Genomic DNA, 56,130 nt, shown 5'->3' with positions numbered 1-56,130 from the left:
GCCAATATGTTTATCAATAACCTGGTGAATAACTGGTCGCCCAATTTAACGGGTGGCAGTTATATTCAGTTTGGCGGCGAGGTGCCTGAAAATGCCAACAGCTTTCAAGAAGTAACGCCCATGCCAGCGCAAGCACCACCGCCACCCCCTTCACCCATAAGGGTGCAACAGCCGCAGCAGCCAGAACAGATTGAGATTGAGTATCAAGCCAAGGTCGTTCCGCCCAAGACCGTTGAGGTGCTGCCCGTTAGTGCCAGCAATAAAGAAGCCACATCTAAGCCAATGCTAACAACAGCAACAACAACAACAACAACAACTGCAACAACAGCAACAGCCACTGCCATTAAAAAGGCGCCCGAGGGCAAGAAGCGCATTGTAGCCGAGGTTAAACCTATGCCCATGTCCTATTCGGATGTGCTGAGCAAGGGCAGCACATTGCGCAGCTCGTCCACAATTCTCGCTAGCAGCAATGCTGGCGGTGAGGTGCGTTCCATCAGCAATCTGGAGAATGGTCACCAGCCGCAGAGGCGCCAAGGCAAAGAAGATGGTAATGGTAACGGCAACGGTAGCAATCGGGACATGCGCAACAATGCCAAACGCTCGCCACTGCACGAACTTAAGGATGGACCTGGAGGTGGCCTCAATACCACAAACCATCGTAGCAAGAAGCGCCAGCAGTCTAATCAGAGCATGTTGCAGAAATCACAGCAAATGGTAAATGAGCCTAATTTTGATATTTTGATAAATAAAATTTCTCACATTAAAAGAGCTAGATAATTAATACAACTATAAATAAATGATTAATATATTGATTACAATATTAGCAGCAGCAGCAGCAGCAACAACAGGCACCGCCCCAGCAGCCAATGCAAGCACCGATCAGGTCTAGTAAACCGATGCCTGACAAGAAGCGGCCTGCACAACTAAAGCTGAATAATAATAATGCAAACGGTAATAACCTAAACGGATTCGGCACCAAGACCAACGACAGCAAGGCAACCATCAGCAATCCTATTGGGAACAGCGCAACTGGCAACCACAGCAGCAGCCACAATTTCATGACGCGCAAGTCGAACCACAATGGAAATCGGAGCGGCGTCAACACCAGTGGATCGAATGCAAGTTACCCCAATGGAAATTCGAATAGTTCGGCTGCGTCAAGCGGCAGCAACAGCAGCAGCAGCAGAGATAACCATCACCACCACAATAGCAACATGGGCGGCAACAACAACAATGGCAATTCGGCGTCGTCGAAACGCTACTCTGCCTCGTCGAATGCAAATTTAAGCTCCAATTCCGGATCGTACTCGTACTCCTCGAAACGTGGCAATCGTGGCAATGGCTACGGCTCGTCCAATTCGCCAGCACACGCGGGCGCCTCGAATCGCAACTATGAGCTGGCCAAGCGCATTCTTAATACTTGGTGGATATACACGCTCAAGCTGCTTACCTGGCTCTTCTATCTGATCTATGACATTGTTGTGCTCGGCTGCAGCATGGCGTACGAGCGCCTGATCACCGCTTATGTGGCAGGTGTGGCCTATGCGCGACAGCTGCACAAGGAACTGAAGCAGAATTCGGGCAAGCCGAGCATCTGGTGGCGCAACTATTGGCGCCGCTTCGACGCTCGCTTCAAGAAGAACTCACGTTGGGCATTCTGGCGACGCTTCTACAAGCGTAAGCCGCCCGAGGCCAGCGCAGAGGCATTCAAGACCGGACGCCTGCCGCAGACAGGCGAAGAGGCCATGTACTCGCTGCTGAATTGCAAGGGCAAGGATGCCTATAGGTAACTGTCAATTAGACAATTTACCAATACGCATATAACTGATTAATCATTCTTCGCCATCTCTTTTAGCATATTGGGTGTGCCGCCGGATAGTCCACAGGAGCAGATACGTAAACACTATAAGAAAATTGCCGTTTTGGTGCATCCGGATAAGAACAAGCAGGCGGGCGCCGAGGAGGCATTCAAGGTGTTGCAGCGTGCATTTGAGCTGATTGGCGAACCGGTAAGTTGTGCATCTTATTTTCACTGCAGATGTAGTACTTATTATTTGAGCTTGATGCTTGCAGGAAAATCGTCTTGCCTATGACCAAAGCATTCCCGAGGCACTGCATGCGGAGAAGGCGTGGACGGAGCTGCACGACTTACTGTCGCAACTGCAAACCAAAATGACCGAGGCGGCGAATACTATTAGGTAAGCTGTACAAACGAAGCGCCCAATTGGTAAGGTCTAACACCATAACACCATATTATCTATCACTGACAGATGCAGCACCTGTGCTCAACGTCATCCCCGCAAGCTAACCGAACGTCCTCATTATGCAGCACGCGAGTGCGCCTCTTGTAAGATACGCCACTCGGCCAAGGATGTGAGTAGAGCATAATAATTCCCCAAAACATGCAGTTTGATAATATTCACTATCTGTCTATAGGGCGATATCTGGGCGGAAACTAGCATGCTGGGACTGCGATGGAAATATTTGGCGCTAATGGATGGCAAGGTCTATGATATAACTGAATGGGCAAACTGCCAGAAGGGTGCGCTTTCGCATCTGGAACCCAATTCGCACATGGTGCAATATCGCATTGTGCGTGGCGCTCAGCAGCAACAACAGCAGCAACAGCAGCAGCAACAACAGCAGCAACAGCACCATCCACATCAGCAGCAGCCGCCGCCCCATGTCCATCATCCTGGTGGGCCAACCAGCGGTGTTAGGTATGCACTCTCTTTGCTGGCTGGCACAAACAACAAACTAACAAATTGTAATCCATTTAAATTGCAGCGAGGCAACGTTGCACGAGTTTCTGGATAATTTGTACAGCGGCCAGCATCCAGGCGCGTCCAATCCCACACACTTTGCCAGCAATGCACGTCGTCGCACCCGTCGCAATTGAGACCGCCGTGTGGCTTAGTTTAAGCTTAAGTGTTTTTAAAATCTCCCAACAACAGTTCTAATATGCATGGCACCGTCGGCTGCTTACTACTCTCATTGAGCAACTGTCACTGGCCAAGAGCAGCAAGAGCAAGAGCAACTATCATCCTGTTCAGCACCCACTCACAGATTTTGCAGCTGTTTAAGTTCTATTTTAAGCCTAATTATGGCCAACATTACTCAACTAAAGTACAATGACTACCAATTGCTGTTTATAATTATTTGAGCATTTTTTTTCTTTCGTTTTACTGGTCATACGTAAGTCTAAGGGCAAACATACAATTGCGCCCACCACTTAAGTAGTTTGACTTATGTGTTCTATATTTTACTTTCTGCCTACCGCTTATAAACAGCTTAACACGCTTAGCTCGTAGCAAAACAAGCCTAGATCTAAGTTACAATTATAAAGTGTAAACCCGGTTCGTACGTCATTTAGGGCGTATGATGCGGCAAACATGTAAAATCTAACAACCGAATTATAAATGAATTATAAATGTTAATAAACAACCATATAGAGAGCCTAAAGAGTCAATCGTTTCAATTTATCAATATTAATTGCATCATTTTGTCAATATGCACTCAACTCCATTTCCTATTACCTGTTTCAAATATTGCGTACAATTTAAAAAATCGTTTCAGTTGCATAAGCGTATTTTTTTTTTAGTGTTTTATTGAAAAAATGCTCCACTCCATTTTCGCCTAATTTTCTACACATTATTTTGTTTTTCGTATTTTTTTGTTTGTTTTGTTTTGTTTTGTTTTGTTTTGCTTGTTTTATGTATAATAATAATAATAATAATTACAATTACATACATAGTGTTTACATACTGCTCCACCTCCACAAAAATGGCTACTACGCATACAAAATGTATTGCAATTGAATACCTATAGAACCTAGAGTGTGGGACTTAAAGTCTACTTTGTTTTTTTGCTTCCGACAATGTTTGCTGTTTGTTGTAATCAATGTTCGGATTTTAGTTTTAGTTGATTTCATCTTATACATATTGTGTGGGCTTTTTTTTGTTTGTTGTTCTTATGCAACGTTATCAAATAGCAAAACTTGCATACTTTATAATTTTGAAATTTGTGGCATAATTTATTTTTAATAAATTAATGAAACATGTGGGAAGGTTCTTTTTGTTTTTGTTTTTGTGATTTCTTTATATTTGTGGTCGTTAATGATTGAAACGCAGCACAAATTTGTTGGTATTTGTAGTATTTGTTACTCGACTTAAATAGTTGTGACTGTTCTTTTGCTTGACATTGTTTAAATTCCTCAACAATTATTGCGACTAATATTAATATTATTACATACGTTTTTATTTCTGTTTTTTATACATTTACAAAACTTGTTTGACTTATGCAGAACCAACTAATTTTTTGCCATTTATTTTTTTTATTTGTATATATATGTATATTTGTATATATATATATATATAATTATAAATTAAATTCTATGCTTAAATACATAGATTAATTCCATGCGCACAAGCAACTTAGTTAAATAAGCAGTAGGCTCAATTAATAAATTGCTTCTGCTTGCATTTGTTTCCATGTTTTTTTTTTTTTGATTTTTGTATTTTGTTTGTTTGTTTTTTGTTTCTATACAAAGCTTTGTACAACTAAAATAGTTAAAAAGAGAAAAAAGCAACAAAAATGTATTTTATATATTTATATATATATATATATATTATATATATATGGATGCTTCAGACACACACATACATATACCAATACACATACATTTCAAAATCTGTATGCCAGCAGAATGTGCAAAGCAATTGCTTTTCAATCGCTTGCCGTAAACAAACGTTATTATTATTATTATTATTATCATTAATATTAATAATAATAATTAGTACCAATAACAATATTGTATATCCCTTAGTATTGTTCATTGCCATTTCCACTGAAAATTATTGCAGTTTGCATACAATTTTCAAAACATGTATGTATATATGCTTTTGTTGATGTATATGAATGCTGTGTTGTGTGTGTGTATGTTATTTGTGTGTGTGTGTGTGTGTATGTGTGCATAGATGTAGGTGTGCTTATGACTCTTGGAGCATCAAAGTGTTGCTCCTGGCGCTGACTGCTGTGCTACCCGCTTCCCATCCTAAGCTCTATGTTGGCGCCGACCCGCATTTCCCCGATATTATTTTTGTGTCTTTCGGTGTGTCAGCTCCTGGTTAACATCGTCCACCAGCTTTGTGGCATAACCGTTGCCATTGCCATAGCCATTGGCCAGCAGGACCCCGTTCGTTTTGTGCGCACTGCCATTGCCAATTGTCGTCGCATTGCCATTGGCAATTGGCTGCTGTTTGTTGTAGCCATTCTTCAGGCCATTCGCATGGCCATTGCAGAGTGTGGCATTGCCATTGGCCTTGGGCGTCGTAACGGCTGCAGTTGGCTGTGGCATGAACAGATCGTCGTGGGCATTGATGCTCTTGCAATAGCCATTGGGCTTGGCATGTCCGTTGGCCAGCAACGCATTCTTCTTCTGCAATGTTGAATAAGAAAATAATAATAGAGTTCGAGTTGCCAGTGGTGCGTATGATTGTTAACACGAGTTTTTTTTTTGTGTGTGTGCGGCCCAAAAAAATAAAAAATAACAGTAGATTATGCAATAAGCTGAGGCGCTTTGTCAGCGTTTGTTTATTATTTTTATTTTTATTTATTTATTTTTGGCTTTTTTTTTCGCTTTTTCATTCGACTTTCACTTGTGCGCCGCTCAATGGATGCTGTGGGTCGACGTCGGCGTCAACGTCAACGTGGCTGCCGGAATGAACGATCATTAAACGACGTCATTTGGACGTTATTGTGTCGTCGCTTTGGACTGGCCCAAAGTCTTTTGTGTGTGCGGCAAGCGGACTTCGGCAACCCAATTCCCCGCGACCAACAGCCGCATACTTGACGAAATTTTCGTTAATGAATTTGGACCACACACATACACACATAAATATACATCTGTGTGTGTAGAGGCGGCTATAGGTCTGGTTGCAAGGTGTAGACGACGGCGTAACCATAGACCTAACTTTTGGGTGGATGATATAATAGTTTGCTTGGCATTTCGTTTTCATTAACCCAATCCGGAATCTGGGATGCGAACAACGAAATGCTAAACTCATTTTTATGATTGTCGTTTTGTCGCTTCAAATGGCTTTTAAGCCAACGTGGGAAGCCATGGACCAAGGCCCTTTTATAATGGGCTACGTGAGAAGCTGTCACATCTCAAATGTGTCTCATTTCCGGGCTACGGTTTTAGGCATAATAGGCTGGGCGAAAGTGAGGCAAGTACTTACCATGAGACGGTTTCTGTATGCTGCCTTGTAGAACTCGTTGAACAGGAAGAAGAACATCACGGCGTGCATGCCGATCCACCAGACGAAGGCCTTCGGGTAATTGCAGTCGATGAAGAGCAATTGGAAGGCGTGCACCATAATTAGAATGAACTGGACCTGCGGCAAGGCACAATCAAATTGATTAAGATATATGCCTCATTTCATGTATTCTCGCTGAAACTCTTCTTCCTCTCTTCCTTCAATCAAATTTTCAATTTTAAGACTAACTCTGAGAAATCTCTGAGCATGTTTCATACTCAACATATTCATAGATTTTCCTATACTTTCTTTATTTTATGTCTCACTCCTTATCCCACCCTTTCTCTTTGCTTCCTAAGTTGTTTACTTTCCTTATTGCTAAGCTACAAGCCCATACAATTTTTTGGTCTGATTGGGTTTTTTTTGGGTTTCCACAAACGTTGCAATAAGTGTTGAACCAATTTACAATTTGTTACCCCCAAATGTATTATATTTCTTATATTATTATTTTCATTTTAAAATGTAAAGTTAATTACTCAACTATAGCTTTAATTTGAATATTAAATTATTATTTAAAAAAAAAATGTTGAAAGAATTGTGAACTGTTTTCCATACCTTAATTTAAAAGGTGTATAATTAAATTTGTGACTTTAAAAATGAATTAAATTTTTTTAAAACCGCTTTGTCAGACATTTTTTTTGTTGGTCATCTGAACTAATTAATACTAATTCTTTGTTGGTTAGATTGGGTTTATTTCGGGCTTTCCCCAATCCATGTGCCAAATGTTGGACCAATTTTGCAATGACTTATTTTTCGTATATTTTTCTGTATTAGTTGAAATTAATTAAATAAATAAAATTGTTTACTCTTCTTAGTGGACATTAAATAAAATAAAAAAAACTGGTTAATTTGTCTATGCCTAACATATCTACGTGATTATACAAGGCCCGACCCTAAAAGGGGCCGCTGACCCCTAAATCTAAACTTTACCTAGACGCAAAGTGGTTTAGAAAACCAGTTTTAAATTCTGTAGAAAATAACAATGCTGTCTCCCTTACGAAAAGCTGGGGTGTATGATTAAAAATTTACTAAAATGCATATTTAACTTACCATTTGCAGCGTTGTCAGGTACTTCTTCCACCAGAGATACTTCTGGTACTGTGGACCCATGGCCGAGAACATGTAGTACGTATACATCACAATGTGCACGAATGTATTGAGCAGGCCAAAGAAAGTGCTGTGACCACCTAATTGGTGCGCCATCAAAATCAAAGAGTTATCGATAATCTTTTTTAATACAACCCAAAACGCTTTTAATGCGTAGATCGAACATTTTGCTAATATTATCTGTTATTGCTAAGTTGAAGTGTAAATGCAAACTGACTTAATTGCTTGAATTATTAGCATTAAATAGATGACAATGTTCAGGATCAATGTTAACCCTTAAAAAGTATAATATAATTGAACTTTACTTTCTAATTTGTATCTTATTTATGCGTATCATATATTTTGCTTCAAGGGAGATCCCTGATGATGTTTACGTAGGGATTTGTTTTCTAAAAACAAAATGATGTTAATTTATTGCCCATGTAGGGTAATTTCTTAATATGGTCTTATTTTCCCTAGCTTTACGAAACCTGTTGCTATTTGTTATGACTTAAAAGGAACGTGAAATATTATTTCCAAAAGTTATAAACCCGTACTACGTAGTCATGCCCTAAACATAAATAAAAGCTACGCAAAACAAATGCTAGATGTATGAATAAGGTTTGTTTTTGTTTTGATTAACGCACCTGGAGTGAATTTAACACCGAACCACACCGACATGGGCATGCATCCGTGATGAATCACATGCAGCGTTGTTACCTGGCTCGTCTTCTTGCGCAGCACGAAGAAAATCTGCAATGATGAAGGATATACTCAGAATTAGCTGTGTCAACCAGTCAGAGCTTGGTCCCAGTTGCCACTTACCGTATCCATGAACTCTGTGAACTTCGAGAAGTAATACCACCAGCACGCATGAACCATCTGAGCAGGAGATGGAGAGATTTAAACTTTGATTAGCTGGGGATATCATTTTGAATATTCAGTTCGTGCACTCAATACATTCACTACATTTGAATGCCCTACGCCAAGCAGTATATTCAGTGAATAGCCAAAGCTATCGTAGGGCATACATTGGAATCGACGTGGCCGATTCAATTGTTCATTAAATTTAAAAGAGTCAATTCGCTGAGCAATATTAAATCATAATCAAATTATATTCAATTCAAATATTCATGCACACGCTTCAGGCTAAGGGGTATTCGATTCAAATCAAGACTATAAGTAATTATATTAATTGTTCAAACGCATCAAAGAGTGGAATAGATGTAGGATAGAATTTTGGGGAAAACATTCAATTAATTGATTGAAAAATCAAAGCCCTGACCATTTAAAGGAGAGTTTAAAGAATTTAATTATATTTGGTTGGATTGGAAAGAGTTGCATACAGTTGTCCAAGTTTAGAGGGGTGTTGGAGGCAGGACGAGTGTTTTATTTATGAAATGGGGCCCAGAGTGTTGCTATAGTCTGTAAGAGAGATGACGACTTATTCTGTCTTATTCGTTTAGTCACATTTTGGAAGGTGCTGAGAGTTATGCTACGATCTGGCTTAGGATTAGTTATGCTTATATGGTATATAATTGTGGCTTAAGTGTAACCTCGTGTTTATCCAATAACTGTTAATATGTGTATACCATAAATATGATGATTATTATTATTATTATTATTATTATGGACAACACGTCTCCCTTGACATGTGAGTAATAAAGGGTATTTATCGTTTAATCAGAATCCAGAACCAATATTCCCACACACACACACACACACCCAGTGAACCTCACGCATGCACACCCATAAATAAAGCAGGGAATTTGGAGAGCATTCCTTATCAAAGATACAGCTTATCGTTATCACAAGTGCTAATCAATGGCGTTATTTAACTGCACATTGTGTGTTCAACACATACCCTTAACGTTCTAGGATTATTACTATAGTCGACTGGCTGACATCGGAAGCTATAATGTCCTGTTAGCCAACCGGACTGTCCTATCTGCAAATGTAGAGTGTGTAAAAATGTTTTTGTTTTTTATCGATCTCTGTTTTTTTTTTGTTGTTGTTTTATTTGGTTTTGCGAATTGGCTTTATGATTTGTGAGGGCGTTTTTTTGGTGGCTTTTTTTTTATATTGGCTGGCATCGTTTTGCGTCGGCGTTCGTTTTTTCAGCTGCTTCCAGTTTGTGGGCTGTAAAGAATAGTACATAGTACATAGTACACACACACACACACACACACGCACACACATACACAGTGCTATTTACACATACACACACATTTTTGCGGGGTTAGTAGACAGCGTTTTAAATGGTATTAGCTAAAAAGCATCAATATTTGTGTGAAGCGATCATTTTGCACAAATTAATCACCAGCTCTTGCTAACATTTATATACAAATCAAGTTATGTATATATATATATGCATATATAGATCTATTTATATTTAAGGGCACTTAATTGTAATATTTCTAATAAGGAATAGAGAACCAGCTACACATTTGCTCGCCTCGTGTAGTTTTTGTTTTTTTTTTTGTTTTGCTCAAACTACCTTAATATGAAACCAAAATAAAAAGAAAACAAAATATTTATAAATATTGGAAATCAGTGAGAAGCAATGCTGGTTAATATGAAAATATTTATATGGTTGTGCTAGAAGCAATTGCATAAATAATTATAATAAAATTAAGATGTTCATGTTTGTCATTTTGTCATTTGTCAAGATTAAACTTTGAGAAATTGCTAAAAGGGTATTTTTTTTGAATTGGGTCTTTTCAGGGACGCATTTTAATTGTCAGAACTAATTACTTTCAATTCCATTGGCTAAGGGCGAAAACTATAGAGATATATATATGAATCTCAATAGTCTGTGTGCTAAGAGAGTTCCTACCAGACACAGTTGTAATTTAATTTAGCATTTATATTGGAGAAACTTACTCTCCTAGAAGTGGGACTATCGGTATAGTCCACGGGCTGACAGCGGAAGCTGTACGAACCCCACCAGCCGCCCATTAAACACTAAAAACAAAATTAAATTAATTGCAAAGAAAATTATATAGATAATTAGACAAAGCCAGAGAGAGAGAGAGAGAGAGAGAGAGAGAGAGAGAGAGAAAATAAGAGAGAGAACATATGAAAAAACATAAAAAAGAGTGCACATTAAAAGCATCGCAGTTGGTTGTTGGCAGCAGTTGTTATTGTTGTTGTTGTTGCATTTGTTGTTGTTGCATTTGTTGTTGTTGCATTTGTTGTTGTCTCGGAACGCTTTCCAGGTCAGTTGCAAGCAGCCAAAACGACGACGCCAGCGTTGAGTTTTTGTTGTTGTTGTTGTTGGTGGTTGATAATGGGTTTTTGGTTGTGGTTGTGGTTGTTGTTGTTGTTGTTCTTGTGGTGTGTTAAATGTTGGTTGTGTATTACATACCTCATAGAAAAGCCACGCGCTAAATACAACCTGTAACGCATTATAGCTGACCAGCAGTTGTTGTAGATGAAGTGGTTTTCGATTCTCCATTAATCGGGGCCCAAGCACCTGTAAAAAAAAATAATAACAAAATTCATAAGTTATAAGAGAGCAATAATTATTCGATTTTAAAACAAACTAAATTGAATAATCACTTAAGCATTTGGAGCACTAAAATACCGGGATTCACACGCACAGATTAATTATTTTTCGTACACTCATGTTAATTTAATTTAAAATAAAACTCATTATTCATTAGAAAATAATTTTCAATAATGAAGATTAATTTGAATATATACATTGAATCCATTTTTAAAATTCCTGAGCTAATATGTCTTCTGTAATACGGCAATATGGGGTCTTTAAATAAATAATATACATTTTAGTGTCATCAAAGATAGATCTTAAAATAATCGCGCTATCCTTTGTGTATTGCAGGCGTACTTCTTGTAAAAAGTTTAATAAATAACAGTTGTATAATGCTAAAAAAAAATTGTTTATGGTTGACTCACTTTGTTGTCTTATCAAAATGTTGATTAGGTTAGACTTTTATAAAATAGCGCCTCCCGATTAGAAATTTATACAATTTCGTGTGCATTTATAGTGTGTGACTGAATCATAAATTGGGCTTGCACAACCAAAAAAAATTTTAAAACGAAAAATAAATATAAAACGTTATCAGTGGGATACGCCCACGTCAGCTGATTTCCGCATAGGAACAACACTTGAGATTACGGCGGAGTGTTGATTATGTGCCCCAGATCCGTGTGTTAACCAAGTGGCTGACCAGACGGCCACTCGAGGATGGACGCATAAGACCAAAGAGCTGTTTTTAACTTACCTTAACCAGGTAGACGTATGTGAGGCACACGGCCAGTGTGGGGAAGGGTGATGACATCATGGGCCAGTCCTTTGTCCTTGAATCTGTGCAACAATTACAAATAAGGCAAATGTCAAAAATTGTGTAAAACTTTGTTAAAAGCGTACAGCAGTCAATGTCAACATTGTTGTCATTGCCTTTGCTGTTGCTTCCCACTAAATATTTACTAAACACGCGTACAACAGCACTTACATGCGTGCGTGTGTGTGTGTGTATGTGTGTGTAGTATGTGTGTGTGTGTGTACGGGTATTTATCTAATAGATAGCAATGAAAACAAAGCGCTGACATTGCTCTTATCAACTCTGTACGTCATTAGGCATTGGGCATTGACAATGTAACTAACTCGATAATTAACTAACTAATGATTATTAAAGAAAAATTATGATGATGTTAATGATGGTGTTAATCTGTCTTAGTCGTGCAAATCACGCTGCTAAATGCACTATGCCAAGCCAACTGTAACTGAATACTTGGTCTAAAACGTTGGCTGTAAATTTGTCTTGCTTCATTTGACATTCGGTTCCGCGGTTCCGCGAAAATAGTCATCGAAATGCGTAAATTTCGTGGGGTATTTTAACTCATGAATAACTTATGCAACCAATACGAATAATCACGCGAAATCAGATTGCTCAAGCATGCAAAACCAAAACATTAAAATACCAAAAAATAAATAAATCAATTTTAATAATTAAATATATATTCGTAAGCAAAAAGTTCGATAACGCTAAAAATGGAAAACCACCAAAAAACGGTAGATAATAAAAGTGAAATATTGACGAGCGCTGACGCAGTATGATGAATAGATTAACAAATAACAGAAAAAGAAATATACGAAATGTACGCAAGATAAACGAATATTAATTAGGGTTTCAAAACTCGATTGAGCAGATGTGCCAAGTGAAATTGTTGCTGAAATATGAATGGCTTGCGAAACTCTCGAACAACTCGTCCAGTTATCACATTAGCTAATCAAAATTAATGAGTGGCAAATGCTCACCTGAAGTGCCAAAAGTTAAGTGCTGTTAACAATTTCAGTCAAATCTTAAGTTCTTTATTGCCATTGATTTGGTTTATTGACGTCTGTATTTAGTTTGCTAATTGTCTCAAGAGCAATGTATTATTTCAATGACACAAATGCGAATTAAATGATATGTGAAATCTTTTATTTATTCAAATTGTTAACGCCCAAGTTAAAAACAAATGTCATTTCTGTCCTGCTCTATGATATAATCGTGCTCCTCTTAATTCAAATTACATGTGCGCCCTTAAAATTATCATAATACAAACACACCCAAACCCACACACACACACATCATACACACTCAAAACACACATGTCTCACACATATTAAAAGATACTAACACGCATAGGCAAGCAAGCAACTATCAGCAATAGGAGCTACATATCAGAACACTTAGAAAAAAATCGGGATGAATTTTGAAAAATTGCCCTGAGATCGATTTTTTTTTATGGAAATAAATCATAAATTGCTTAACATTTTCTTTCAGAAACATATTTTTAATAGATATATTTATAAAAAGTAAATATGACAGTCCTATTTAAAAAAATGCATTCTGAAATTTTGGTCTCTCGACTGCTATTTATATACTTTTTAAATTGGAATGTTTCTTTCAAATGAAATTACAGATATTAGATATATTTTTTTTATAAATTTTATCAAAATTTGTTCTGGAATTAATAAAGGAGACAATCATCCGTTTAGAAATATACTTTCTGAATAATAAGATGAGTTAATTTTGGCGCCAAAAGTATATCGATTTTCTAAAATTTCAAAGCGATTTTTTACAATTATCTGTGAAATTAGGCATACAAAAATATTTATTTATTAATTTAATCAAAAACTGAGAAAAACTCATTAAAATTAAAAATTTTAAAAATATATCTAAAAGCAAGAAAAAGTTTGTAGTTGTCGGGGCTATTTTTCAAAATGCATCTCGATTTTTTTTTGCTGTGTGTTTCTCAAATCGTGTGTTAGACGTGTATCCATGTCATGTTGAAATATAATTTTACCAGCATTTGTCAAATGTGGGCTGTTGGCCTAATGTATTAAAGAAATAGCCGCTCTTCAAGGATTAATGTGTGAGAAGAGCAAATTGCTCTTTGCTCGGCTAGAGAGTTAATAGCATTATCAGCTCAGATACACGAATAATCATTTTTTGGCCTGTTCCGAGAGAGAGAGAGAGCGAGAGAGAGAGAGGTGCCAACAGCTGTTAAGCTCTATCCCTCTACATTGGGCAATTAGTAAGCTAGTGTCAAAAATTACTCAATGATTTGCTAAACCTTTGCTGTTTTGCAGAGAAATGTGAGTAAAAAGAGCAATAATCACAGCAGCCACAACTAAAACATCAAGGTTACATAAATTAGCAGCCGCAATACACACACATATCTAAACATACATAATGTATGCATGTGTAAGAATTAGCCCCCAACCCCTTAGCCCCAACCAACTTACCACTATGTGAGTCCATATATCTGTTTATGCTCTCGATGTATTTCATAATTAAGGCCATTTTGTTGCTGTGTGTAGTGTGTGGTGTGCTTCTTGCTGTTTAATGTTGTTCTTGCTGTTTGTTTGTTTATTTGTTTGTTACTTTTTATTTATTGATGGTTCGTTTCTTCCGAGTTTAATACATCTAGCGTTGTGCAAAAGTTGGCGAGCTGCAATTACAAAATCAAGGAAAGAGAAAATTAAAATGATGTAATTTTATTTATTTTAATAAATTTATGTAATGATAATGTCAAAGAGAGAGAGAGAGAGAGAGAGAGAGAGAGAGAGAGAGAGAGAGAGAGAGAGAGAGACAGAGAAAATTAAAATAATGAATACATTTTATTTATAAATTTATGTAATGAGAAAATCAATGAGAGAGAGAGAAAGAGAGAGAGAGGAAGAGAGAGAGACAGAGAATGCTCTTAAAAAATAAACAAATTGATGTATGCTTTTTAAAAGTATGTAGACTGGCAAGCAACACTTGCACGTGACTCTCATAACATTTATTTATAAATTTGTTTATGTGCGCACACAACTAAAGAAAATTAAATAAAAAGCACACTGAGAATTATCGGCAGTGATTCCCCATATCCCACTTACTTTTCACATAAATAAAGCGCATATGTTAATATGTTGAAATTTATTTTATATATATAAATTAATTATATATAATACATATATATATATATATATATATATATATATATATTTATGCTGCAAAGTGGTTTGACAGCAATAAAATGAGGTTAATAAACTAAAGCCCAAAAAGTGGCGAGTCAGCAATGGAGCGGCATATTTACAAGTTGTTGTTTATAATTTGATGTTCCCGTTTTTTTAGCTCCCTCAATAAGCGCAGACTTTGAGCGGCAACACAAGATACCATATCGGGCCAATCAAGTCAGTATCGTGCGAGATAAGCTCACTGAATCGATAGTTTTTTTTTTGAATAACAAATTTGAAAGTAAAGTACCATGCGGCGTATGAGTATTATGTATAAACTTCGCATGTAATGGGTAAATAATATGGGATTTGTGTGCAAAAATGCAATCAAAGTTCAAGGACAGACAAACAGGCAGGCTGCACAAATACACATGCACACACACACACACACACACACACACACAAGTGCTTACACACACATGTGCTTACACACACATGTGCTTACACACACATGTACTTATATATGTGTGTTAGCTACTTTGAAGCCAGCTAAGCAAACAAATTTTGGCAAACTAAAAGTGCAACAGCCGCAGCTGTTGACAGCACTCTACGTCAAACCTCCGCTGCTGCCCCCCGTCTGTTGCTACTTGCTTTTTGCAGACACACTTCGCATAACAATTTACAAATGTAGCCCAAACGGAATGATTGCCTCTGCCTCTGCCTCTCTCCGTCTCCCTACCGCACTCTCTCTCTCTCACTCTCTTTCTCTTACTCTGTATTTAGTCATGTTTGCTGAAGTGACAGGCCTCTATATATAAATAAATATCTAGACTCATATGAATAAAAATTGTTGACGTCATACATAGCCATACAGAGACAGGTATTACTCATACGCTGAGTGCTTCTGTTCACATTAAATTATAGCGTCCAAAGGAGCCTAATTGCTTAGCTCATTGCTGCAGCGAGGGACAGTCTAAGGGTGCATAAGAAGGCTAATGAGTTCCCTATACAATTATAGCGAGTGGCTTATGGACAACATTGAATCATTAAATTGAAAATACAAAATTAAAAAATAATTCAGACCAAAAATTCTTAAGCGTTACTAGCTTGTTATTCAGAAAGGTAAAAAAGTTAAAGAGCGAGAAAAAGAGTGAGACATAAAATAAATAAAATATTCGTATTCCATTATATTCTTTTGTTTTTGCTGTTCCAATATTTCTTAATGTTGTGAAATTTATTAATTGTTCAACACAAGTTTAAATGTTGTTTCCAGAACCTAATTTCATGCTAATCGCTTCTGTTTAACGAAATTATTTCGAATGACACAGCGAGAATTTTTGGAAAATTTACATGATTTATCATAATTACACAGCACATTCTTGAATTAATAGCTTCATTTAAAATATTGGAAATTTATTAAGCATTTATTCTAATCGTTACGCAAACACTTCTTAGCTATTATTTGGCTTTCATTGATGCAGTTAATAAATTAGTTCGTTTTATTTTTTGCAATTTAATGACAAATCGCATATAATTTGCGACGAATTAATTTAATTGATTAAGCTATCTTTGTATTTAGCCTGATAAAGAACGCAAGTCAAATTACGACTTAGATCTACTTAGATGGCGCAACAAATGTGGCAAGGAACGCAACCAATCAGAAAAAATGTAGGGCATCAAACGGAAACTAAGACATTGCCGCCTTAATTGAAATAAATTCAAAGTCAGAGGACAAAGGTGGATAAGAGAAACACAAAAGCACAACAAAAACAAACAAAGCTGGTTGCTGGCGGGTAAATAACGGAAAACACTGTCAACAAGGCATATCAAAACACCCAGCGATATATATATATATATATATTTATGTATATAAATATATTTGGACTGGGGGTGGTTATGTCTTCGATTTCAAAGCGCAACGAATGATACCAAAAAAAATAAATAAATATAGCAAAAACAAAAACAAAAACAAATACAAAATGGGAAACAAGCGAACCAATGCAGCTCATTTTCAGAGGCAATGCGAAATGCGATGCCAGCGATGGCTTTAAGCCGTGCCAAATATTGCTATTTCATTGACCTGATTTCACAGCGTTGCTGTTGTTGCTTTTGCTGCTTTTGCTGCTGTTTCTGTGAGCTCCATGTAAGCTCACACAACAACAACAACAAAAACAACAACAGCGAAAAAGCCAAGGCATGAAGCAACAATGCTCATATGAGCATGTAAAGCGACACCGCAAAGACAAAAAAAAAATAGCCAAACCAAACTGAAAACACCAAGCGACAACAGCCAAACCCAAACACAAGAGTCAACCCGATGCCGATGATGATTCCAAGCCCGAACCCGAACCCGAACCTTAAACCGAACAAATTGCGCTTCCAGGGCCCCGAATTCAGACAGTAAAATGCCGCTTAGCCGGCGCCACGTTGTCACACCGACACAGCGACACACACACACACCGACCCACATACAATCACGTGATGACGACACCCTCCCTTGCCACAGCGTATCCTAGTCCCCTCTGACCCAGCAACATCGCTAAGGTTTCTCTTTTGGCTCTTTTGCGCTGCTTTTGCGCAGAGTCTCACCACAAATATGAATGAAAACGGGCACAATGAGAGCGCACACTGGGTCTGGTCTGGTCTGTCTGTTCGTCTGTCTGTGTGCTCGTGTGACTCACACAGTTCAACACCCAACACCCAGCAACCCAACCCCCACCCCCCTCCCAACCGTGGCAACAGAAAGTAACCAAAACCAAAAGCGCATGAAGAAAACGCGTTTAATGTGCACACAGCACGCCATGAATGACGCCTAAAAGACGCGTAGCTTGTTGTAATTGTAACTGTTGTTGTCAGCTAGAGTGTGTGTGTGTATGTGTGTGTCTGTGTGTGTGTGTGTGTGTATGGCTGTGTGTGTGTAATTGTGAGGGGCGACTGGAGAGCCTCGCCTTAATGCTCGCCTAGCAAAAGGTGTCACGTGCATTCAATATTCAAGCAAAGGAATTGAGGGGGGGAGGTGGGAGGTGGGAGCTGGGTTTTGGGGTGGCTTAAGCAGCTCCCCTTTGTTTTTAATTTACTATTGATTTTTTGCATGGACAACAACTTAGTTGCCAAGTGTTGACATGGATGGGTCGATGGGGCCAGGTCAATGAATGAGCCAAGTCAAAGGTTATTTTGGCCTACACTCCTAATTATCTATAGTGTTTTCATATACCCCACTGAATTGTGTTTGTAATTGTAATTGTAATTACAGCGAGTTGATCATTTGCTTTGCAGACAGCCCTGAATGTGGCACGTGCATCCATGAGATACATTCATGTGCTATTAGCTTAAGCTTAAGCTTAAGTATCTCGAGCATAAAGGGCATCTCTAAGTGACAAATTTCACGAAGGTTTACACACTTAAAATGCCATAAAAATTCAAAGAAGACGCTGGCTTAAGGTTAATTCAAATTAATTTCAGTTAACTTCATTTGCACTTAAGACAACGCCAATTTATTAAAACTGTGCTGATTTAAATCACATCGGTGACAATTTGTTCCAATTTCGTATGATTTTTATTTATTCAATTAATTAAATGACACAAGAATGGAATGCCTTTCACAACATACTAACCGAAAACTGGTTACAGTTGAATTAAAATTCAAAATTTGTTAATCGAAACTAGCAAGTTTTTGGCTTAGCGGAGAGCACTCACTGGCAAATACCCTGTAGACAGGATAAGACAACACTCAACGTTCATAACGAAAGTAAAATTTGTCAAAATTTTGATTCTGTTTTTCTTCCCAAATAAAATGAGGTTGAAGTTAAAATTGCGCTGCTTTGATCTTCTGCCTGTTGCCAAGCACAATGATTTTCACATAAATTTGCACAAATTTATTATACCCCTTTTTTTGGCCACTCTTCGTGTGTAACACAGTCAAAAAAAAAAAAACAAAACAAAACTCATTAATGAAATATTATGTATGCGTGGCTCAAGCCGATCGACAGCTTAAACGGTTCATTAACAATATTGTGTATACGACCCGTTATTTTGAATTTTATTTATTTATTTTTTCGAAATAAATTATGTGAAACTGTGTCAAATTAACGGTGATTATTGCATCAATGATGTTGTGCATATATTTTATAATTTGCATACGATTGAACTTATTAAAATTTGCGATCGCCTTTCGGCATTTTTTTGAAACTTAAACAGAATCGTGTTGAAAAGTGAATTGTCGTTTTATGGTTAGTAGATGCTTAAATTAAACAATGTGTACAATTGTTATTGGCATTTATCACTTGTCGATGATGTAATCCACAGATTGAAATAGTCATATATAAACAAATAAGGCATCCTCGCAAGCAAAAGAAGGCCGCTAATATGGTGAGACTATCCATTTAACATAAATAATAATAAAAATAATAATGATACAAATATAAATATTTACAATTCTATTTTTAAAGCCTCCTCGAAGTCTTTTTTTTATGAAATTAATGTAAACATTTATTTTTTGTGCTGTTTGTTCAAGTGCTATTTTGGCTGCTAATATGGAAAGTCTATCAAATTAACAAAAAGTAGTAATAAAATTAAATACTACAAATATTTATAATTGTCGCTTTGAAATGCCCTCCTAATTATTCACTTATGTGTTTTCTATTTTTGAACTTTTTTCTTACTCATTTTTGTAGAAAATAATATAAACATTTATTTTATTGTTGATTATATTACATTTTTGGCCAAATTGTGTTTTAGTAGATGTTTATCAATAAATCAGCAAAAAAATAAATACTACACATTTAAATATTTACAATTGTATTTTTAAAGTCTCCTCTTAGTCATTATTTAAGAACAAACTGTAAGCATTTATTTTTCGTTGTTGTTCAAGTATTATTTTGCCTGCTAATATCTTTATATCGATCAACTTAACAATGTCAATGTCTTAATTCCTCGTATTTATATATTATATTTTGGACTCGCCTCTTGCTTATTGTTTGTTTCTTTAATAATTTAAGCACTTGTTTTTATTTCTTGTTCAAGTATTATGCTGCTAAACTGTAGGTGTTGCTTAAGCTAAAACTTACCTTGTGTTTCCTATAAGCTGCGTGCGTTGCAGTTTTGTGTGTTGTCTTTGCTCGAATTTGACAATGTTTGGGTTTAATAACGGTTTTATCTATGCAAGCATGTTTTGACCAGTGGATACGTGAACAACAAATTGCCAGTGGCTATGGAATTTGGAAGCGAAACCAGTTAAAAGTTTAGTTAATATTCGTTGGATTGACTTTAATTATAAGCGTGAGTGTGTGTCGTTGAATTAAGGATATTCGTAAATATTGCTGGTGTTGTTGACTGCTGCCGCCGTTGTTATTTATTATATATTTGTTATCAATTATACAAATTGTTGCTAAGGCATCGATGAAAGCTTTTCAAATTCACCGTTTACTTGCAGCTCACTCTTTGCTCTCGGCGCTTTTGCTTATCACACTTTTGTAACCGCTATATCTATATATATATGTGTGTGTGTGAATATATATATATATTTATATTTCAAATTGTGTGTGTGTGTGCGTGCTTCTGTTTATTGTCAGGCTAGCCAAATTGGCAGCCGAATGCGCGAGTCCTTTTCGAACACTATTCGAATCACTAGCTTGCAATTCAATTCGGCAACTGAACGAAACTCGTCGAGTAGAAGAGCGTTGACGCAGGCGACGCGACACAAGATACTAGGCAGAAGAGCGGGTTGGCGTGGCGGAGGCGAGGCGAGGCGAGACGACCGAAGAAAATAAACCGAGAGAGAGGCAAAACCGCAGTCAGCGACTAGCAAAGCACGACTAACTGGCTGCCGCAACGGCTGACTAACTAAGCCCGGTCACGATGGCGTTCGAGCCGCTGTCGTCGACGTCGAAGTCGCCGTCGCCGTCAACTGCTGGCTGCAGTCGCGCTCGCAAAATTGAGCGAACAGAGCTAAGCTTGCGGCGCTGCTCATGCGACGTTGCCGTCGACGTTGCCGTTGATTACGAATTAATAAACTCTGATAATTTCAAAGCAATGTGCTGTGATATGTATATATGTGTGTGTGTGTGTGTGTGTGCGTGGTTTGACTTTTGTGATAATGTTTGAAATTTATTTAGATCATTAAAACAAGATCCATTGAAATGTCGCGCCCAAAAGCCAACAACAACACACACATACACACAAACACAGACGCAAATAACAACAGGTGAATTTGCTGGCAGAGACGCCCGCTGCGCTGTCGCAAGTTTAAGCGCTGCTTTGGCTTTGGCTTCGATGTTGCAAGGGCCCCCAACAGCCAAAATAACAACAACAACAACAACAGCAGCAGCAACAACAACAAAATTCGCTTCGCGTTTCCACTGACTGAGGCGTTAAGATCGACTTCGACTTCGACTTCGATTTCGATTTCGGCAACTCAAAACGGCGCGACGCGACTCAACACGACGCTGGCGTTGGCGCTGACGCTGACGCTGAAACGGAACGCAATGCGATGCATAATAAAAGCAAAGCTGCGCACTTGTCGATCAATTAATTATTACGGCATTTCACACATACACGAAACGAACACACACACACACACGCACGCATTGCTCTTCGGGTTTTTTTTTATTGGTCTCGACTTTTTGTTTTCCTTTCGCCCAACACACAAAAAAGCAGAAAAAAAAAAATTTCACGTTTTTGGGACTTTTGCATTACAATCGATTTCATGGTCAAAACAGCGATGTGTGTCGCAAAAAAAAAACAACAACAACAACAATAACAACAACAATGAAAGCGGCAACATAAACTGGTTAACTTGACGAAATGGAAATTAAGACGCGCAGCGCCCTTTGTCGCAATCATCTAATTTGCTGCCGCTTATCTATTATGCATACGGTACATATATAAATAAATATATATATATAGGTATAGGTATGGGTATATTTATATTTAGTCTGTCCGTATGTGTGTGTGAATAATTTATTGGGTCACCATCGCAGAATGCAATTTTGTAATAATGAGCAAACACACAAACATATATATTCAAATATATATCGACTATTTTTTTTTTCCTCCCAAGCCCCCGCGAATATATTTGAATATAAACATACATATACACATACATATTTGTATATATATGCTATATAGAAATGGGCTTAGTGCCGGCATGCATTTCAATTAACTTATGGCTGGGCGTTGGTGGAAGTGGGTGGGCTTTGGTGGGTGGTGCGGACGGGTGTGCATCATATATTTCCGCTAGAAAGATGAAATTAAACGCTGCAATCGCAACCAGCGGCAAGATGAATTTGATTGTGACTTGTTGAAGGGGATACAACAGCAACAACAACAACAACAACAATAACAACGATGACTTTGGTCTTCGTTTGGGATGTAGATTCGGATTCCGATTCAGATTCGGATCATTGGTCGTCGTCGTCGTTGCGCACCTGATGTGCTCTTACAGCGCCCGCTCTTTAAGAGCACTCGCACACACACACACACACAGACAATCACACACACACACATGCAGAGAGTTTGCTCTTTGGGTGCCTGCTTTTCTTTTTCTTTTTTTTTTGTTTTTCTTTCTTTCTTTCTTTTTTTTTTAAGGCAAGTGATTGTCTTGGAATTATGTCATATCTTCCAATGCCAAACACACGCACACACACACATACATATAGAAATATGCCCAGCAAACGTGCACTGTCTGCGGTCGTTGCTGCTGCCGCTGTTGTAGTTGTCGCTGTTGTTGTGTTAATGTTGGTGTTATCGTTGTTGATTAATTAGCTGCCCAAAACGCTGGACAAACTGATTATTTTCAGGTGACAATGGGTAGATAACTGGTTGATAACTGGCCACAAATCCGCTGTCGACAGAGTCCCATCATTGAGAAATGCCCCGCGGATGTGTTGTAAACAGCGTTTGGGCTCAATTAACGTTGCACGAGTGAGCTGACTCTGAGATGGGGGAAATGGGGTGTGTGGAGGTCGGAAGGTGATCAGAGGCGAGCTAATTGAGTGCATGATGCCCATGAGGCAGTCAATCAGTCAGTCACTCACTCAGTCAGTCTGTCAGTCAGTCAGTCAGTCAAGTGGGGGCGTCTGGTTTGGTTACGTAGATGTTGAGATGCATTTAGTTACATATTCGTGCAACAGCAGCAGTGCAACAAAAGAAGCTCTGCGGCATTAATTTGTTGTATTGTATTTATGTGTTTATCGAGAGCAGTTACAAAACGTAGCACAGAGATTAGACGAGTATTTTTTTTATACATTTTGTTGTAGGCGGAAACTGACACTTGAACACTTTAACTTTAACTAACTGACTACGGTCTGTGTGTGTGTGTGTGTGTGTGAATATTACGTGTATCTGTGAGATACACGCGACTTGTGAATTGCATTACGCGGCACGAGGATTAGAACGGAACGAGAACGCCACGCTTAGCCGTATCACAGGTTAATAAAACAGTACGTTAGTTTTTTTAAAGCTTTTTTTGTTTCTTTTTTTTGTCACGTGCAATTGAAGAATTTTCATAATTTTGTTATTTACTTGTTGTCGAATGTGTTGCAGCAGTTGTGGACAGGCAGCCTAGGAATTATTTTATGTGTGTGTGAGAGAATGTGAATTGAATGCGAATTTGTGTAAAATGTATTTTTTTATTTTTTTTTTTATTTTTTAAATTTTGGTCTGGCCTGACCCAAAAGCGAACCAGACGAGACACAACCCAAAGCAAAATGCAAACTGAGGCGCACGAATTGGGCGAAGAGCGAGCGAACCCCCAAAGAAATAACTGAATGTGGTGCGCCACAGAGAGGGAGAGACAGATAGAGAGAGAGAGACAGTATAATAGCGAGAGAGACAGTTTGTGTGTATGCAGATAGAGAGAGAGAGAGAGAGAGAGAGAGTGCAGAATACCGAGTACTGAGTGGCCAGGTGATGTGTATCTGTTTCTTGTAAATGGCAAACTGCAAGAAGAAGACCAAATGCCATTTGACAACCAGATGAACAAGAAGAAGAAGAATGGCGGCACAGACAACATTCGCGTTTAGTACACGTTGCGTCACGCGCCAACACAGAAGCATACACATACACGCACACACACACACACATACACACACACACACACACATATATACAAGAAACACAGGCACACACAGATAAGCGCGCCCTCTCCGTATCTGGCAGATACATTCAGGCAGTCAGGCTGGCAGGCGGCAGGCAGCTCGTCAGGCACATTTTCGGATGTGGATGTGGATGTGGCGCAAAAAGGCCGGCTGCTAACCGGCCACACGTTCGTTCGCTCTCCCTGCCTGTCTGCCTCTCTCATTCTCGTGCGCTTTTGCTCTCTCTGCAGCTGGCTCTCGCTCTCTGGCTGTCGCTCTCTCTCTCTCGCTCTCGCTTTCGCTCACAAACGCCTTTTTGTGCGTGCACTGTTGATAAGGCGCTCTCTTCGCCAGCGTGTATCCATGGGATACGTGCATTTTTGTTGCTTTTCCGAGGGTTGTCGCCTTTTTTTCTTCTTCAGTGTGTGTATTTTTTTCGCCAAAATAAATATGAGTAGCCCACAGTCGACGTAGTATGCGACAACAAAAACAGTAGCGACAAATACAACTACTTCTTGCGTACTTACATACATACATTATATATATATATATATATATTTACATATATATAACACATATATATGTTTGTGTGTGTTTGTGCACACATGTGTAGAATAGTTGGATACATACTCCACTTGGCATTATGTCATCCACGTTGAGAGAGGCCTGGCGCTGTTGATGTTGTTTTTGTGGGTAGTTGGACGTTATTTTTTATTTGGCATTTTCTTCTTTTTTTTTTTCTTACCCTCAACTAGTTAAGCCACCCCTTTTGGTCAAACAGTACATGGCTCAGTTACTACACACACACACACATATACACAAATACACACATACATACATATATACGGATGTTTACTGGTCGTTGTGTTTGTCCTTTTCGACTGGCCGCACCTCGAGCCAAGGTGTGCGGAAATGAACCGGAAATGATTTTACCCCATTTAGTTAGTGAGCTTCGTTTTTTCGCTTTTACCCCCACGCACACACACACACACACACACATATATATATTTATATACATACATATACACACAGCCCTGCGGAACTAACAAAATTGCAAAGTTATTAGCCAAGAAAAGTGCATGAAATGGGCCAACAAAAAGGGCCAATAAATACAATCTAAGCCAAATCGGATTAACAAGTTTAGATACAACGATCAATTTGCTGTAACGCTTGTTAAGACCATATGGCTTCAAGGTTGCTGTTAGAATGTGAAATGAGGAAAAATTGCTACAAATTTATCGGAGCTTTATCTAATGTTAAAGCTAAAAAGAGAATATTCGTCGATATATAGATAATTATAAGCCGTAGAACAATTATCAATGTCATCAACTCATTAATATTAAACAAAACATGTGCATAGAAAGATATTGAAAACGTTTTCGAATGAGCGTGACTGTGAGATACCCTGTATTCAGCTGTTCTATACAAGTTGACTAGCTGATTTTAGATTCTCTGTGTTTCTCACCTATCTTAAGAATATTTTTATATTTGAGTAATAATAATATAATATTTGAGTAAATTTAAAAATTACAAATTTTAAATATATTTTAGTGCAATCGAAACTCGATTTCTATCGTACAGTTATCGATGAAACAAAATAGACTATAGCTATTAGAGTCTGAGCCAGACGAACATGTCTGAATCGACTCAAATTTTTGTTAGGAATATATATACATTATGGGATCGGACATACTTGCTTCGGCATATCACGTACTTTTGGACAACTTCATAACTCCCCTGTTCCCTTATTTAATGGGTAGCAAAATACGGAAAAAAGTGTCATTAGTGGAAGATAAATTAGAAAGTTAATTGATCATTTATTTGGAAATTTGCATAAGTGCTGTTGAAATTATACAATTATAAATATTTATTGCCTCAGACTAAGAACTCATTGTATACACATACTAACAATAATATATATGAGTGTGTGTGTGTTGGCTCATTACTTAAGTTAGTGGCAAACATTATGTTTATATACTTGCGTTAAATTTACACCGTGCACTGTCATAAAGCTGGTAAACAGGTGCAGTCGGCTTAAATACCTCATAACTGCCAAGCTAACTAGCTCATTAGCTTAAAAGACAAATGAAACTTGTCAACTTTGGCATACAAATAAAATTGTTTGACTACTGCAGCTGTCAAATACAACAAACTAAATGAAATACCCAATTGTTAATAACCAACGATTGCACAATCCAAGTGGAAGATGGGGTGCTGTGAGGGGTGTGGGGCAATAATAAATACAGAGACTACGCACTTTAAAATACAGCGAACAACAACAACAACAACAAAATAATTAATAAAATAAAATTAAATTAAAAGCGATGCGCATGCGCAAATGTTTTTTATGATTATTATTGCGAAAGAGATAGAGATAGATATATATATAGAGATAGAGATGGAGAGGGGAGTTGTGGGTTGAGGCAAGGGCTTAGGCTGTGTGCGTGTGTGTGTGCGTGTGTGTGGCTGGCTGGTGGCCAATATTCTTTGGCTTTGGCATGACAATGTCAAAACTAAACGTGTCAAGCGCGCAAGCAATTGTTGTATTTGTTGTTTGCTTTGCATTGCTTTGGTTTGGTTTGGTTTGGTTAGGTTTGGTTTCATGTCATCGTCATGGCACAAGCGCTAACGGTTCACACACACACGCACACTCACACACAGGTAAGCATTTCCATCTCACCTTGGAATGCATGTGCATCTGTATTTGTATTTGTATACGCCAAAGAAATTGGCCGAGTGTTTGCTCGTCGCTTTTGTTGATGTTTAGTGTGTGTGTGTTGTTTTTTTCGACCAGTTTTGTCTCTGTGCCGGCGCATATAAATCGATTAATAAGTTTCGTAAATGAAACGCCATTATCAACGCTTACTGCAGCTGTGACGCTGGCAGCGACGCGAGCAGCGACGCTTGTTGCCTAAACAAGCAAACGGGAATTGCGCTGGCTGCGCAACAACTTCAGCCAAAGCAAACTTCAGCAACTTCAGCTGCAGTCGCAAATTAAAGTTAGACCAAGAAGCACTCTCTCTCTCTCTCTATCTCTTCTCTCTCTGTCTGTCTCGTTATTTAATTAACCGCAGCAGCTTGTATTTTGATGCTTTGCCTTGCACAATTGAGCCCAAGCAAAGTTAAACTATTACTTAGTTGTGGGCAGCATTGTGGGTTGCTTGGTCTAATTAACTAAACTAGCTGCAATTGTAATCATCATCATCATCATCATTACCACCACCATCCTCATCATCATCATCATCATCATCATCATCGTTGTCATCGTCACATGTCCTAATGAGCCATAAGCGATGCTGACAACGTTTTGCGTTGCCTAGGCCAATGTCTTTAGACAATGCATAGAGCTACAGCTTTTGGCCATGTCCAACCATTTAAGCCGCAAGTTGGCTCTGCATTCTGCGCATGCGCCACGGCCAGGCCAACTAATTGAGTCAAGGGCGGGCGCTGTTGGCAGCATGTTGACAATAAAAAAAAATACACAGCCAACACGTAGGCCCATATTATTAATGTTGTTGTCTTTTTTTTATTGTTGTTGTTGTTTGTTTTTGTACAACATGCGCGTTCACCTAAAAGCCCTGCGCCCCGCCCTTCGCCTCACACGCACACATCAAACAAACTGGCTTACAACAATTGACTTGGTTTTCGCCAAAAGCCAATAGCTGAGTATGTAAAAATGTATGTCAAAATCAAACAACAGAAATTTGTATGTAAACCCTAAACGAATTGATTTTTTGATTTTTATTGAATTGAAATGTTTGCCAAATGTTGTAATATGTCCCATTGTTGTTTTTCCTCTTCTCTTTTTATTTTTTTTGTCTCCCGTTGGTGGATTCTCAAGCGTTACTCAAATATGGAAAGGGCGCCATTGTAATGTACCCGTAATACTCGAATTAAGCGAACCACATAAATCCAACAGGTCATAAAGTCGCCGAACTCCCAGCTAGATGCAACAATTGTCATGAATGACTCTGAATACTTTCTGCTTAATGACTGAAGATGATTTTGCTTTGTGTGAAAATAACCAATGTTCAAGTGGAGGATGGAGAATGGAGAACGGGTTTTCATTTGTTAAAGCTTTAAAGAAAAATGTCAACACCCGAAGCTAGCAAAAAATATATTTTAATTATAAAAAGAGGTCACCAAAAAAAACAAACGAAAAAAAATATATTTAAAATATTTTGTTGTAACTCAAAGTTACAAATGATTATGGTTTCGTCGATGATAAAGATTAGGCAATGTTCCAGTGGACAATCGATATTAAGTTTTACCACTAATCACACAATATTGTATTACTTTTACTTAAAAGCAGCAAATATATTTTAGACATTTCACTTCTAATCCTCAGTCACAAATGGAGTTGGTTTTTTTTTCTGATGTAGTCAATATTCTAGTTAAGCATGGGTTTTCATGTCTTAAAATTCAATGACAAAGTAGAATATTGTTCACATGAATAATTTCTTATATATGCTTAATATGAACTCTGACCAAAATTAAGTTTAATATTATGCAAAACTTATGTGCCGACAACCACATTTTAAGTTCATTTAAGTCATTGATTTAAATCACACATTCGACCAGTGAAACGAACAAAAGCAAGGCTTTCATCAAGGTGATCGGCTGATGAAAGTGCAGGAATCTGATTGCATAGTCGGTATAATGACAGCCGACTAAATTGAATTATGTATGCAACACAAATGTAAGAAAGACAAGAAAAAAAAAAACAAAAAAACAAACGAAATCTATTTAAATTAAAGTTGTAGTCGTAGTCAATGCTTGGCTTACTGGCAGTGACAGTGGCATGCGCTTTGTGGCAGGGCCAATTGCAATTGCACAATGTCGCAGACACAAAGGTAAAAGACAGCTTTCGAGTTGAAGGTTCGGTTAGCTAATGTGTGGCAATGATAATGATTAAGCTGGCCCAACAAAGCCAAATACACTAATCCAAACAAAAAAATAATAATATATTTACTTTCAGAAGATAAAAATTGTCGGACATTTTTACAATGTTAACCAGAAAACTAGTGTTTTTCTTGTTGCTAATAGAATACTAATGTTTACTAATAATATAAGTAAAAAAATAAAAACCAGTGAAAGAATTCTTTGTGCACAAAAACAATCTTCAAAGAACCGGAAAACTAAGAAAAGGAAAACGCTATCTTTTGGAGTGACCCTTTTATAAATATATTTTCTGAAGAATAAGATGAGTTAACCTTAGCGGCAAAAGTATAGCATTTTTCTAAAGTTAAGGTCGATTTTTTTCTCAGTGTATAGACATCAATTGGAAACGCTGGGAGAGAAAAACTAACTGGCCCAAGGTGCTAAAAGACCGCTGACAGCTTTCTCATCGCTCATTAAGGGGGCTCAGCCCTGAGAGTTAAATTTAATGTGGTAGCATTAAGTGGCGGCGAAATAACAACTGAAATAATAAAAACAATATTAATAATGGGCGGCCATCAAAGTTGAGCCATCAAATATTTGTCAAACGATCCAAACGAAGCAAGCGTTCTAAGTTTCGAGTAGACGCGTGAAATGTGGTCAAAAAGTGCTGCCTAATGATAATGGGCAACACAATGAGCACATGTACTAACTGGCTAAAATATCTAGTAGACGCACTCAAAAAAATCGGTACATACATATATGTGCATATGTATTAGAGAGACACGCCCAAAAATGGACCAGCTGTTTGCCCAATTGGCGGACATCGATTGCAAACATCTAAAGTCGCGTCCGCATACAGACACTGGAAATAAAATGCGTTCGAGCGTTACGATTTCGCAATTGGCAAGCAAACAAAATCGCATAGCTATATACAAAATTCTCGGCTCTGCGGAACTCGGCTTTGTGAACATAAATCCGTTAACGGGTTTGGCCACCTCACATTTCACAGTGCCTGTCGCCACGCAACTGACACCTTACGCAACCCACAAGGATAGCTTCCTAAAGTGTCTAACATTATTCTTCAGACTTGTGCTTGGGGGTTATAGTGTTTCTCTATCTCTCTTTCTCTCTCACTCTATCTCTCTCTCTCTCACTCGTGTGTGTGAACGTACACACCTATATTGCTATAGTTTGTGTGCGCACAAAGCCTCACCCAAAACACAACAACTCTTTGAAGAGTGTGAATTTTAATTAAATCAATTTTTGCCAGTACCCCAAAAAAATGGGTGGCATAGGGTATATGCATAACTATGCTCAAAAAGTAAACCTAAATCTAATAATTATCATAAATTTTTGAAAATTGCCCTAGCTTTAGCGGCAAGTTTAGGTTAGCTTATTATTCAGAAAGTATTTTTCTCAAATGGAAGGCTGTATCATTCTAAAAACCAGCGATTTTATTTTCTTAATTACAGGGCTCATTTTTCTTAAGTTTAGAAAAAAAAACTTTTCATTATATAATTAATAAGCATTTTAAGCATTTAACTTAAGCAGTTTAATTTGAAGAACCTTGCCTTATTTTAAAATTTAATATACAGTTAAGAAAATAAATTTGATTTATATTTTCAGAATACCACAAAATATTTTTTTTTTAGAAATTGTTTGATTGATTGTTATTATGAAACAAATTTCTGAAAAATAAATAAAATGTCCTTTAACTAGAAAGTCTCGTGTATCTAGCATTATTTTTAAGAACCAGATAATTTTCTAGTTTTCATTTAAATAATTTATTAATATTAAGAAAGAATTTTCAGACAAATATAAAAATGCATTCTAATTTTATGATATTATTTTCGAATGTTTGCAATTTACTTCAAAAATTCTGAATTTCAGTCCAATTAATATAAGCTACTTATTGATCGGCATTAACAGTTGTATTATATTGTTAGTCTCTATTCAGATTAACATTCCTTTTACTTAATTAACAAAAAATTTTGATAATTGTTTTCGCATAATAAAGTTAAATTGTGGATTTTTAATACACTCACATTTTATGTCAAGCCATTTAGTTGTAATAAACATGATCTTAATTTTTAATGACACCATAACCAGGGTATTTCCCAGTCTAGCATTCTACGCTGTTTGTTTATTGTACTCGTGAGAATCAAACTAAAAGTAAATGGTCTTGGCCCACACAGGCAGCAATATATCGATTGTTTACCCGAGCACTTTATAAACAAGATCGATCTAAAACTGCGTGCTTAACTAAAAACACTTCTAACTATCAATGGCATATATATATATATATATATAGATGTACACACTGCAAAAATTCGATCAAAGACACTTGTTTTTTTTTTTCTTGTAAAATTGAAATTGAAAGTCAGATAGTGAGATTTGGAACAATTCCTTAACGACAGCTCAACTGTCTCAAACTGTCGATTACCTGCACAAACTCGATGGCGCAGGTTTCCCCACTATTTCCCCACTTTCTGTGGGATTCAGGTCGGGTGACATTGCTGGCCACTCTAAAAGTTTAAAATCCTTATCCCAAAATCACTCACGAAAGGCACGCGACACATGTGTTGGAGCATTATCCTGTTGCAATAAGGCATTTGGATCTGGTTGATGCTCCGTATAGTTCGCCAAAACTTCAATCAAGAGGTTTTTCTAACCCTCCAAGTGCATATGGCCTGAAATTTTACATTTAAAGGGGGTCCTGTTGTGATGACAGTATGCAGCTTAGATCATAAGTGAAACGCCACCACAGCTTCGAGTAAAGAAACATCTCTCAGACTTCATTAAATCGTGCCAGTAATAAGTTAATCCATTTACAATACAACATTTTGCCACTTAATGTGGCAATTGGTGTACCTTCGTTAAAGCCGTTTTTGACTTAATTTTGAAAGTTTGTTGAACACGATGTTGCGATTCTTGTAACCTTAAACCAATTTTAGAATTTTAGATGCCGTAGACTGGTCCTGTGTGACAATTGGTTGACTGTTGGTTTTTTAGCTTTATTCGTTGCAGTTTATTTTTAATAATCTTAGCACGTTATCAATTTGTGATGGCGATCGACTTAATTTAATTGATATTTGCCAGTTCCATAAACACGAGTGCCTTCAGTCGAAATTCGCAGAATGTATGTATTTTAAATATGTGCATAAGGTAGTAGACCTTAAACTTAAATACAGCAATATTAATAATATTTGAACAGAACGCTTAAAGTAATGGTTCGTTGCACAACTTTGTGCACTTTGTATGCAAATAATTGCAATTTAAGTTAACGTCAATTCATGGCGTTAATTGACTCGTGTGTTAATTAAATGCCAAAATCAATGCCTAATCAAAGGCTAAGTTTGCACACCTTGTCACAGTATATAATTAGTATGATGATTGTCTACATCAAAGTGACAAAATTACAGGGCAGCTTTATAATTTTATACAAATTAACTTTGAAATTTACAGCCAAGGAATGCAAATAACTGAAAAATACATTCGTAACCAATATTTAAATGTAAGATTTACAGTTTAACTTGAAAACGTGTCGCTAATTGTTTTTTTGTTTTTTTTTGTATTTATAATTAGGTAAAATACCCAAATACCCAAATATATATTAGTACATTGTAATATTAAACGAATACAAAGTACATGAAAAGAATCTTAAATATACACTCTAAGAAAAAGTCCAGAAATTGAGAAAATCGCCATGCTTCTGTTGTCAAGTGTAGTTCACCTTATTATATATATTTATATATATATATATATATATATATATATATATATATATATATATATATATATATATGTATATGTATGTGTATATTTTTAATCAAAAGATAAAACTGCGTACATGAATAAAATCTGATATATACGTTGCATAGCAGACGAAGCCATTCTAATTGTGTTGACAAGATGAGCCAAGTCAAGAGTTGACAGTCTACACAAAAACTAACATCAAAAAGGGAAGGGTAAAGTGAAGGTTTTTGCTCAATGTTTTGGGCTAATTAAGACCATTAAACTGTTGAAGCCTTCTGACTTGGACGCAGCATCCACACGGCATCCACATCCATATCCATCTCAAGGCAATTTCTAATAAGTAACTAATCTCGGTGCAAAGTCAGTGACACACACACAAGTACAAGCCACAAGTCGAGAGACAAAGGCTGGGCCAAGTTAACAAGTGAACAGCAGCTGAGCAAAAATGTGTTGTGGGAATTTGCATTGTTGTTGGTTTTTGACAACTCAATCAACGTCAGCGTTTGGTATTCAACCGAATGTTCAATGTCGTGTTTGTGTTCTTTGAAGAGAAGTTTCCTTTTGTTTTTATTCAGCTTGTTGCTGCTGCTTCTTTTTTTCGCTTTGGCGGTTGACATTATATCAAGTTGAATGTGGGCGCAAATGAGCAAAGTGTTCATTAAAACCAGGCAACCGAAAAGTATCTTTTTGTTTTTATTTTTATTTTTTATTTTTTTTTAGCAATAAATGAATTTACGCTGAACTCTTCGTACATTTTTGTGTACAATTGCTTTGTTCATGTTCATGAATCTTCTTCTTTTCTCAATGTTGGTTAATTTGATTTGTGAATTGTCAAGGCTTGTAAGAGACACAATAGGTCGACCTTTGTGTATATATCTTTTTTTGCGGAAGACATAATGTAATACAATATAATCTAAATAAAAAGGGAAGTATATGTGATAAATGAGTTGTCAGAGTTGTTACATGAGTTATTTCGATTTATTGTTAATTGTTAATTGTCGATAATTGAAAATGAACTCATCTCCGTTAATTCATTGACTGCAAATTATTTGCTTAGTTAACATTGAAATGCATTTGCAAATCTAAAAGTCAAGTTGATTTTAACACCTGCTTTTTATTTGCGTTAGACAAATGACAAGTAAGCTGATTTGCTACATTTATAAATGATTATCAATAAAATAAATAACAGCATAATAAAATAATAATCGGGAAATACAATGAAATTCATTGAAAAAACTGAAACATTTCTTAAATATTAAATATTCCATAAATTGAAAGTAGAACAATTATCTGGAACCAGTCGCATTCAATAAACAATCCTATTAAGCAACTGCAAAAATACTCGATTGACAACATTTTTGAATTCATTGAACTTTCATCTTATATATTAGTCGGATAAATAAACCCATTTTTTATTAAAGAGATCAGTTTGTCAACAACATTTGAAGATGATTGAAATGTCTACAATATGTTTTATGTTTTACAAAATGTACACTATTCAAAAATGCTAAGCAAATGGAATTACATCAAACAAGTTTGGCCTAAACATATTTTTATACAATTGTATGATCGACAATGTGGCTAAAGAGCGTTAATCATGTCAGAGGTTAGCCAATTTGTTGGTCCGGTTGGAATGTGAGCTGTTTAACTGACTGAAGTTAGCCTTAAGTTGAGCTCTACTCAATTATCTCTGTATGTAGGTGTGTATATTCATGTTTAACCACACACACACACACACACACACAACCTAATTTATTGCGCATTTTGAAATCAATTTCGTTGCATTTTCATTGCTGTTGTTGGTATACATTAATGATGTTGTTGTTGTTGTTGTTGCCATTGCTAATTAGTGTTTTTGCGCGTCGTTTTTTATTTTTTTTTGTATTTGTATGTGCGGTGCTAATTAGCCCAATCAATGGTTAATATCAACACATAAGACATAACATTGCTTTAGTCTTGTAAAAGGAATGCCTCAAAGCACACATGAAGTTCACTTCAGCAATCAGCTGATCTATAATAAGAAGCAAGTAAGAATTCTGTAGTCGACTGAGTTCTTTCAAATTTTAAATTTCAAATTTTAAGTATACAGCAAATTATAGTCTGAGAAATAGTTTTGTTTATACCGAGCAGACCAAGCATATGGTCAGACAGACGGGCATTGCTAGGTCGACTTGGCTGCTGACACTGATCGGGAATACATACACTTTTGGGGGTGGCAGATGCTTCCTTTTGCCTGTAATATAAGTTTGCATAAAACCATTTTACCCACTTTGAATGGATACAGGGTATAAAAGCTCCCACTACTAGCTGATTGTGCAGTCAAGGCGGCGTTTCGATTATTACGCGTTGACAAACAATGCAATTATGCTGAAACTACTGGTGATATCTGTCAGCTGATCTCGCCTGATGCTTGATTATGCTAGCCACGTAGGCGTAGACGTAGATAAAACGCTGTTAATTGTTTTCATTAGTCATAAGACAAAACACAAACGACAACACCGCAAAAACAGGAACACTCAACTGCAAACATCTGTATCTATATACATATATATACATATAAATAAATATATATATATATATATATGTATATATATAAATATATTACGGCGATTGCAAGACGTAGTACATCATCATGACAGGGTACGTTGTATTTCACGTATTTCATTTGCGGCCAAAGTTTATTGACTAGCGATGTGGGTAAACAATTCCACAACTGATCATTTAACGACATTCGTTTTCCAGCAAACAGTTTTGTAATTGATTTGCCAGTTTGACAAGCACTGCTGTTGTTATTGTGCTAGCCACGCTGGCTTGCGATTTTAATATTTTTATAAATTCTAGTTCTTTTTCGACTTTGAGCACGATTATTTAGATATTTACGCATAATATTATGGCCTAAGAAATATTAGAAACATACAAATATGTACATTATATATACGGTTGGGAACATACATCAAAAGTTTTGCACGTTCCCATTCACTTTTTGCCGTGCTCTGTCTGCCATGTGTGTGTGTGTGTGTGTGTGTGTGTGTGTGTGTCGTACATTTTGGTCATCTATGAATTGCCCAAAATCGCAGTTGGCTGTCAATGTCAGTGCGTCGCTGTTGGGCTTAAAAATTAGCATGCTTTGCTAGCACTCTCCACCCCAACCGCCGCCCTGCCCAGCGGGAGAGAAAGACCGGATCCTGTTGGCAGAGAAACGTGCGTTTGATATATTTATAGAGAGTGCGTTGAGCCGTCGACAACGCCATGCTAAACATTTTTATGTTTGGGGAATTCTCGCTGTGCTCAGCACATTGACCGTTCAACATTCTACTTCTGTTTCTGCTTCTTCTTCATCTTCTTCTCTTTTTATTGTGGTTGTTGTTGTAATTGGCTCAGAGCTTAGATCTGGCAGTGACGATCTCTTGGCAGGCAGGGTAAGCCTGTGGATTCGCCTGAAATGTGTTCTACGTGCGTGGCATTCGAAGAAGAGCAAAAAGCACGCGGAATAGCGTAAATCATTTTGTTTGCATATGTAAGACGTTTGAAAGCGAAATTCCACGTTATTCCACGTTATTCCACGTTATTTGAATCAATATTGCCAATAACTGGCACTTTTGCAATTACTCAGATGAAATAAACGCAATACACGTTCTCACTCAGACGCGGACTCAGGGTAAACTTTGTGAAATCCAGGAACCGGTCGTGAGTCCCGGTAGTGAATAAATACCTTAACTAGCTTTAACAAGTTTCATTAATTCTGTGCTGTGTGGTTCAATTAGCAATGCGGAAGCAACTTCGAAAAAGAATGTGCATCAGATCAATATAGTTGAAAGGGGAATCATCAGCAGCAACATGCGTGCGGCTTCCTCCATGTTAATAAACGCTTGAAAGTTGTTCCAAAAGTTGTTTAAAATGGGCAGTAACAGGGCCACTGGCCGCAGAACCACATCAGCAACAACAAAGATACATAGTGACATCGGGCATCGGGCAGACAGGTAAATCTGACAAGGCAATCAGTTGACCATCAGTGGCAAGAGTCAAGTCCAAGGTTGAGCATGGAGTGCCCTGGCTAATTTAATGGGGATTTTCTGCAATTTGCGAAGTGTTTTTGTTTTTTTGCGTTTTGTGTATCACAAAAAAGGGAATCAGTTAACACAAACCTGTTAATTATTACATGGGCTATTAAAATCGCTTTATATGGTATAATTTGCTTTCAAGCTTTAACAGTGCGTAGATCAATATGTGTATAACGGAAAACAGTTCCGCTATCTGCTATTCTCATTGATCTTTTGCTTTTGAGCTTTGGAAAGAACATGCAGAAGAGAACTTTCATTAAAGCTCCTTGAAATTTCGGAGCTGATTGTAAACAATTAGTCAGCTGTCGGCAGATGCATAAGAGACAAGCAATAAATAGATATATAAAAAGAAATAGAAAAGATTACTGTGTATATGCAAAATTAAGCACGCAAAATATGCATATATGTTTAGTTTTTTGCTGCATTCTCTTAATATTACAAAGTGCAATTGCTAATGGGATGTACTTTGAGGCTGTAAAAAAAACTGGTTATTACAAGAAATATGTTAATTTAATAATTCATTAACTTAAACGTCTAAAGCCGTAATTAAAATGTATATATATATGTATATGTATATTGTTTTCAAGTTTGTATGTATGCGCTTTTTTTGTTGTTTTGTTTTATTTGGTATTTCGCTGTGGTGCAGTGTTGCCAGCTTGTTGGACAAATCAACAATAACAGTTGCAAAAGAAGTAATAGCACAAAACGTATGTGAGGAAACTTACCAACAATTTGGCTTGGCTGTTGTTGTTGCTGGTGCTGCTGGTGCTGGTGCTGGTGCTAGTGGTAATGCTGCATGCTCCTTCTTACACTCTATTGAAACTGGAATTGAAAACCGCAAAAGCCACAACACAAATAACGCACGGCCAAGACAGATATAGCAGCTAACTATATGCTCATATGTATGCCTGAATGTGTACAATCAAACAAACATACATACTTACATACGATTATTTCACAAGAACTTTGTAAAAAATTAAAAATTTCGCAATTGGCTAATAAGCAGCGGAATTTAAGACCGTGCCGAGTGCAGACGCGTTAAAGCTTAACTTCTGAATGAAACTGAGCTGAAATTGAGTTGAGCGGCTGTTAAACGCGCATTGCGACGACGCGACTTCGAAATAAACTGCGGCTGCGGCTGTGGCTGCGGCTGTGGCTGTGGCTGCGGCTGTGGCTGCGACTGCGATTGTTGCTGTGGCTGCGACGCCAACGCCAGCGTTGGCACAGCCAGCGAAACTTTAAGCTGGACGGGCGAGCAGGCGCAGAACTTAAGCGACGACGAACTTAACAACAACAAAAACAAAAAGCTTCTGGCAGTGGAAACTTACGATACAACAACAGCAACAACAAAGTGCAAGCACAAAATGCAGCTGAAAACTTTCCATGAAGCGGCGACTAGTCAGTTGCCCGTTGCCCGTTGCCCGTTGCCTGTTGCCCCCTTAAGTGCATGTTGTTGCCGAAAGCAAACACACTAATTGGTGTGGCTCTGGCTCAGTGAGGAGCGTGCTCCTGTTCGCCAACCAGAGTGAAGTTCAAGTGAACTTTTTGTTTTTTGTTTTTTGATTTTTGCCTAGTATGTACATATTTAAGTTAGCTCAATTGAATTGCGTGCGTGTGGCAAACGAACTTGCAACGAAGTTTGCCGCAGCCAGACACAGATTATCTAATTGAATTGGAGTGATGCTCGAGTAGAGTGTACAATGCTTCCAGCATTAGCTGCAATGCTGCAGTACATCATATAACTCACACCCTCCCCAATCCACCTGACTGCATAATCATAATTGTGTTGTGTTAACTGGGCAAATAAAGGCGGACGGCTGCGGTTTGCGCTTGCACTTCGTCAAGGTCAAGTGGATGTCAAATATTTGGCATGCATGCGGCCGTCTGTCGCCATCAATTACGATTCTGTTTGCTAATAATTAGTATGTGAAGTAATCGCTAATTTTTATGTTAAGCCAACAAATTATTATTATGAACTTTTACTTAAATGCAACTACTCCTTTACTGTGCCCAGCCAAGCGGCAAACAACCTTCGTCACTTTTAAACTACTCAGCTTCGGTAGCCGATCGGCACTTGGACTGCATTTCGGTGCAATGTGCAAAGTTTTCATACTACTATATATACATATATGTATATATATATATACATATGCATACGTATTTGGGATTACCCCGATTGATCAGTAGGGATATTTGCTGCAGCTGTGAAAATGTCAGCGTTGCACAAATAAATCAATCTGTGAGCATCTATCACTTTATTGACTTGGTATTGGCTTGTTAGCCGCATTGTTTGTATTTGTCTAATGAGGTGAAGTCAACTGCGGTGACCGAAGGCAAGGTCCAGGGTATCCCGAAATGCACTGTTCAAATACATTGTATGCCCCCAGCAAATGGTATGGGGCTAATTATATTCAAACTTGTGTAATTACATTTTAGTTAATTTACATTTTAGACTTGGAACTTTAGCTGCTTGACATATGGGGTTCAACTGGATATTATTTGAAAAACAAATTTCTAAATTACAAAGTTTCAACTTTTGTAAATTCTTCATAAGTCGATAATTTTTTATATCTATACTGCTACGAGTGCATTTATGAAATTGGCTGAAACGGTTGTAAAATCATTTTCTATAATTATATGATTATAAAATATTTGTTTTGTCAGTTCAGTCACAGTCGTTGGAAGTTTTACAGCTTTACAACACAATATTTTGTTTACCCATTAACGATAGTGCCTAAAAATATGCAATGAAAATTATACAAGTAAACAATGGTCAATTAAAATATTGTCATTTAATATTGACAAAACATACACAAAAAAGATCTTTACTTTTGTTGGAATAACTTTATTTTATTGTATTTGTCCTAGCGGGAAAGTCGAATTCAGAATTGAGGAAAAACCTCTAATTGGCACGACTTGCTGTAATGTACTCAGACTGGTAGCCCGTGGTGCTTGTCTAGCCATGGTGGAGAGTGCCAAGAAGAGGACCAGTGCCAGTGCTGATCATCTAGCCTTTTTTAAGGACGAAAACTTAAGCCAGGAGAAAGCTGGTATTCCGATTTAAATTTAAATTATAATAGTTTACTTATTTTATTAATAAAAATAATATTTTCGCCGAAAAGATAACTTGGCAAATCTTCCCATTTTAGCGAACAAATCATATTCTGATTTTTAAAACTTTTAACCCTATATATTTATAATATATAAATACAAACCATATTTTTAAATGAACTTTTCAAATGTGACACTTTAGTGAAAAAAATCATGTATACTGATTTTTAAAACTTTTTATCCCAAATATTTGCAAAATTATATTACATATGCCCATACAATAAAATACTTTTCGGTTGTTTCCATATTTCTTTAATATAAATAATAAGCTTTTTACTCATGTTTTCCATAGTTTTTGAACTTGTCAGCTTAAACCACAACTTAACAAAGAAACCAATGCACAGATTAATAGACTGTTATACAAATAACTCTTAAATCTTTTCTCATTTTGCTCTATAACAAAATCCAAAAAAAAATAATGTTTTAACATTTACAAACCGAAAATGGGGTAACAAATATAATACGCACATAAGCCACATCGAACATTTACATAGAAATAATAAAAACGAACAGCAAAATAGTTATCTTATTTTCAAGTTGAAAAGTTGCTTACATTTTGTTTGCTTCTAATTCACAAATGGGGGCCCAAAGCCGAACTGATTGTCGTCACTTTCAGCTATTTTTGCACTTAAAGTCTAAAGCTATTCCTTGATAATGTTTTGTTGTTTTCGCAGCATCAGCATTTGTGCTAAATGTGTGTTTTGTTAAATGTTTTGTTTTTGTTTTTTTGTTTTTGTTTTGCAATTGGCTAGCTAACTACAACATCGCACTATATATAAGTGTTTACTATTAGACTTTTACAAAATATTGCAACAAACATTTTACTCTCTTTCTCTCTCTCTCTCTCTCTCTCTCTCTCTATCTCAGAATATACAAATAAACAAGCTACAAATAGTTTAACGTTTAAGTTTAAAGCAGGCTTAAGAGCATGTCTGTTGTCTTTTATCTTTATCGTTAGGTTGACGTCTCACAGTGTTACCCAAAATTGTCATATAAAAGTTAATGCCTAGTTCTGTGAGTGTATCGTCGTTATGTATAGGTATGTATAACTATAAGTTTATGCATATCATTTGTTGTAAGTGTGGGTGTATCTATGTATGTGTATGTATTCAATATATATATACCCTATCAGATAAAAATGATACCTGCTGCCAGTTTAGAATACGCCTCAATTGAGAAATGCAAATTGAGCCTACAAATATTTTTACAAAAAATATGTTCATTTATGGGTTAATATTATTGAAAATACACATATATAAAAATGTATAGCAACGTTTTTTTTTTGTTTTTTGTTTAGTGGTGCTGATGGTCTTTCTGGTGTAAGAGGTGGAGGTGGATGTCGTGGTAGTGGTGGTTGTGGAGGGAGTTAAGGTTCCCTGGTTCTGTTTTGCTTATGTAACGGCCACATCGGCCTATCATTATCATACACTGAACATTTGGCCTTTACAATGTATATGTATGTACGTATGTATATTATATATTTATCATAAATTATTAAAAACAAATAAGGGTCTTCTATTATTTGTTTTGATTTTGCAAATTTTGGTTACCAATGGTCATAATTGCCTTAATGCATTACTCATCTGCCGTTCGCCCGTTCTCGATTTGAATGCCTAGCTCTCAATTCCATTACATGCTAAACACTTAAAGTAAACATAATGAATATCATCGTAGTACGTCTTAGTAGTAGTTATTTGACTTTGCGCTGGTGCAGACTAGAGCTACTGCTGTCCGGATTCAAGATGGCACCATTGCTCGATAGTACGCCCTCCTTGAAGTAACCATCCTGAAAGGCCGACGCCGCATGACCATTGCTCTTCACATACTCTTCCTCCAAAACGGGCTGCAAGTGAGATAAGAGAGAGAACAATCAGAAGAGAGCATTATTGCGTAAGATTCGTCTTGGAAAGTACACGGTTGGCTCAAAGTTGGTATGCCAATGTGTGAAGTTTCTGACTTAGGCTGGGTAGAAACAATAAGGCATGCCTGGCACGCATTCCGGGTAATGAGGTAGTACCCCTTTCTGGTGTATTTAACCATATATCGACCATAGCATATATAAGGATAATTACTGGCAAGCTGCTCAGGAAAGCAGACATAGTGAAAAACTACTAGGCAGCTACGATATGAAATGTATTAGTGACTGTCGGAATACGCGTAAAGACTCGCTTCCGATAATAACAGGCTTCCTGACAGGACAGTGTGCGTATTCTGTCTTCCCGGCTAAAAGAAGACTGAGACTAGGAGCTATTGGCTTGCAAAGAAAAAACCAAAAATACACGTGTAGTGAGCAGGTGTCAAATAGTCAGAATTGGAGTCGCAAGCGCATGTTTAACGATTTAAAATGCGGAATCAGAAAGACCGTATCGGAACAAAAACAACGTATTGGAACATCAGCATATAGTCATTAGCCTTTCTCTTAAGGCAATAGACCCAAGAGAACGGATGCAGTGTACAGACTCCACAGCAATAATATTAATAATAAAAAGATTAATCTTTTACTTTAGCCTAGCACGTGTAAGCCAACGCCTTATACAACCCCCTATATATATATATATATATATATATATATCCCCTATATATATATATATATATATATATATAGATGTCGATGTAGAAAAACGAACAACTTTAAGCAAAAGTTCAAAGCGCTGTGTGCCTTCCTAATGGCTAGCAGCCGATATGATTGGGCCTTCGCATCCGGTTTCACATGTTCACTCTAATTGAAACGTCCCCCGCGTTATGTTGAGAGTTTGCAACTGCTGTGTGTGTGTGTGTGTATGGGTGTGTGTGCGCTGTTTGTTTAACTAAGCTAGTTAGAATTTTTAAGTTGATAGAAAAAAAAAAAAGCAACGATAATAAAACTATACAGACAAATATGAATATGTATGTATATATGACGTCTATGGCTGTATTGAGTGGTGCTTTTGGCGTCGCTATATTTGTTTAGACACGGCTAATAACTTTCAAGGGCTACTTGATTTAAGATCGCTTACCTACGAGTGTCGCCACACGCTTTACATTTTGAGACATGTTACGTTTGGCACAATCGGACTTGAAACTCACCATGCAGGCTCCCTTGTTGCCGCCATTCGTTAGCTGTGTATCGCCAGCATCAGCCATGTATTTGACTTTGCCATTTGTGTGCACACCATTCGTGTGACCGTTGGCCTTGATCGGCTCGCGTGGCCGACGATATTTGGCTTTGTAGAAGTCGGAGAACAGGAATAGGAACATGACGCCGTGCAGACCAATCCAGACCATAAAACCACTGGGATAGTCGCACTCGCGGAACAAAAGCTGGAACTGATGCGTGAATATGGCCACAAATTGCACCTGTAAAACATTCATACATTCATACATTATTCGATTATCGTTCACATTAGCATTGGCAATGCTAAATTGTATTTCATTTTCACACACCATTTGGAAGGTGGTCAGATATTTCTTCCACCAAATGAACTTCTGATATTTGGGACCCATTGCCGCGATCATGTAGTAGAAATACATCACAATATGTACAAACGAGTTGAGCAGGGCAAAGAATGTGCTGTGGCCGCCTGTAAATAGTGAATAGTGAATTAATTTTATTAACGTTATTCATTGAAGTTAACCATATTTAAACGTACCCGGTGCAAATTTGAGGCCCATCCATACCGAGAACGGCATGCAGCCATGGTGTATGACATGCAGCGTTGAAACGTGCTCGTTCTTCTTGCGCAGCACAAAGAAGAGCGTGTCAAAGAATTCTGTGAACTTTGATATGTAATACCACCAGCAGATATTCACCATCTAAATAGACAGACGATGACAGAGTATAAATAGAAATGTATTTGTGTATTCTGCATCTGTTTGAAACATACCCGCATTGCCATGGGGCTATTGCTGTAGTCCACAGGCTGGCACTTGAAACTGTAGTGACCCCACCAGCCGCTCATTAAGTACTGTCGAATAAAAAGTATGCTTTAGTTTGGCAAATGTGTCCAGCTATTGAGAGTGATCGTCCCGCAACTACCTCATAGAAAATCCACGCACTGAATATGGTCTGTATGGCATTGTAGTACACAAGCACCTTGCGCAGATCCATGGGCTTCCTATTTGCCATCAGTCTCGGACCCAGGGATTTGCTGAAGTACGCATAAAATACGCACATACAAAGCGTGGGCAGCGGCGATGAGGCCAGAAAGAAATTTTTAACGCGCGGATCTGTAAGTCCAACATGGATTAAATCTCGACAAGGTTTAAAATTGTTGCATCAGCATCTTTGCTTACCGCTTTTATTGTCCATTAGGTCCCTATACCAATGTATCACATCATGCATGAGAACATCCATTTTGTTGTTGTTGTTGTTGCTGTTGTTGCAGGTATTGCGGCTATTCTTATTGTTGCTGCTGCTGCTTCGGCAGTTGTTGTTGTCTCACTTTCCTCCTAAGCACTCACAATTTATAACGCGATATACCAACCTGATTGTATATATATATATTTAGAATTTTGATGTATGAGTATTAATATTGTGTAAATAACAAAAGAATAATTCGAAATGGTGCATTTAACAAATGAATTACGTTTCGGCAGTTGCTGCGTTAACAACTGCACTCATTGGTTAACAACATTTAAGCCGATTTTGTAAAAAAAAACGCATTCAAAAAAGTGCCGAACCATGAAATTCATCTAAGTCTAAAATATGAGAATTGTGAGTTTATGAAATATTAAGATTCATTAAAAAATATATATATATATATAACTTTGTTTTGTAATTTTGTAATCAGGGTTTTTTCGTACAATTTAGTGTAATTGCAATCAATTATTGATTGAAATACAGTATCGAAATTCTTATGAATAATGTGCATTCAAAGATATTGAATACAGAGAGAGAACAGTAAACTGTTTTTGCAACAACTAAGTGTAAGTGCAAGTAATTATTGATTTAAATATAGTATCGAGATTCTTATAAATAATGCGCATTCAATGATATTGACATTGATAATACAAAGAGAGAACAGTAAACTGTTTTTGCAACTATTTCGTGTAAGTACAAGCAATTATTGATTGAAATATAGTATCGAAACTCTTATGAATAATGTGCCTTCAGTGATATTGATATTGATAATACAGAGAGAGGACAGTTTAAAGTCCCCTGCCAGTAAACACGACAATTTAATTGCACATAATCAGGAACAGGGGAATAACAAAAACAACAACACCAGCAAACAAATTCCAATCTAATTTATGGTATTAAGATTGTGTGGATTTAATTATACATATTAATGGGTGTGAAAGGTGCGAGTACTCGTTGCAACATTTACTTGAGTAATTTGCATAATACACGGCAAAACAGTTATTTTGTGCTCGGCTCATTAAAATGAAAATGATTAGACAAGGACAGACACGTTGTGCGGGGCAGCAGCGGAAGCTGTGACCTCCGTCAATTAATGTGTAGTGGGTGGCGTTCACAAAACAAAGCCCGCCCGCCGTTCATTAATGCCCTTGTCCGAGCTCAATGCAAGCATTGCAATGCGCTTGGCCAAAGATGGGTCAGCTAGTTAAAAGCTCTTGGGCAAGAAATAAATATGCCTACATTAAATATATTATGCAATTTAAATTAATGCTGATCATTTCTGTAGATATATATAAATATCAAATGCCTTTGTTATATATTGCTCAAATGAACAACAAAATTTTGCAACTTTCGCCGCCTTTAGTTATAACTAAACATTTTAAATGTTTATCTGGCAAAAAAAAACAAAACAAAAAAACGATGGATAAATAGGATAGCACATTCAATAAATCAATTCATTGATTAATTTAAATAAAATAGATTCACGGTCGAATGCGCTAATGAATATGGCAAACAATGGATAGCTACAAAATGGCCAATTAAATCGTATTTCTCGGCTTTTTCGTTGACAGACAGACAGACAGACAGACAGACAGACAGACAAACAGACAAGAGCTAAAAAAGATTTCCATTCTCGAATAGCAGCGATTCTTCGACGAAAGCAACGTGTAAGATTCGTTGACTTCTCGACGACTCGGTAGCATCTGTTCGCCGTCCCATGACCGACGTCGACGTCGTCACCGTCGTCGTCGTCGTCGACTAATGCAAATTCAAAGGCAATGTACTCGTGTGCCTGCTGCTCGTGTCACAGGCAATGTGCTCGTGTCTGCTGCCTGCTGTCTGTGGACCACTTCAAGTTTGTTTTGAATGTCATGAATCATGATCAATGAATGGCAAGGCAAAGGTAAGCGAGGGGTAAGCGCCGCTTGCTCAATCGACGCCACAAACGTTGACAAAAATGTATCCACTGTGTAGTCTGTCTCTGGGTTGTTGCTGTCATTGCCACAGCTCAAGGCATTGTCGCAACTTGTTGCCGCCGTCGTGTTGTCTGGGTCAGTGGCAAGCATTTTGTGCAACAAGCACAGGCAGCACCAAAACAAAAAAAATACATAAGAAGAGCACCAGCATGCAATTCAATAAATTTTGGTTATTATGAAATATGAACGATACGTGGAATTGATGATGATGAGCACGGCCGACGTGTGTTCCGCTCCCCGGCCCGTTGACAGTTTGAATTGTCAAGGTAAACATTTGTGGGCTGTGGCACCGTAAATCGCAGTAGGCAACATACACATGTGAACAACATGTACGACAACTGCAAAACTCTAGTTGGCTTACATAATAAGCCAAGAAGAATTACAACTCAAAGTGGAGCAAACAAAAATTGGCAAACAAACGATGCGAAGAGAGGCGAGTCAAGGCAAAAATTGGTTGGCGGGTGTGCCATCGAGCATGCCACATGTTGTGTGGCCTGTCTTTTTGTTGTTGTTGTTGTTTTGGTTTTGGTTTTGTTTTTGTTTTTCCACAAGTACTTTGTCACTTGGCAAACAAGGGGCGACGTCATCATCATCATCATCATCATCATCATCATCATCATCATCATTGTCGTTGTCGTTGACGTTGTCGGCGCCGATGTAAACAATCAATGGGGCATGCAGCGACAAACGAACGCGACGCCCACAACACGCCGCTGCACGTTGCACGTTGCACGCGCTGCCAGACGCCTGTTGCTTCCGGCTACAGAGCAACACGGTCTAACACCAGAACAGCCGAGAACTGACTATGTTTCACTTTTCCGAGATGTGGAAATGGCTGTGAATGTGGCACACACGCCAATGTTAACATGCTGTGCAGTTGTTGTTTTTGTTGCATTTTCCCATAGTAATTAGAGCAATAAGCACAACTAAAAAGCACAATGAACACAAAAACATTGAGCTTAAAACACGAGCAGAAATAACTTTTTCAAGTTTGTTGATCTAATCGCGGCTAACGTTACATTAATCAAAGGGAGTGCTGCGAAGATGAGGGATTGGGGGGTGTTCTAAATTCAGTATTATTGGGTTACGAGAGCCCCATTGTGCCGCTTATCTGCCATAATCGCTCGTTTAGTTTAATTAAGCGCAAAATCGATGCACACACTACAACAACAACAACAACAGTAACAACAATAACAAGAGCAATAATAATAATTATAATAATTTGCGTGCTCAAGTGGCAATTGCAGCATGCTTAGCTTGTTTGCCTCATGACGCATGGAAACGGAAACGGTTAACCGTTAAGTCACCAGACGACCCAACGAGCATAAAATAGGTGTCAGCAATATTTCTTGCTAATCAGCTTATCAGATAGCAATAGCCGTAACGAGAGCGGCTGCCTTCCCTTATCGTTAGCAATTTTGGTTAAACCCAAGCCGCTGCCCGTTCTGACTCAGCTGTTTCGCTTAAGCAGGTGCGCCCCCAATAATTGGCCATAATCAACACTTATCAATGCCAATTGCCTGCCTTATAATATAGATTTTTATTTTATATTTTGTTCTTTTTTTTAATTTGTGGTTCACACTTAATTGGATTCGAGCATTGATAACACGATGGAATATAGAAAAATGTGACTAAGTCGCAGCTGGCAGTCAGAACTAGTCTGGACGATATTACTCATTTTGTGGAAGTGTTAAGATTAGATTAGCCAACAAACGCCCCAGTTACGGCAATATCTATATATATATACCGCTATTATTTTTTTTTTTTGGGGCGCCCTCTAATCACTAATCTATTTGGCAGGCGCGGCACGTTCGCGCACTTGGCGCGATTATACAATGTGAATTTCGTAGCTGAGTTACACATACGGAGCGGTACTTTTATACGGTTATACGGGGGTATACGGTTGGCTATACGGCTGGCTATACGGCTGTACGGATATACGTTTACAAGCTGCTCTTAAAAAGCTCGTTAGCTTGACCACGCGCCGGAGTTTTGTTATTATGTTGTTTCGTTATACTTTTTTTCTTTCTTAATATATGTATGTATGTATGCATGTAGATATATATATATATATATATGTATAAACTTTATTTGTTTTTGGAAAGTTGTTCGCTTTTCTAGTTATTATTTTTGGCTTGGCTTTAATTATGTATTTATGTTAGATATGTATATAAAGATTATAGTGTATAAGTATGTACGCATTTGGCTGTGTTTACGACGATTAGATAATCACAGCAACATTGGTCGCTCGCACATACACATACACATACACACACACACTAACACAGAGACAGACGCATACACACCGTGACAACAATAAACACTTGACTTGATTTTTGGTAACGTTTTCCCGTTTTGTTCACGCGATGCTTTAACTTGCGCGCTTCTAAGCCAACTGACGATTGAATGGATGCGCCTGTGACCCTTATCAGTCGACAGACGACAGCGACGCCGACGACGAATATCCGACAATAACGACGAAGCGACAGCCGAATCGATCAGCGAGTGCGCGCACGAGCAGACCGATTACATCGAACGACCGAGCTTAACGGCGAGGTGAATCATGCCCCGCCGAGTCACATACGAGAGAGTGTCAACGAACGCAACAGCGACAATTCTGCCGATAAAAGCCCAACAACTACAACACGAAGATAAAACAAAAAAAAAAAACAGAAACCAAAAATGCAAAATAAAATCAAAATAAAAATGCATACACTGAATCAATGTGTTCGCGAACGCTTATCGGTTATTGTTCTGTGTTGTTATGCATAAATTATTATTAAAAGGCTTAAGGCATAAAGACGACAATCGCTTGAGTCGCTTGAGCGGACGAAGCCGACCCGCTAGTTGAACCGTTGGCCAGCGTGCCAAAAATACAACTGAGCCAATGTTGGAAAAGACAGCTTGCTGACCAGCAAGTCAGTCAGCCAAACAGCCAGTCAGTCAGCCAAACAGTCGCTGTTTATGCTGAGTCGTGCTTGCATTGCAAAAGCGTTCACCGCTCGAAAGAGAAGAAAACTTTGCTTAACTCACACACACACACACACACTCACACACACACACACACACACACAGATATACCTAAGTATGTGTATATGTGTGTATATGAATTAAGGCATTTTGTGGCAAGTCGCCATCTTCTGCGGCAATGTTGACCGTTGATGTAACTGTCGTACATTGCTGGCCATTTGTCTGAGCATTCGTTTTGGCCAGCCGCCGAATCACTGTTGGCCATTAGAGCTGCTAACAATATCACTTTCGCTTTCCGGCATACGTGCACACATACACACATATGTATGGACGTTACGTACGTTGAGCAGCAGTTGGTTAACTGCACCACATGCGCCACATACGCCGCATGCATCACCTGCCGCAACAACAGGTGTGCGCAAAAAAAACGCCGCAACAATGTTTTAAATGTGCCACACAAAACACGCCGAGAGAGTCAAGAATGGAAGAAAGCACAGTTTTATTTTTATGTGTATGTGTGTGCGTGTGCGTGTGTGTGTGTGTGTGTGTGTGTGTGTCTCGCGTGTATCTCTGGTGAGAGAGTTGAGTGTGACTTGAACTCGTTTGAATTCAAGCGACAGAAACAGAAACCGTTACATGCATACGGTTTAGGCCTAATTTGTTACATGACAACTGGTCGGCCAGTCAGTGAGACCATTGTCTGAGTGCGTCTGTTGTCTGTCGTCTGTGTGTCAGTTGTCGTTGTCTGCCTGCCTATGCGTGGTTGGTTCTACCCAAACATTTCTAACTGTTTCGTATTCTATTTGTATTTAATGCAAATGTAAACGCAAATGAATCTGACTATGTAACTTGTAACTTGGGCGTTGCCAGCCAGCGTGTTGACCCTTTGCTGTGTGTCAACTTTATACTTAGTAACTGAATAACTGAATGTGTAATTATATTTACTTATTCTTATAATTATACTTATAAACTATTATATTTTAAGTGCGGCGGGATTTTTTTCTTTCAATTTTATAAGCTAGCAAGTACCGACTTTATCAGAAGTCTGAGTAACGACTTATTATCTACACAAACATAATTGATAATCAGTATAATTTATTTGAAATAATTAATCAACACTGATTGGGCAAATGCTTGTCTACGACACCAATAGACCATGTTCCATATTGATTGCTTATGCTTGATAATATTAGGCCATATGCCACATCGATTGTCAGACTTATTGTTATTTTGGGTTTTTCTGAGATATAAAATTAATATGAAGGCGTTTCATTGAAATGCTGGGATATCTTCATGTCGAATGTGGCGGTTTGTTCTGCTTTTTTTTTTTTTTTGGTTGGGTCTAACGCCTACTTATAGATTACATACAATTAAAAATGGCACGCAAAGCGGGTCAAAGTCAAAAATAAATAAATATGTTTTGTTGAACTTTTTTTTTTTTGGGACAAGTGCGAAATGATTGCACAAATCGCACGAAACAAAAACAAAAACACATAAAAAACAAAACAAACAAAATCAGAAGAAGACACATCAAAAGCAAATTGGCTTTCTTACAAAACGGAAACAACAACACGTAGCAAATGAATTTCATGGTCAGATTTGGATTACGGCAAATGCCGAAATAGATATCTATCAATTTGGGAGGATGAGCAATAGATGTAAAACTTTGACCCTCAACTGGTTTGACTTTGACTTGTTATTTTTGTTGTGGTTGTTGTTGTGGTTGTTGTTGTTGATGTTGCTATTGCTGTTGTTATTGGTATTGACTGGTTAGTTGTCTCTGCGCAAAATGCGTGTATTTGTGTGTATGCACGGCTCATTAGCGCTAGATGGCGCTGATATCAAATGCAAACAAAATGGCGCACTCACAAGCCTTATTATGAGGAACATGTGGATGTGGATGTGGATATGAATGCCGATGTGGATATTAAATGCGTGTGGATGTCGTCGTTGTGTTTGTTGCTATTGTGGATGATATTGCTCGCCGAACGTCGGCCAACGAACGTTTTATTTATGAATGAGTTGGGCATACAAGCACACATACTCGCGGAGGTCGATAATAATCACCTGCATATCCCACACACATAACACACACAAGCACATAAATAAACACACACGTGGGCCTGGTAAACAAGACAAAAATGAGAATCAATTCATTTTTGATGCGCTGAAAATTAGCATAAGAAATGGGTTCACAAGTTTTTTTCGCTAGAGATCGCAAGTCTCGAAATTTGTCCCCTTTTAAATTGTAGTGTTAAAATGTAGCTAATTGCTTGTTGCACAATAAAACAAACACATTAATAATGTCGGTACTAAGGGCCAGGACCATTAGATTAAATATTTGCACTTTAGAATCACTAATTATTGGTGCCTTAGCCAAGCGCACTTTGAGTGCAAACATAACTAACAGCTAAAAGTTTAAAGCAATATTTTGAAAGCTACGTAAAGATATATACACAGATATATATATATATATAAAAGAACAGAAAAAAGCGTTCCGGTTATGATTATAATATGGATAATCGGTTTGTAATAAAGTTTGTGTGAAGAGTCGATTCATTTATTGCACCCAATCATTTTGTACGTTTTTTTGCTCATCTCTTTTTCTGTTCAAAGAAAGAGGCCACAAAGTAAGCGTTAAAAAAGCACAGACACAGCTAAACGGACCCCAAAGTAGCTCAACACCCCAAAAACTGCTCAGGTGCGTGACTGACGTGGGGCCAGTTGGGAGCCAAGAGCCGCTGCGAAAGACTTGCAGCCAAAATGTACTGAAATACTTGGCATTCCAAGCGATTCAAAAGTTAAATAAAGGCAGCGGTTGCTGGAACACTGAATCGATCGTACGATTCGCCAGCCAACGCGAGCTTTTATTTCATTTTTTTGTTTTATTCAATTTTTTGGGTTTTTTTTCTTCTTTTTTTGGGTTTGCTGATGTTGTAATGAAAGCGCAAGTAGTCCGAGCCAGATAGCCAATTCAAGTTGATAGCCGTCCGACGGCCCTTTGCTTTCAACTTGGCCATGTACTCGTCTCGGTTACCGTTGTTGATATGCGCGATCAAAATTGGGGTTTTAGCTGGAAAGTTTCACTTGCTTATAAGACCGATAATATGCAGTGCTCGTTTATATTTAATAAATATATATATATATTTATTATCGTATATATATATATAGATATATATATTGATTTATTATCGTATTCTTAGATTTAGTTCAGCTTTCTAGGGCGGAGACCTTGCATATTGCCTAAAGCAGACAGGTGTGCCCAAAACAAAAACCAGCCCAAACCTAGGCTGGTAAAGACCCCAATAAAATTACATATGCATACTACAAACCTTAATACTTAATATATGAATGCATAATTAATGACAAGAGCAAAAAACGAAGGCCATCCCCACAAATTAATGTGCGAAAACTTTGAAATTGAGATAGCCCTATTAACTTTAATGAAAGCATTAACAAAACACTGCAAGAGATTGTTCGCTGATTCAACCGGTTGCCAGCTGGCCACGATGTAACACGCATCTGGACAAATATAATAAATATCTTGGACATTTTTTGACATGTCACTCCATAAAAGGCGATTAAGACAACAAATTATAGAAAATAAGGTAAATAAAAGTAAAAAAAAAAAAAAGCAAAATGTCTTTTGAGAATTATTCCATTCTAACTAAAAAGGGCAGTTAAATAAAAACGGTTTTCATTCAATCAAAACTAAAAAAGGCAGTATAAATAAGCAGTTCAGCAAGTTCTCCTTAAATGAAAAAGGGTTTTTTTCAACTTGACTAAGATCGATAATGGCCAAGTTCCAACATATAAACAGATTGTGCTAAATCAAATTAATAGAGTTATGCAAAATTGCAGCACTGTAATCGAATCCATATCGTATTCACTTTATTATATTTATTATATATATAAATATATATGCATGTATAAAATCGTTGTGATCTTATTATATTTTTTTATATATAAAAATAATACAACAAAAAAACTATTTCAGTTCATAATATATTTATCGTTTCCAGCTCCCCAGGTGGTGGTGCCACAAATGTCTGTCGCATCGAAGAAAACTCTCAAGTGCTGCGGCGGCAGACACAGTTAACGGCATCTTTTGTATTCACAGTGGAGCAACAGGTGGTTGCGAAGGCAGTTCTGTTTTTGTCTCTGTTGCTTTTGCTGTTGCCGTTGTCTTTGTTGCTTTTGTGATGCGATTCAAATTTTTGTGGTCAAACACAATAACTGTAAAGACGTGCCGCAGCAGCCAGCCGACACAGAATCGGATTGATTTCTGCAAAATCATTCTTGAGCACCCTACACTGATCAATTTTGTGCGAAATGATATGACAAACACAGCAAACATATGTAAAAAGCTGACCTCTTCTGATATATGCATGGCTATATATATTTTGTTAATCAGTTATGACTTTAAGCTGAACATTCTTAACGCTAATTAAATCAATTTAATGTACATATATAATTCTCCAAATTATATATTCGAATTTCTTATTTTCTCATGTATGCCTGACACCATTTTTATTTTTGTTTTTTAAGTTTTAAATCCTTTGCAGTTTATGTCATTTAACAACATAGTGTATTAGAGAATCATCCGGCGTATTTCTTATTCGATTTATTTTTAAAAATGTATTTTTTTCTAAGTTTTAAATGTGTTAAAAATGTTGCGAGGTATTTCGTATTCGAGTATTGTTAGGTGAAAGATCTTTTACTTGTGGGCAAACCGGTTGAAAGAACTTTGGCTAATAGCAGTGCCAAAGAGTGCTTATCAAGCATGAGAGGCTAAGACCTACATACATCCATATATAGAAATATATGTACATTCATATGCGAGATATACATATATATGTATGTACTAAAATACAATTATACTCGCACGATGGCATCAAACATAATCAAACCAGACCACGCCACGCCAAGACCCACATAAAGATATACAAACAAACACACACACACGCACACACACACGCACACACACACACATATATATATACATAAGTATATATATAGATGCATATGGATGTGTATGTTTTGCCCATCGGTTTGGACTTTGAACGTTGGCGGTGCTAAAATGAAATTTCTATATGATACGATATTTTGAACGCTCTCCACGCCATGCACTGAGACTCATCAGACGACTGATGCTCTCAGCAAAAGTGCCGCACACATTCACATCGCATCGCTAAGGAGGAGAGGCGTAACAAGTGGATATGTGGTTGGACAGCGGACTGCGGACAGCGGACAGCGGAAAGATGGACAGATTGAAAATGTACGAACTTGAACCTTGGGCTTGAGCTTGTGCTTGGGACTTTTGATTTGCCATTGGTTGACTTTAGCCAACCGTTTTAAGCGCATTAAGAGCAATTCAAGTTTATTGATTTTACAATTTGCAAATGACGTAAGTGCTAAGTTATCCCCCTTAAGTGACTGGTGTAATGTTCTTACTAATTGTAAGCAACAGGAATTTATTCATTTTTTTTTTGTTTTGTATTCAGATTGTTTTATTGGCTGATGGGCAATTAATTCCAGCTAAAATGACTTTACACTTGGAAATCTCTCGCACAATAGTAAAAGGAAAACAAGAACATAAATTAAGCTTTTAGTCGCATTGTTGACCTTCTGCATTGCTCGATTGCAATTTCGATTAACGACTGGTTAATTAACGATTGGCGACGCTTCCGCATTGCGGACAGGTGAAACTTTCTTGATCGGCAAAAACAAAATGCAACTCAGGGCTGCGCAGGCGCGCACCAAGCGCACTTCACTGTCCACTGGCTGACAGGTTGACGTTGACTGAGGGAGAGGCGCGTGATGCAACAAATATGAATTGACATAACTGAATGTGTGCCAAGCAATTGACAGCATAATAAAGCGGAGTCAGAGACCGCATTTACATTTGCATACACTGCTGCAGTTAACAAAGGAAATGGCCATTGGAATTCGCAAGGGCAGCCATGTTTTTAGCTGCGGGCCACCACACCACACACACACACAGCATTATGGATTTATTTTACCCATGCGGACTTCAACTGCAATTAACAGTTATTAACGCACCTCAACCCCCTATAAAAGGGCAGGCCCCATTCGTACGTCCATGCTTACGCGGCGCTCTCACTCTCATTCTCGTCGCACATACAAACATACAACACACGCACACACACGCACACACACACACACACACACATACGCGCCCAATAAGAGCAGAAATACGTGCGGCACTTACACGTGCACTCTCTTTCTCTCTTAATTTTGGCTGTTGCTTCCCCGTCTCTCACTCTTGCGTTGCGTTGCTGGGCGCGGCGGGAAACAGGAGACCGTTTTTTTTTCTTCTTCTTTTTTTTTTTTTAATTAAAACCTAATGACTAATTTGTCTGAACGTAAGAGAACATAAAATGTGGGTGCACAACAAGTTGCTAACAGAAAATCGATGCGAACTTACCGCCAATGATTTCAGGCCGGCGAACTTGGCGAGCAGCGTGCAGCGATGGAATTTTGCTTAAATTTAAAGAATTTCACACACACACACATACACTACACACACACACTCACGAGCTTTTCTACATATATCGAAGTGATCGTCGCGCGTACCGATGTTTAGGGAAGGTTGTGCTTTTTTTTTAGCTAGGGTAGATGCTGCTGCTGATGATGATGATGAATGTTATGCTTCTCTTTAATGTGAACATGTACATTTACCCACGCACCGGAATCGAATCTAACAAATCATATCCGAAAAGAAAACACAGAAACAACGCCAACAACCATGCACAAGGAAGTCTAAAATGAAACTAAGCGGGCAACAGAAGCAAAAAAAATCCAAAAGTAAACCGACGAAGCATAGGGCATAATTGATAAGGTAACGTAAATGTGTGTAATTTCACGTCATTTGATCATGTCTTTATGTTTACCAAAAATTAAAATAACACATATTTGGCATAAAAAGAAACAAAACCATTCTCAATTTAATTAACTTATCAAAATGTTGTGTGTTAAAGCAGCTCACCAATTGAATACGGCGAACTTCTGACGTCACCCTTGCATAGTTTTCGCGCTCTTAGAGAGTGCTGCACTGCTCTCCTTTTACATTTACTTTTATC

The 56,130-nt window shown here is 37.7% G+C and overlaps 3 protein-coding genes across 9 annotated transcripts in view; 1 reads left to right on the top strand and 2 right to left on the bottom strand.

The window, feature by feature from the left end:
• LOC6563266 (transcription factor kayak) overlaps positions 1 to 3,457 on the top strand; it is a 4,354-nt gene extending 897 nt beyond the window's left edge. Inside the window, exons 2-8 of the mRNA XM_032736947.2 lie at positions 1 to 714; positions 825 to 1,786; positions 1,856 to 2,009; positions 2,074 to 2,198; positions 2,271 to 2,373; positions 2,437 to 2,720; positions 2,788 to 3,457. The exon at positions 1 to 714 is cut by the window's left edge and continues 681 nt beyond it. Of these exons, the coding sequence (XP_032592838.1) occupies positions 1 to 714; positions 825 to 1,786; positions 1,856 to 2,009; positions 2,074 to 2,198; positions 2,271 to 2,373; positions 2,437 to 2,720; positions 2,788 to 2,899 (2,454 nt within the window). The 3' untranslated portion in view covers positions 2,900 to 3,457. The remainder of the gene's footprint in view (positions 715 to 824; positions 1,787 to 1,855; positions 2,010 to 2,073; positions 2,199 to 2,270; positions 2,374 to 2,436; positions 2,721 to 2,787) is intronic.
• A 1,462-nt stretch (positions 3,458 to 4,919) lies between these two features.
• Positions 4,920 to 37,659, bottom strand: LOC6563267 (elongation of very long chain fatty acids protein AAEL008004). Of its 6 annotated transcripts, XM_043215211.1 has the most exons (12): positions 23,380 to 23,486; positions 19,926 to 20,066; positions 14,164 to 14,369; positions 11,651 to 11,733; positions 10,771 to 10,878; positions 10,287 to 10,367; positions 9,268 to 9,351; positions 8,229 to 8,285; positions 8,051 to 8,156; positions 7,368 to 7,504; positions 6,240 to 6,395; positions 4,920 to 5,437 (listed from the first exon to the last, which is right to left on the bottom strand). In XM_043215211.1, exons 3-12 carry the CDS (start codon positions 14,219 to 14,221, stop codon positions 5,093 to 5,095), a joined length of 1,215 nt encoding a protein of 404 aa, XP_043071146.1. In that variant the 5' UTR covers positions 14,222 to 14,369; positions 19,926 to 20,066; positions 23,380 to 23,486; the 3' UTR covers positions 4,920 to 5,092. The 6 variants fall into 6 exon arrangements, with proteins under 6 accessions (XP_043071146.1, XP_032593418.1, XP_032593415.1 ...); XM_032737527.2 differs by lacking the exons at positions 10,287 to 10,367; positions 19,926 to 20,066; positions 23,380 to 23,486 and adding exons at positions 37,357 to 37,453; positions 37,576 to 37,659; XM_032737524.2 differs by lacking the exon at positions 10,287 to 10,367 and having other exon boundaries at positions 23,380 to 23,483.
• Positions 37,660 to 39,978: 2,319 nt separating this feature from the next.
• Positions 39,979 to 55,810, bottom strand: LOC6564124 (elongation of very long chain fatty acids protein). 2 transcript variants are annotated; one of them, XM_001989878.3, is made up of 8 exons: positions 48,364 to 48,460; positions 44,015 to 44,205; positions 43,758 to 43,948; positions 43,606 to 43,686; positions 43,372 to 43,534; positions 43,166 to 43,302; positions 42,809 to 43,078; positions 39,979 to 41,585 (listed from the first exon to the last, which is right to left on the bottom strand). In XM_001989878.3, exons 2-8 carry the CDS (start codon positions 44,073 to 44,075, stop codon positions 41,433 to 41,435), a joined length of 1,056 nt encoding a protein of 351 aa, XP_001989914.1. In that variant the 5' UTR covers positions 44,076 to 44,205; positions 48,364 to 48,460; the 3' UTR covers positions 39,979 to 41,432. The 2 variants fall into 2 exon arrangements, with proteins under 2 accessions (XP_001989914.1, XP_032593228.1); XM_032737337.2 differs by lacking the exon at positions 48,364 to 48,460 and adding an exon at positions 55,476 to 55,810 and having other exon boundaries at positions 39,986 to 41,585.
• Between the last annotated feature and the right edge of the window lie 320 nt (positions 55,811 to 56,130).

The sequence above is a fragment of the Drosophila grimshawi genome, unplaced genomic scaffold (genome assembly GCF_018153295.1).
Source record: "Drosophila grimshawi isolate 15287-2541.00 unplaced genomic scaffold, ASM1815329v1 contig_311, whole genome shotgun sequence".
In the NCBI taxonomy this organism is placed as follows: Eukaryota; Metazoa; Arthropoda; class Insecta; order Diptera; family Drosophilidae; genus Drosophila; species Drosophila grimshawi.
The sequence above is the reverse complement of the archived record's forward strand: the minus strand, read 5'-3'. Positions and strand labels throughout refer to the sequence as shown.

What these genes read in the sequence shown, in the direction of transcription:
- LOC6564124 (XM_032737337.2), bottom strand. Translation starts at nt 44,075, where the DNA reads ATGGATGTTCTCATGCATGATGTGATACATTGGTATAGGGACCTAATG. An exon ending in ATAGCCCCATGGCAATGCGG is followed by an intron (nt 43,535 to 43,605) that starts GTATGTTTCAAA and finishes CTGTCTATTTAG; the next exon opens with ATGGTGAATATCTGCTGGTG. An exon ending in GGGCCTCAAATTTGCACCGG is followed by an intron (nt 43,303 to 43,371) that starts GTACGTTTAAAT and finishes CACTATTTACAG; the next exon opens with GCGGCCACAGCACATTCTTT.
- LOC6563267 (XM_043215211.1), bottom strand. Translation starts at nt 14,221, where the DNA reads ATGGCCTTAATTATGAAATACATCGAGAGCATAAACAGATATATGGAC. An exon ending in ATATATGGACTCACATAGTG is followed by an intron (nt 11,734 to 14,163) that starts GTAAGTTGGTTG and finishes ATTGTTGCACAG; the next exon opens with ATTCAAGGACAAAGGACTGG. An exon ending in ACCTGACAACGCTGCAAATG is followed by an intron (nt 6,396 to 7,367) that starts GTAAGTTAAATA and finishes GCCTTGCCGCAG; the next exon opens with GTCCAGTTCATTCTAATTAT.